Source organism: Carex rostrata, chromosome 9 (assembly GCF_964058835.1).
Source record: "Carex rostrata chromosome 9, lpCarRost1.2, whole genome shotgun sequence".
Lineage (NCBI taxonomy): Eukaryota > Viridiplantae > Streptophyta > Magnoliopsida > Poales > Cyperaceae > Carex > Carex rostrata.
The window spans coordinates 1,555,657-1,627,745 of NC_135926.1; the positions used below are offsets into that span (position 1 = coordinate 1,555,657).

At 35.2% G+C, this 72,089-nt stretch overlaps 4 protein-coding genes and 1 long non-coding RNA gene across 5 annotated transcripts in view; 2 read left to right on the top strand and 3 right to left on the bottom strand.

The window, feature by feature from the left end:
- The first annotated feature begins 10,425 nt into the window (after window positions 1–10,425).
- Window positions 10,426–15,915, top strand: LOC144558940 (formin-like protein 8). Its single transcript, XM_078307815.1, has 4 exons — window positions 10,426–11,951; window positions 12,349–12,548; window positions 13,877–14,118; window positions 14,970–15,915. Exons 1-4 carry the CDS (start codon window positions 10,534–10,536, stop codon window positions 15,753–15,755), a joined length of 2,646 nt encoding a protein of 881 aa, XP_078163941.1. The 5' UTR covers window positions 10,426–10,533; the 3' UTR covers window positions 15,756–15,915.
- Window positions 15,916–25,188: 9,273 nt separating this feature from the next.
- LOC144558941 (Ubiquitin system component Cue protein) lies at window positions 25,189–30,147 on the bottom strand. Its single transcript, XM_078307816.1, has 9 exons — window positions 29,693–30,147; window positions 28,962–29,121; window positions 28,683–28,744; window positions 28,483–28,577; window positions 28,126–28,239; window positions 27,932–27,997; window positions 27,737–27,834; window positions 27,058–27,464; window positions 25,189–26,692 (listed from the first exon to the last, which is right to left on the bottom strand). Exons 1-9 carry the CDS (start codon window positions 30,021–30,023, stop codon window positions 25,590–25,592), a joined length of 2,436 nt encoding a protein of 811 aa, XP_078163942.1. The 5' UTR covers window positions 30,024–30,147; the 3' UTR covers window positions 25,189–25,589.
- A 1,203-nt stretch (window positions 30,148–31,350) lies between these two features.
- LOC144559349 (putative F-box protein PP2-B12) lies at window positions 31,351–33,444 on the bottom strand. Its single transcript, XM_078308367.1, has 3 exons — window positions 33,181–33,444; window positions 32,953–33,074; window positions 31,351–31,825 (listed from the first exon to the last, which is right to left on the bottom strand). Exons 1-3 carry the CDS (start codon window positions 33,442–33,444, stop codon window positions 31,351–31,353), a joined length of 861 nt encoding a protein of 286 aa, XP_078164493.1.
- Window positions 33,445–46,324: 12,880 nt separating this feature from the next.
- Window positions 46,325–48,745, bottom strand: LOC144559682 (uncharacterized). The gene is made up of 2 exons (XR_013513206.1): window positions 48,201–48,745; window positions 46,325–46,593 (listed from the first exon to the last, which is right to left on the bottom strand). It is a non-coding gene; the product is annotated as an uncharacterized LOC144559682 (long non-coding RNA).
- A 19,686-nt stretch (window positions 48,746–68,431) lies between these two features.
- Window positions 68,432–72,089, top strand: part of LOC144559068 (vacuolar-sorting receptor 1-like) — a 6,506-nt gene continuing 2,848 nt past the window's right edge. Inside the window, exons 1-6 of the mRNA XM_078308000.1 lie at window positions 68,432–68,943; window positions 69,804–70,177; window positions 70,585–70,903; window positions 71,737–71,825; window positions 71,907–71,976; window positions 72,059–72,089. The exon at window positions 72,059–72,089 is cut by the window's right edge and continues 53 nt beyond it. Coding sequence (XP_078164126.1) covers window positions 68,655–68,943; window positions 69,804–70,177; window positions 70,585–70,903; window positions 71,737–71,825; window positions 71,907–71,976; window positions 72,059–72,089 — 1,172 coding nt within the window. The 5' untranslated portion in view covers window positions 68,432–68,654. The remainder of the gene's footprint in view (window positions 68,944–69,803; window positions 70,178–70,584; window positions 70,904–71,736; window positions 71,826–71,906; window positions 71,977–72,058) is intronic.

A 72,089-nucleotide genomic window follows, 5' to 3' on the forward strand; every position in this document is an offset into this window, starting at 1 on the left:
ACTTTTGGCATCATATTCAATTTTATTGTTTCATATTAAATATGTGAGTTCAAATATATTAGATATTAAACATTTAAGTTAAAAGTTTCTTGTTTTGATACCAAGTCCTAGGATGCAAGGCACCCGTACCTTGTCACAAAACAATGCTTTCATATGAAATGTATTTTCTCCCGTTGGACTTTATTGATGTAAACATCAGTGGAATGCGAATAATTATGCTTCAGTGTCCCCTATTAAATATTTAAATATGAGCATTTGGTCCTTTGCGAGTAATGAGAGGTGCTCCCTTCTCAAGCAATCCTACAGTTCTGTTGTACCTCAGTCGCAATGTTAGGGGTACTTGTTCAATATTTAATTTGCTAACTTTTAATCATTATCAATTTCTGATCTGAAGATGTTGGTTGGAAAAATTAATTAAGGATCTCGTGGTTGATTAGTGTCACTGTTACATTTGCTATTTGGACTCAATTTATTTATTAGTTATATATAAATTTGCAAATACTAGAAACTTACCATTCCAATATATTTTGTTACGGAAATTACAATGGACTTGACTGATACTTAATATTGTATTTTAAGAAAACAAAATAACAACATGATTTGTACAAGTAAGAACTTATAATTCTTTGTTTTGCTTATGTTGCATCGTACTAATCACTGCTTGACCTGATTTGCTTGTAATTGAAGCCTTCTCGCAAGGTTCTTTACATTTTTTTTTACTAGACAGCTAAATGATATGTTACTTAATGATTGGACTGCATTATCTTCTTTATTGCATGATTGCAATCCTGACTCTAGTTTAGCGGATTATTTATTATAACGATGGTCCTCTAACGGGACATTTTCTGTGCATTCTTATTATCTTTGGCTTGAGTATGGTGGGATGGTCAATAATGAATTTACTGCGATTTGGTCTTCCAAAATCCCTCTTAAAATTAAGATTTTCCTTTATTTGCTCAAATGAAACAAGGTTTTAACCAAGGGAAATCTGATTTCGAAAGGGTGGACTGGTCATACCTCATGTGTCTTTTGTGGTGCTTTTGAATCCACTGATCATCTCTTTGTCCATTGCCCTTTCACTATTCAAATTTGACGATGGATTTCAGCACATAATAACTTTATTTTTGAAGGTTATACAATGGAAGATATTTGGTTTATTAATGCTTGTATCCCTCTCAAGAACAAGCCATTAGTGAAGCTTGTCCGTGGGGTTGTTCTATGGTGTATTTGGCTTGTGCGAAATCAAATATATTTTCAAAATGTTTCAATTCCTTCTTTACAGGTGGTGGGTTCTAAGATAATATCTTTATCTACTTTTTGGTGTAAATCATTGTATGACGATTATTTACTGTCTTTATCTTTAATTTTACCTTTACATACTAATGACATTCTCTGTCAGGTCATAATCCCATTAGAGGAAGAGGTGGATACAATCGAGAGGGATTCAATGGTGACAGATTTAATAGAAGATATAATCCATATTCTTGGGTTAGAGCTCCTAAATAGTCTGTAGGTTGTTTGTTTTGGGTAGTTTTATGATGTGTTGCATCACATGTTTAGTTTATCTTTATTTTCGATACTTGTTAGGTGTGCTGGGTTTTGGTACATGTGGTTGCTTTAGTTGTGATGAGGCTATTTTGTTGTACTGTTTTTAGTTTGACTGCTGGCTTGTCTCAACTTTTGTATCTGTTCTAGTTCTAGTTTTTTGGAATTGGCACAGTAAGACAATTTGATTTCTAATAAAATCGGTGAGAATTACCCACTTTCTTAAAAAAAAAAACTGATCACTGTTTGAACCCTCTGATTACTTTTAAAGAGTCTTATTCTTCGTGTCTATCATTCATTTCCTGATCATGTATTATAAATATAGAATTTTTTACAAAATTGTATATCACTAATCTATGATATTAGAGCTGCTAATGAGTTGAGCGGCTTAATATTTCATAACGAATCAGATCCAAAACTGAAAAAAAAGTCCAAACTCGGCTCAGCTTGATTTTGAAAGAAAAAACTCAACTCAGCTAGACTCAGCTCAACTTGACAGAGTTCACGAGCTCGCAAGCCGACTCGTATTTTCTAATAGATGCAAATTTTATTATGCTTAAAGAAAGTGTCTAATAGATACATATTTCAACTAGTGAATGTTATTTCTTTTCTTTTTTCCCTTTTTGCTAATTCGTTCATTTTCAGCTCAATTTTACTGCCTCTGTTTTTTTCTTCACCGTTTTCAAAACACATATTGAGCGCTCAACAAAATATTAGAGAGCATACATAAGATTCCTGGGTTGTATTTTGAAACTCGAAGTTTCTTTTATAAGCTGGACTAAAATATCAATGTAACGATGCAAGGGGAGGAAGGAAAAATTTTCTCTCTTGGATTCTCTACCATATCAGAAAGCTATAAAGAATATTCAGCGAGGAAAGATTTGGTGCCTGTTTGTCGTCGATTCGGAGAGGAGAGAATATTAGAGAAAAGACGAGAGAGATGAACTTAGTAATACAGAATTTTGAATGTTGACTACAATTTCTAATACTATTATACGCCGGCTCGCAAGCCGAGTCGAATTGAGCTAAGTGTTTATACGAGCCGAGCTAACCTTAGCTTTTTCTTTCAAAATCGAGCTGAGTTAAGAGTCGAATCATTTTACTTTTCTCATTGAGCCGAGCTGAATTTGAGCCGAACCTTAATCATTAGCAGCCCTATATGATATCGCTTGTTTTGTTATAAATTCTTATGAATATAAGAGGTTCATCATGAACATTACAAAAGTTTGTAAAAATAAATATATTTATCAACTTGAGCTAATAAATATATGCTCAATAATATATCAAACTTTTACACAATATCAGTGAAAATGCACATTATTATAGTGATTTTAGTAATTGTTGGAATTACTTGTTTCTCAAGTTTATGCGAAGAAAACAATAATATGCAAATACCGATTTTTTTATTTATATCCAAAATTTAAATTAAATTTTAAAAATTAACCGAACCTGATTTCAAATTTTAAAACTACCCAAACCGCTAAACGGTTAACCGGACCCTAGGTTCGGTTAACGGTTTAGCGGACCAAGGGTTCGGTTAACCGTTTAGCGGACCAAGGGTTTGGGTTCGGTTAACCGTTTAGCGGACCAAGGGTTCGGTTAACGGTTTAGCGGACCAACAGTATGGATTCGTTGGTTCGCTGAACCGTTAACCGAACCCATTTTTTTTTTTTTTTTACTTTTTTTACTTTTTTTTAAAACAGAAATTTTTTAATTTTCTTATTTTTCTATTGAAAATATACATGAAAATTCGTATTTAGATTTATCAAATTTACACCAAAAAATTTTGTAAATCAAATATGAAATTTAAAATTATAGAAAAATACACATACACATACACATACACATACACATACACGTATACATATACATATACATATACATATACATAAATAATATACGGTTACCAATTTTTTTATTTTTTTACTTTTTTTTAAAACAGAAAATTTTTAATTTTTTTATTTTTCTATTGAAAATATACATGAAAATTCGTATTTAGATTTATCAAATTTACACCAAAAAAATTTGTAAATCAAATATGAAATTTAAAATTATAGAAAAATACACATACACATACACATATACATATACATATAAATATTCATATACATATTATTTTAAATTTCATATATAATATGTATATGTATATGTCTATGTAGATGTATATGTATATGTATATGTGTATTTTTCTATAATTTTAAATTTCATATTTGATTTACAAATTTTTTTGGTGTAAATTTGATAAATCTAAATACGAATTTTCATGTATATTTTCAATAGAAAAATAAAAAAATTTCTGTTTTAAAAAAAAGTAAAAAAAAAAAAAAATTGGTAACCGTATATTATTTATGTATATGTATATGTATATGTATATGTATATGTATATGTATACGTGTATGTGTATGTGTATGTGTATGTGTATGTGTATGTGTATTTTTCTATAATTTTAAATTTCATATTTGATTTACAAAATTTTTTGGTGTAAATTTGATAAATCTAAATACGAATTTTCATGTATATTTTCAATAGAAAAATTAAAAATTTTCTGTTTTAAAAAAAAGTAAAAAAAAAAAAAAAAAAAAAATTTGGGTTCGGTTAACGGTTCAGCGAACCAACAAATCCATACTGTTGGTCCGCTAAACCGTTAACCGAACCCTTGGTCCGCTAAACGGTTAACCGAACCCTTGGTCCGCTAAACGGTTAACCGAACCCTTGGTCCGCTAAACGGTTAACCGAACCCTTGGTCCGCTAAACCGTTAACCGAACCTAGGGTCCGGTTAACCGTTTAGCGGTTTGGGTAGTTTTAAAATTTGAAATCCGGTTCGGTTAATTTTTAAAATTTAATTTAAATTTTGGATATAAATAAAAAAATCCGCTGTTCATGACTTGTTCTTCTCTACTATTTTTCAGCACTTATCTCACTTCATATGTTGTAAATTAGTATTTTCTTTTAGTGTCTTCTCTCTTTTGTATTTTCTCGACCTTTTTCATCATTTTTGTTAATGATTATAAATAATGTTGGATTATAGTATATGTTTCATATTTTTTTTTTAAAACTCACTTGATAAATTAAGGAATGACACTAGAATAATATTATCTGACTAATGTCTTCACAATTTGTTTAAAATAATAGGGGGAATTTCACGTATACCCCTCAAAAACTTCAAAATTACATATTTCCCCTCTAAAGTTTGAAATTACATATGTTCCCCTCTAAACTTCAAATACTTACAAATTTACCCATTTTATTGTCTTTTATATTAAAACTCATCCTAAATTTATAAAATACTCATTTTACCCTTTATTAAAAGCATATAAAGCCCATCAAATTCAAATTTGAATCTGAACAGTTTTTCTACCGTCCAAACTGCTTTTAAATATGTTTGTGCAAGATCAGCATGAATCTTGATGCGAACACACACGTATGTTGAAGTGACGTGTACAGATTTTAATGCGATACGCACAAATCATTATTGCTTTAAGATCTGTGCATGCTAGATCAGCACAAATATTGAAGTACTATGCATAGATCTTAATGCGATGCACGCGGATCGAATGGTAGAGGAACGCTTTAGATTTAAATTTGAACTTGATGGACTTTATATGCTTTTAATAAAGGGTAAAATGAGTATTTTAAAATTTTAGAATGAGTTTTAATAGAAAATATAATAAAATGGGTAAATTTGTGAGTTTTTAAAGTTTAGAGGGAATACGTAATTTCAAATTTTAGAGGGGAAAATATGTAATTTTGAAGTTTTTGAGGGGTATATGTGAAATTTCCCCAAAATAAGAAGTCTTCGATTCCAGAGCAGTAGTTGTGCATTTTTCATTTCCGTGATAACTTAAAATTATTATTTTCACGACACTTAACATCTTATTATTTTTTTGTTTAAGTTTCACAATATATATTTGTTTTTTTACGTAATATAAGCTTCAAGCCTCGAATACTTATTATTAATATTTTTATCAATTAGATTTGAATTTGATAGAGTCGATGACATAATATTTTGATATATTTTTACAAATAGTTAACAAAAAAAGGGGAATTTTATGTATATCCCTAAAAATATAAAAATTACGTATTTTTTCTCAAAATTACAGAATAGTGTATTTATCTTGCTAATAATTCATGTACTTATTCAATTAATCAATATTAATTATGTTTAATATTCTATAAACTATTAATTAATCACCATCCGCATTCTTTTTTCTCTTTGTATTTGAAAAATTTGACATAATTGTCGACTGCTCAAATTCTGAACCTTTAAGTATTTACTGATATAACTTTTTCATAACCTACCATTCTATTTTTTTTCCATTTCTCCTCTGTCTTTTAAAATACTTATCGACAGTGGCTACTAAATTCTGAACCACTCTTTAACTTAATTTTACACGTTTCGTGAGCAAAGAGAGATCACATTAAGTAAGCTGTTCCGAAGGGACAACAAACGCAAGGACGGACCCCCTTGCTTTGGCAAACCAGTAAATCTGCGTGTGGTATGTTCTATTTCTCGGTTCGCACGACTTTACAACACGTGATGCAGCCAAAAGAGGTGCTTGCCGTGCGAAATATAAAATTCGCGCAAGGGTCCAAAAAAGAAGAAACCCACAAGAAGGAAATTGAGTTTGAGCTTTAACGCATGTAACGCTGCGGGGCCTACTCAATTGATAATCCCCACATTGGTTCACGATCATGTCCTACTTTATCTTAATTATTAAATTATTTATTTAGTGGGATTTTGCAAAAGTACCCTTGTGATCAAATGAATTTTCGTATAATGTTTTAGTGGTGGTAAAATTTATACCGTTAAGACATTGTGAGATGTGCTTTTAGTTTCTCCTTGATCATTTTGGTAACATATTTTTATTTATTAATTCGTATTTATCTATAGCTTCAATATGTTTTCATGATTGTTAACATTTATTGTTTTTATTTCTATACAAGGCATTTATTACATCAAGATTAGAGGTTTGCTGTCGGGTAGGGGTCGGGTAGTTCGGGCAAACCCGGGCATGGGCACGGGTATCACGGGTAGATGGGTACCATGGGCCGGGCATCACGGATTTTTTTTCAAAAACCGTGCCTTGTCCGTCTTATACCCGTGCCCGTTGTACCCTCGGGGGGTCGGGCGGTCCGGTCTGGGGTTTTTTTTTCTGTTTTTTTTACAGTGTCGTATGAATATTATTACGTGTTTATAATTCGACTTTTAAAATCTGAATAGTTGAATATCAAATAGAAGGAATTGTTTGGGAATAATATTGTGGGATATTTTTATTTATTTTTTATTTCTGATCAATTTATTTTCGGATTTTTAATTTTAATTTTTTTACTATTTATTAAGCCACTTTGAAAAATCGCTCATTCAATGGTCCAAAAAATGTAAAATCAGCGATTTTCAAAGTGGCTTAATAAATAGTAAAAATATTTCAAAAAATGTAAATTTGGTCTCCAAGCACATCTTAATATATGGATCGCATCTAACGGTTCAGATTGACTATTCAGACTTTGAAAACGGAGAAAAAAGATTTGAAAGATAGGGTGCATTTGGGTGCACAAGAATTTGGGTGCATTTGAACCCTCCTTTTTATATATTGTGCAATCAGCTATAATAACACTCGAAAAAATAATTTACCGTTTAAATTATTAATTTTCAGTATGAAGTGACTGGAATATTCTTGATAAATTTATTCTTGCTTGAATATTTTTATAAATTTAATAGTCCTCAGGTTTCAATGTTAATTTTTAATTAATAATAATTTCTTATTTCGAATGTTTGTAATTTTTCACGCACAGAAAATAGTTTTTTCAATTTTAATAACTTCCGAATATATATCTTTCCTATGAAAATAAAATAAAACATGCAAACTCAGAGATAAAAAGCTTGAATAGCAAACGATTCATATGTGTTAAGGAAACTAATAACAACATAAATTAGCTAAGTATCTTTACAAGATCAATATTTGTATTTAATGCATCTAGTTTAAATATATTTCAAACAAACAATTAGTTATACGTCAATTTTTTAATAATTATATGTCAAAGCATGAAAGCAACTAGTTTGGTATTAAAATATGCTTAAAGCTAGTAATATATTTGTTAGAAGAAAGTTTTAAGTACTGAACATGGATTTTCCCGACTAATCGACCGATAATTTCCTATTATGTCTGGTTATTCCCGATTATTTCTGATTAATCTCTTGGCGATACCATATCCGTCCGAGAACCGCATACCGTTATTTACAACACTGTTTATTATTAACAATAGCATTCTTCTTATCAACATTTAGCTAATTTTTTTTAATATTTATATAGTTCTTTCTAAACATATATAGTTGTAATTCATCAAGGTATATCTGGTGATAGTACGAAAATGTAATTATAGTCTATCAAATTACTTTCATATAATTATTCAGACGCACATTTAAAATTTTAACTACATAAGTGTTAAAGAAACTAATAACAACATAAATTAGCTAAGTATCTTTACAAGATCAATATTTGTATTAAATGCATCTAGTTTAAATATATTTAAAACAAACAATTAGTTATACGTCAATTTTTTAATAATTATATGTCAAAGCATGAAAGCAACTAGTTTGGTATAAAAATATGCTTAAAGATAATAATATATTTGTTAGAAGAAACTTTTAAGTACTGAACATAACGAGAAGTTAACATAAGATTGAGAGACTTAAAAGTAAACTAAAAGTACATATGTTTTTAGTTGTATACTTGTATACAAATCAAGTACCGTCAAAATTATTCGTCATCTGAGGTATTATATTTTAACATACTTTTCAAGGACGGAGTCAAATTTTCGAATTATTTAGATCAAATACATATGAAAATAAAATATATATAATTTTTCTATAGAAAATAGGGTCAAAGTTTCTACTATCAAACGTCTCTATTTTTATAATATAAAAAATTAAATTTATTTGTTACATAAGTAATTTAATATATTTTTAATATAAATTTGAAAAAGAAAATTATTCACGTAATTTAAAGTTTGTTGGTTTGACAAAAAAAAATTATATTAACAAAAAGAGAGTAATTTTCTGGCAATTGTAGAGATGGAGATATATATTCATCACATGCAAAACAATTGTAAAAAAAATTGTGACACTTTCAGACAAATTGTTAATTTAGCTAGATTGCTAAATTAGTATTGCTTTATACCCTTGTAATTATATTGCAAATGTCATGTTAGTGGTGATATTCTTTTGCAAGAGGGATCACATAGTATTGCTTTATAAAATTTCAACACAAATAGGCTAATTGAATTGAAAGAGAAAAAAAAATAAAACTACAAGAGACGTACATTTGAAAATTTTCAACGGGGGGGGGGGGGGATTTCAAAAATTTTGAAATTCAAAAATAAAACGGGTCGACCGAATCCGGCCCGTTTAATACCCGTACTCGTGTATATCCGGGCTCGGGAATAGATACCCTGGACATGGGCTGCCCCAGGCGGATGTTAGCAAACCTCTGATTCAAGATGTCTCACAATCGTCTTAGAAAATTATCATTCCGTTTTTTGTGCGTCTGTATTGAAGTTGAGTTTACAAAATTTTACTTTCAGATAATTGATACTAGATTATAATTTACTCAAGAACTCTAAGATGATATGATTACAAGCACACCTTCCATTATTGTTACGCCCACTAATACAATTAAAAAAAAGTAAGTCTCAAAACATACAAAACTTTAATAAATTCGTGTTTAGTTCGCTATTGAACTCAGCTAGAATATATTTGCAATACTACATTTATAATTGCTACTTTATGAAATTGAACAATACCATACTCGATTTTGAATGATGCATTGGACAAATCAAATGATGAGAAACATTGTGAAGATTTAGTGTAGAAAAATCGTGCCGTGTCGTGTTGTGACTAACATGTTGTGAATTTGATCTCGTGATCAAAATATTGAGGGATGGTCACGACACGTGAGTCACATCATGACAAGATCATGCCGTAACCTGTCACATTAGTAACGTTCGATCGTATTTGACTATTTATTTAGTAATTTAAATTTGTTATGAAAAAAAAATAAAAAAAGTTTTCAAAAAATTTGAAACGATTTTTCAAAATATTGAAATGAAGAATTAATGTTAGCAAAAAAAAAAAAATGCGTCATGACTCAACGTGATGTTTCCTGTACTGTGCCTATGGTCAAAAAGAGTTATAACACCTAACTGACACACATGCCAAGTCGTATTAATACTATTTAGTTATTAAAATAGTAATTTTGTGAGGGCTACATGAAAAAACTACAGAAGTAATACATCTATAATCTATGTTGAGTTTGCTACATATCACTCCAGTATTAATTTACCACCACCTGGTTAGCTAGAGTGCGTATCCTCTGAGATATCTCATATTTTGCGTGACCGACGTGTCCGGTGCCTATTCGGGATGACGTAGGGGGCCAGTATTATTGGACCTTTCAGATTCGCGCAAAACTTATTGCAACGGTTGAGATTTTCCAAAAGTCACGCAAAATATGAGATATCTCAGAGGATGCGAATTTGATTAGCTAGCTATTAAATTGAGAAGACTTGGATTTCTACCCAAGAAGAGAAGCAAAGTATTTTAACACCGGATCAGAAGAGAATGACAGGAAAGTAGCCAGAACAGAAACGATTTATGCTCTCTTTACAATTTTAAATTTACAAATAATTACTTTCGAGCCAACCCTGCACATTTAAAGGGCCATCTTTCCACCACAACACCCGAACGTAAATATTTGTAGATTTTAAAGGTGATGAGAAAGACTTTGGAAAAGAAAAAGAAAAAAAGATATAAAACAGGACAGAAAAGCGGATTCGATGCCACGTGTAACGGGACGTTGTATAGAATTCGCAAAGAAGAAAAATAAAATGGCGGCTCTTTCTCTGACGTCACTTTTTCAGTGAGCACCTCCCTCCTCTCAGATCCTTCCTCTTTCCCCTCTCTCTCCGTCTCTCACTGCAAGTCTGCAACCATGAGAGAACCATTAAAAAAAAATGGTGCTAATCGCCTCGCAAAGTACCTCCAATCTATATCCCTTCTCCTATTACTACTCTGTTTTCCATCATTTGGAAAGCGAGAGCGGCTACTTCACGAGCCGTTGTTCCCCATTCAGTGGACCCCGCCGCCACCTTCGACGGAGTTCTCCAACCCATCAGTACCCACTTCGCCGGACTTATTCTTTCCTCCTTCGCCTCCTTCCCAATCCGCCACTCTCCCCACGCCCACCACCGCTGTCGATGTATCCTCCCAATCCGCCACTCACCCCTCCAATAGCAAAGGCAGTGTCAGCGTCGCCAAAACAGCCGCCATTGCCACTACAGTTTCAATCGTCGCATTGTTGCTGGTTTCTCTATCATGCTTCGCTGTCTATAAAAGGAAAAATAACAGAGAGGCGGAATCGAGAAAGCTAATTGGTAACGAGGGGGCTCGGGTAGGGAGGCTGAGGTCGACTCAACAGGAAACGGCATCAGAGTTGCTGTATTTAGGCACAGTCGAGCCGGGCTCCCACAGGAGAGGTGGGGATCACGGCGACCTGAATGGGTTGAACGGGTCGCCTTATAGGAAGCTAAGTAAGGAGAGAGCAGAGAGGGTTTTGGATGTACACGTGCCCAGTCCCGAATTGAGGCCGCTACCGCCCCTGAGGCGCTTTTCGGCAGGCACTTTGCCAAGGGTAAAGTCGAGCACAGCATCCTCTGATGAAGACACGTCATTCTATTACACACCACGTCAGCGCTCGGTAAACGAGTCACCTTGGAGTGGCGGGAGCAGCCCGGCTGCGACTGACTCACGCCGCAGCTTTCCCAGTATGGGAGCTGCTGAAAAAGAGGTTGCTATGGACTCTACCACTGGGCCGGCGGCAGCAGTGCCACTGCCTCCAGCTGCACGGTCCCGGCGGACCCCACCAAGGACTAGGTTTTCTACTAGTTCTATGCCTGATGTCAAACAAATGATCACTGCTGCATCGGCTCCACCTCCCCCTCCCCCACCGCCTCGGGCTCCACTTCTACAAAGTTCTTCTAGGATGGATAAAACAACCAAAGTGACACCGCCGCCGCCGCCTCCACCACCACCACCCCCTGTTTCTTTTAAAAATGTTGAAGAGAGAAAGGAGACAGCTTCCGAAGCTTCTAATTTTACACCGAGGCGGCGGTTAATGAAGCCTCTGCCAGCCGATGGAGCACGGATAGACATGCCGAATTCTTTTAATGCTGAAACTAATAATGGTAATGGCAGTTCCTCTGTTGTACGCACCAGTGGTGGTAACCCAAATGAAGAGTGTTTAATGGAAGGTGAAGAGAAGCCAAAATTGAAGCCGCTTCACTGGGACAAGGTCAAGGCAAGCTCTGACCGGGCGATGGTCTGGGATCAGCTGAAATCGAGCTCATTCCAGTAAGAAGTATTCTTATTTTTATTGTTCTTATATAAATGTCTTACTCAATTAGGATTAGCTTGTGGTTGTTATACGTATGCAATTTAACAAAATTACGGATTGCGGTTGGTTTAGTTTTTGATACTCAACATGTTTGTTTCTGATTTTTATCAGTTTGTTATTTGTTAATGCTCTTGAATTTTTGGTCCATCAAAATATTTCCTCTTATTTTATCCTCTAGTAAGGTAATTAACAAAACAAAGACATAAGCTTTAATTTTATTATAAATTGGCGAAAAATGGAGGTGCCGAAATGCAATCCTTAGAAAGTGGGGGTGGTATAAGTATAATTGTGCAATTAGTCTTACATTAATTAATTCTGTCTTTTTTTGTGACTTAATTGCATTGGATTTGGTAGGTTAAATGAGGATATGATCGAGGCTCTGTTTGTGAACAACAAAACCATAGCTGCACCTAAAGAAGCAAATAAAAGAGCTGCAGTTGCACCATATAAGCAAGAAGAAAGAGTATTGGACCCAAAAAAATCACAAAATATTGCAATTCTGTTGAGGGCTTTAAATGTGACGCTGGAGGAGGTAACAGAAGCTTTATTGGACGGTATGTGTTTTAGTTTAGGTCCCTTTTGTTATTCCTCTTTTTGAATCATAACTTTTTGGTTGGGGTTTCCATTTCAAGTGGCACTTGCATTTTCAAGGTGTTGCTTTGTTAGCGATTGAGATATGGTACTGTTTCTATAGTTAGCATTTCATTTCTTGATAGTCAATTATAGATTCATTGAAGTGATTTTTGGTAGGAGATTGTTTTCACACAAATTTGACTTTTGTTTTGTGTTCATTTGGATGCATCCGAATAGCACTAAGTCAGGAATAGGAACATTATTCTAAATTGAGGTGCGATCCAAACAACCTGTCACTGTTCAAAATAGTTTGGTTTAGTGACTATCCTGTTAACCCAACCAAATCAAGGAATAGTATGATTAGTAATCTTTGGGTTAGTGCTATTCTGTATTTCTGTATCATACAATCCAAACAACTTTTTTATTATTCTGAATACCACAAAATTAGCACTTTTCCAAAAGTGTAAGAATAGTGTCATTCCAAAAGTGTAAGAATTAGCACTTTTCATACGTATTCAGAGCAAAATTAGCACTTTTCATACGTATTTCAGTGGGTTAGCACTTTTCATACGAATGACACTATTCTTACACTAGCCCAAATGACACTATACTTGCACTGTTCCTTTGACGATCCAAATGCATATGATTTTCCTTGGGAAATTGCTTTGTCCCATGTATTGATTAATTGTAGATTTCTATTTTCATACGTAATTATAGTACCCCACTGAAATAATCTTAAGTGCCAGACAAGAAAAAAATACATTTAATTTTTGCCTAGTTGTATAAACCTGCAATTAACGTGTGATTGAAACTACTGAAGTAGTTATAACGAGACTTGGTGTAAGAAAGAGAATATTGTGCCTATACATTTTGTTTACCTGAAACTAATTTAAAAAATGCAACTGCACTTGACTATCTGTAACTTATTTAACAGCACTCATATACTATCTTACTTGCATGTAAGTCCACTTGCAAATCAGCGTACATTCACTATTGCCATGTTCATTTAATTTCATACGAGAACTGTGGAAAAGACATTATCTATCAATCATGGCTATAAAGAACAATTAAGTGCTACGTTCCTATTTATTGCCTTCAATTTAAGGCACATTATGAGTTTGGGCTTCTGTTTTTCTCTCTTTTACACTTCTTTTCTTTTGCTTTCGTTGTTGGAAGAGAGTCTATCTTTTTAATTCCTATAGAATGTGGGGATATAATTGGAATCCTCAATAAGAACTTTGACGTAAAAAAAAAAGGCCTTTGTAGTAAATTTTTTTTTGTCCTGAAAATATACTTCTTGTCTAAACAGGGAATCCTGAGTGCTTGGGGACAGAGCTTCTAGAAACTCTAGTGAAGATGGCGCCAACTAAAGAGGAAGAACTAAAACTGAGGAACTTTTCTGGTGACTTGTCTAAACTCGGTTCAGCTGAGCGGTTTCTGAAGGCTGTGCTGGATATTCCTTTTGCCTTCAAAAGGGTTGATGCGATGCTCTATCGGGCCAATTTTGAAACAGAGATTAATTATCTCAAAAGCTCATTTCAAACTCTTGAGGTAATATTTTATTTTAATCTCTCAAAAATTATCTAATTGGAGTTCCAGATCATTGTCAGTATGAGCCAAGTCCTAGACCGGTTGTTGCCAGCTGTACCAAATGATACTTGTCTGCTACCATACCGGTCTGTTATTTTTTTATTTTGGGTTTTAATTGTATTCCATGTGGGGCATAATTTGGGTATATGGTACATATCACCTTGTAGCAGACTAGTATTTTTGTCACCCCTCTGATATATATCCTCAGTTTAAGTGAGAATCCTAACATGAAGCTTGGGCCATTTGGATCGAAAATTTGTCACAGATTCAACCCCAATGTGACTCCAATACTTAATAAAGGCAATAGTTACCTTGGTGGATATATATTCGGTACCAGTACCCATGGGATATTCGCACCAGTATGGCATAAGAGGCTAGTAGTTTTTTGTCAAATAGTTTTGACTCGTGGTCTGGTCAATGATATGCATATTACTGTGTGTCCATGCATAAAAAATCTCAAACTTTTATGACTTGCATATAATATTCATAGATCCTTTAGTTTTACATTTTTTGTGTATATTATGTACAAAATTAAAATTTGGATGGTGTATATTTTTTAGCTTATATGTTCTTATTTGTGGAAATGAAAAAAATGTTTTGGGAATTTCCAATGTTAAATTTAATGCATGATAATTACAAAAATAAGCATATAAAAAGGACATTGTACCGTTAAATTTGAAAAAAAAAAATTAAGAATCGCCGTGCCTGTTACCACGCAACACCCTTTATGTTTCTGTGCAAAGCGTAACAGTCCCAACCTTGTCCAGTAGAGAAAACCAAAATAATATAGCCTAACCTTTATTCCCTGTTAGGCTGCTTGTGAGGATTTGAGGAACAGCAAAATGTTTCTGAAAGTTCTAGAAGCAATTCTTCGTACTGGAAACCGCATGAATGTTGGTACGAATCGCGGAGAAGCAACGGCTTTCAAACTTGACACCCTCCTAAAACTTTCTGATGTGAAGGGAACTGATGGAAAAACCACACTACTACATTTTGTTGTGCAAGAGATAGTTCGTTCAGAAGAAACAAATGGAGAACAGAAACTGCAGAATGTGCAGAACTTCCCCCGAGAAGAACAATTTCGGAAACAAGGTCTCAGAGTTGTCTCAGGGTTAAGTAATGAACTCAGTAATGTGAAAAAGGCAGCAGGAATGGATTCTGACGTGCTAAATGGTTACATTTCAAAGTTAGAAACTGGCCTGGAAAGGACCAAGTCAGTGATACAAGTAGAGAGGCAGGGGACAGAGGGAAATAAATTTTTTGAATCTTTTAAGAATTTTCTGAGAGTGGCAGAGGGAGAGATAAAAAGAGTCAGAGAGGAGGAGAGACGGGTCATGAAGCGGGTCAAGGAGACGACTGAGTATTTTCATGGTGATACTGCCAAAGAAGAGGCACATCCCTTGAGAATTTTTATGGTGGTACGGGATTTTTTACTGATACTAGATAATGTGTGCAAGGAGGTCGGGAGGATTGAAGCGAGAACATTTGTGGGGTCTGCCAGGTCTTTTCGAATTTCAGCAAGTGCGTCTATACCAGCATTGAATAGATACGATAGAAGGAGAGAGAGTGGTTTTGACGATGAGAGTTTTTCCTCTTAGATAAAACAATAGGAAATGCTTGGTTAATTTAAATTTGCCTTCTTTCCAAGGAGTAAATAGATTAATGTAATGATAGTTTGTTTGGTGTTTCTGGTTCATTTTTGTACAAAGAACAAGTAAATTGTTATTATTTATAATTGAGGTATAGAATAATGCTGTTTTCTTCAGTTGAAATTTAAGTAATTCACATGATATCTCAATGTGTAATAGGCTTACCGCTTACATGACAATAGTGATTCCATGTTAATGTTGAACTCGGCTTGTTGCAAGCCATTAGAGATGAAAAACAATCTGGATTATATATTTACTTGTATTGCCAAAATTAAATTAATAGAAGTAACCTCAGACCTAAGAAACTTATTTGTAGTTGGGGTCTGAGAAACTTATTTGTAGTTGGAAGAGCGTAGAATATATGAAAAGCAATTAGTGATTGGATTAAAATGGAATGTGCAAATTAATGAGCTTCATAATTCATAAAGCAGGGAAATTTGAAATCTCAAGGAAATATGAAGAGTAAATTAAGACATAATCAGAGAGATGTATTTGATAGTCGCAAGTAAAGTTAGTCGTCTATGCTGCACTGATTTGGAATGACACTTCTACTAATAGAATCTCTACAACTCTTTAGTCGATACTTCAATAATCTATACACTTTTTTAGTCGACTCATGAATTGTGTTGTTTTAGTCTTATGTTAAACACTTTGACGCCTTATTGATCTAGATTGGCACTTGTACTCACCTATATATGAAAATTTATGCAATTCGTCAGAGTAGTGAAGTTACGGGCTAAAAGGAAGGCTGTTAATGATTGCTCACTGCTGGTCTGCTGCCATAGAAAATGGGAAGGCTGTTAATGAAAAAGAAAATTCTGTTAGACATGAGATATGTCAAACAGTGCTCGCTAATGTAGGCACTGTGTTTCCTATTAGCAACTTTCCATTCCACAGAGATAGCAATGCGTTTGTCACTAGACTAGATGTGATTCTTCACTAAAATATCATTTACTTCCACAATTAGAAACATAAAAACGAGAAAGATGGAATGGGACCGAGAGAATGTACAATTAAAAGCATTATATTAGCTATTCTTATTAACTATATTTGTTAATTTTTTACAACTTAATCTTGTATGAAATGAACTTTAAATATTTTATAAAAAAAAAAAATCACTCATCAAAATTAAACAAGATTAACGGCTCGAAGCAACAGTTAGATTTCACAATTTTAAACATTGATGAAAAGTAAAAATCGTTATGGAGCTGACGTCACACAGGAGTTTTTGATGAAATGGAGTTCACCGTTTTACAAAGATGAAATCAGACCGTTAACCGTTTCATATTCTATGTAAAGCTCGTGCATTATAGTATTATGAGAGTTATGTATGTTTATCGTATTATGAGAGTTGTAGGGTTATATAGGCAAGAAAGGTATTATAGAAGTTGTAGGGTTGTGTATGCAAAATGTACTGCCTATATAGGCCCAAAGGAACACAGGAATCTATACAATTCATTTTTAGAACCATTTCCTCTTTGTCAATTTGGTATCAGAGCTGAAAAAAACGAAACCCTAAAATCGCTACAATAACCGCGCGTTACAGTAACCGCGATTTCACAGATTCAAGGCAGAGCCACCTCCGCCCAGCTCCGCCCGACTGCCTGAGCTCCGCCTCTCTCAGTTCAGGTCGCCTGACCCTCCTGGTCACGGCCTGAGCTCCGCCTCGCCCTAGTTCTACCGCCACTGCCATGATCTAGGCTTCTCTGACCTAGATCTGCCGTCCAGCTCTAGATCCGCTGCTCCTCTCTCTCTCTCTCTGCTCCGCCTTCCCTTTCTCTTGGCCGAGCAGCACTGTAGCTCCGCCTAGCTCCGCCTAGCTCCGCCTTGACCACCAGCCATCTTTTCTTTCTCTTCGCTTTGGCTGTTTTTTCCTCTTTTCTAGGCCGTGCCACCACTTCTAGGGCCGGCCAGCCACCAAAGGTAGGTTCCGAGTGTTGATTTGGCTGGCGTGGGAGGCCTAAATCCCACGGTACCCGAGAAGCGGGTTCTTGGTTGGGTTTGATTGGGTTTAAGCTCGAGTCTTGATGCGCTAAATCAAGATCGGGACAAGAGGAAGAGAAAGAAAGGGGGAGATGATGTGGATGTGGATCTAAATCGGGTCAAGAAGAGTCAAGAACTCGATTTTGTAGAGGTGATTCGGACTTAGAACAATACGTGAGGCGTAGATCTAAGTCGGATCAATGTCAGAAGGGGAGATCGAGAACCCGTTCGCGAAAGCTTGCGCGAAGCTGACTCCTGATGAGCTTGCTATCATGGTGCGAGCGTTGGCCGCGAGCCAAACTCCTGTGGAAAGCAAGCCGAAGTCGCAGAAGTTGGAGCTTCAGTCTGTGGACATAAAACTGGATGGGCCAGCCTCGTATTTGAGCTGGTCGCGTCGGGTTAAGAGAGCTCTGGTAGGGAAGAACGTGGATGGGTATATCACGGGTGAGATGGAAGTACCAGCAAAGGATTCGGCTGAGTACAGTGTGTGGAGGTCTACCAATAGTATGCTGCACACTTGGCTCCTAAACTCGATGAATGCCTCTATTGCCAAGACGGTTGATGCAATAGAGGACGTGAGTGATGTTTGGGGGAAGCTGATGCGGATCTATGCGGGGATTGACAACAACATGAGGGTGTTTCAGATCGAGAGAGAGATCGAGGAGGTAGCACAGAGAGGTAGGTCGATTGGAGAGTATGCCGCAGATCTGGAGCGACTGTGGGCAGATTACGACCACTTCTCTCCTGCTGAGTGCTGTGTGGATCCAAATTGCAAGAAGGGTGTGAGAGATGTTCAGAGGAGAACTATGCACTTTCTGAGGCATTTGGACTCAGCATTCGAGCAGAGGAGCGCTATGTTGCTAGCCATGTCGAAGATCCCCTCACTGGATGAGGCGATCTCGGCAATGATACAGGAGGAGAGCCGTATGGGATTATAGGCTGGGACAGGGGGATCTCCAGGAGTGAGGTCAGCACTAGCGATCTCCAACCCAGGTAACACTGGGTACAGAGGTGAGACTCGACAGTGCTACAACTGTGGTGAGGTAGGTCACCTGAAGCAGGCTTGCCCTAAGCCACCAAATGAGAGAGACACAGGTGGAAGGGAGCAGTCTGGGAGTCGTGGTCGCGGACGTGGAGGCCGAAGAGGTGGAAGAGGCAACCAGGCACATCTGATGGTTGCTGAGGGGGAAGAAGAAGCTGGTGTGGGCTTGTCAGAGGAGGATCAGGCACTCGTGGAGGCCTATTCTCAGGGGCTCAAGAACAGGCAGAGACCGACAGGTGATGGGAAGAGTGTGCGCGATGATGCATCCACCTCCTCCTCTTCTGATGTCAGGGGTAATTTTGCCTCTGTTACTTACTCGACTGCAGGTACTAGTGATATACTTGCTTTTTCCATCGCTAGATCACCAGATTGGATAGTCGATTCCGGTGCATCTCGCCATGTGACTGGTGCTGCTAAGGAGTTCTCTTCCTATACTCACTTAGCGGTACCAGAGAGCATCCGGACAGCCGATGGTACGACCCAGCCGGTGGTTGGTAAGGGTACAGTGAAATGTACCAACACTTTGACTTTGTCTAATGTTTTGCATGCTCCTGCTTTTCCTGTGAATCTCCTATCTATAAGTGCCATTATCTCACAACTAAACTGTGTTGTTTTGTTTGATAATCCCAAGGTGATCTTCCGAGAGAAGGGGACGGGCAAGGAGATTGGGACTGGCACAATGCATAGAAGACTGTGGTACATGGATAAAGAGGGTATGAGCTCGGCCCTCTCATCCATTGTTGAGAGAAGTGTGGAAGACCTACTGATGCTCCATCATAGGCGATTGGGTCACTCTTCATTTCCAGTTTTGAGTAGGATGTATCAGTCTTTATTTGAAAAGGCGAATAAAGAAAAATTGGTGTGTGATGCGTGTGAGTTGGGCAAGCACACCAGAAGCTCTTATGTTAGCTCTGGGAGTAGGAAGCCTTGTAGTTTTGATTTGATTCATTCGGATGTATGGGGACCCTGTCCTACAACTACTTTGAATGGATTTAAATACTTTGTGTCTTTTATTGATTGTTTTTCTCGTGTGTCTTGGCTTTACTTGATGAAAAATAAGAGTGATGTGCTTGCTTGCTTTAAAGATTTTCACAAGATGGTTCAGACTCAATACGGTGCAGTTGTGAAGGTATTGAGGTCTGACAATGGGACAGAGTACACCAATAAGGCGTTTGGGGAATACTTGTCATCTCAGGGGATACAGCATCAGACCACATGTCCATACACACCAGAGCAGAATGGGGTAGCGGAACGGAAGAACAGGCATCTCCTGGAGGTAACTCGGAGTATGATGATTTCGATGAAAGTCCCAAAGCACTTTTGGGGGCAAGCAGTTCTGACAGCAGCCTATTTGATCAATAGGATGCCCTCACGGGTATTGGATTGGAAGTCTCCAATTGAGATGTTGACAGGTAAGAATGGAGATATTCTTCCTCTCAAAACTTTTGGGTGTGTGTGCTTTGTACATGACAACAGGCCCAATGTGGGAAAACTTGATCCAAGGGCCGTGAGGTGTATCTTTGTGGGATACTCAGCCACTCAAAAGGGGTATGCGTGCTGGAGTCCAGTTGAGAGGCGAATGTTTGTGAGTATGGATGTTACTTTTCACGAGCTTGAACCATACTACTCCTCAGAAGCAACATCACCATTTGAAAGCTCGCTCGATACAAGAGGTATGAGGCGAGAGGAGGAGAGTAGTGGTGATGGTGAGAGGAGGATGGTGAGTGTGGGTGGTATGGGTTACCCCATACTCGACGAGGCTGTGATTGAGCCAGAAAAGGAGATTTCGGCTAGAGTTGAGCCGGAAAAGGAGACTTCGGCTAGAGTTGAGCCAGAAGTTGAGAGGATTGAGTCCGAGGGTGGTGGAACTCAGGCTCAGGGGGAGTCGAGATATGGTGAAGTGTATGTGAGGAGAAAGAAGCAGAATGAGAGAACCGTGCCTACAGTGCCTACTATTGTGCCAAGTCCCTTGTCCCTGCCCGCTCCGACTCTTGAGACACCTTCACCATCCACCTCAGACCCAGAATACACATGTGATATGATTTCTCTCTCTACTCCTCCCACTCCCTTATCGGTAAGGAGGACTTCTCGCGAGAATGCAGGCATTCCTCCTGACCGGTATGGTTTCCCACATGACATTGCCCAGTTTGTCTCTTACTCACACATATCACCTGTACATGGAGCATTCATTGCATCATTAGACATTGTCTCTATCCCTAAGTGTTGGCAGGTTGCTAAAGAAGATCCGAAGTGGAAAGCAGCCATGCTAGAAGAGCTCGAGGCCCTTGCGAAGAACAGAACCTGGGAGCTCGTGTCACTACCACCAGGCAAGAGGGCAGTTGGATGCAAGTGGGTCTTTACAGTGAAACAGAATCCTGAGGGTCTGGTTGAGCGCTACAAGGCTCGGTTGGTAACGAAGGGGTACAGTCAGACCTATGGAATCGACTATGATGAGACCTTTGCACCCGTGGCAAAGATGAGCACAGTGAGGACACTGGTTTCCATGGCAGCGAATGAAGGATGGAAGTTACACCAACTCGACGTGAAGAATGCGTTTCTTCATGGTGACTTGTTAGAGGAGGTGTATATGGAGATACCATCAGGGTTTGGCACGAACCAGACAGTGGGTAAGGTGTGCAGGCTCAAGAAGTCGCTGTATGGGTTGAAGCAGTCCCCTCGGGCCTGGTTTGATAGGTTCAGGAAGGCTATGGTAGGCATGGGCTACCAGCAGATCAATGCAGATCACACGGTGTTCTTTCGACAACATGGCGGTCACATTACTATGTTAGCGGTGTATGTTGATGATATGATCATTACCGGGGATGACGAGGGGGACATTGCACAGTTGAAGGCAAGATTCGGGAAGGAATTCGAGGTGAAGGATCTGGGACTGCTTAGGTACTATTAGTTTGTAATAATCTAGAAGTCAATAATACGATAAGTTAATCATAAAGCTTTGTTCATGAATTGAATGTTTATTTATATATCATTTTGTTGCCTTGAGTATTATTGAAATTATGGATCATTTCGCATGACTGAAATTGTGAAACTCCATAATATAGATAATATATACTCTTAAAAGTCACTGACCAAGGTAATTAGCAGGAACACTAATTACCGCGATAAGGTTAGTATGTGGATTAAAAGATGGTTAAGTTTTACAAACCACCTGACATGAGATGTCATTTTAATCACATGGATACATGTTCTAGGAACATGGTATTTGACAGACCCCGAATGAAACATTAAATAGAATTGTGTTCGTGTCATTTATGTTTTCATTCAGTGTCAAAGTTCTACAGTATGAGGTATTTATCGTTCCCACTAAGAAATATATATGAGTGAGTGTTATCTAACGCTGTCCGTAAAAAGCAGCCATAACGGTAGCATTTCCATATATATAACTTAGCTGAGGAAGTGATAGTCTACCAAGAATACTACTTGTCCCTCGTATCTCTATACGAGCTATAGCATCATTGGGCCCCTTGATAGAGTTAGATTATCTGCATGCGGTATAATTACAAGAGTAATTATATTTGATAATCTACTCAAGATCAAGAAAAGATACAGTTACCAAGGATGACACACATCTACCTTGAAACTGATCTGATAGCTATGAGACAGAAGAACTGACACAAGTAAATTGTTTACTGGATCGTGATATTGTACAGTACAGCATCATCTATGTAATTGGATGGTCATGATGTGTTGCCAGATGCCACCCATGACTAACAGAAGTTAAAACAGTTTTAACTCTGTTTACCAACATAACACAGATCCTATTGGGTCACACCATATAGGAGCTACTCGGAGAATCTTACTGATTAATTATAAATTGATTATAATTAATATTAAGATGGTTATAATTAATTATACGTGATATAATTAAATTATAAATGTCATTTAGAATGACAAGCAGAAACAATGGTTAATTTAGAAACGTACACGTTACGTTGTATAAAAGTTACCGAACAATAACCGAAAAGAAATATAATTGTACATGACAATTATATATATATGATTTGGAATTTTAATTGTTAATTATGGATTTGAATTATGGGTTTAAAAGCCCAAAATAATCAAAGCCTTAATTAAAATTAAAGGCCCAAAGTCAAAGCCCAAAATCAAAGCCTTTTACTATTCATGCCTTAATGGGCCAAGGGCAAAATGGTCATTTCACACCTATGCCACCTTGCATGACACCTAGGGGTGTAGAAACATGGAGAAGAGTGTGGAAGGGTGTGGAAGGGGTATTTTGGTCTTTTCACATATTAAAGGATGAGGTGTCAAGGGCTTTTGGTAAATAGATTTGTTTTGAGGGGTATTTTGGTCTTTTGCGAACCTCCTTAAAACACTATAAATAGAGGGGTGAGGGTAGAGAGAAAATTTGCTAATTCACATGTTAATCTGATTACTTCGTTAATCAGTTTTTCCTCTCTTCCCTGATTTCGGTTATTACGAGATTCGGAAAAATATATTTTTAGATTCTGCGGTATTTCATGTTTTGCTTTATTAGTAAAACGGAATAACTTGCATTCTTAAATATATTTAAATTGTCCCTTTTTCGGTGAATAGTGTTTCTGCAGAATTCCGCGGTTTACGGTATTTCTGGCAGAAGAAATAAATCGCTCTCCGGTTAGTCCTGGTGGATAACCAATAGAGGTATCACACGTGTGATACTGCGAGTCGATTCCATCCCTGGTGAGGCTCTACTCGCTCGGTCTGCATTCCAACTGAGATTTGGAATCAAGGTATAAATTGTTATATTAATCTATTTAATTTGTAAATAGATTTAATGCTTTAGGAAATCAATTATGGAGTAGATCTGTAAATAGGATTAAACGAATCTTCTTGATTCATTTAATCCGTAGCTTAAGTTAGATGTAAAAATTTTTGTTTTACTCTTTCCGCAGCTTAAGCTAATTAAATGGGTTTGAATCGTTCCTCGAAACCCAACAGGTACTTCCTTGGAATTGAGGTGGCTCGTGGAGCAGAGGGAATTGTTCTATCCCAAAGGAAGTATGTCCTAGACTTGCTCACTGAAACATGCATGTTGGGGTGCAAGCCTGTGGTTTCTCCAATCGATGTGAAGGCCAAAATAAGTGCAGAGGCAGGAGAACAGGTTGATCGTGAGAGGTACCAGAGACTGGTAGGCAGATTGATCTATTTGAGCCACACTCGTCCCGATATCTCATTTGCAGTGAGCGTGGTGAGCCGCTACATGCATGACCCTAGGAAGGGCCATATGGACGCAGTGTATCACATTCTGAGGTACCTGAAGAGTGCACCAGGAAAGGGCTTGATTTTCAGGCAGAATGGGCACATGAACATTGAGGGCTATTGTGACTCGGATTGGGCTAGTTCTCTTGATGACAGGAGGTCCACAGCTGGCTACTGCATGTTTGTAGGGGGCAACTTGGTCTCTTAGAAGAGCAAGAAGCAGCCAGTTGTTGCGAGATCGACAGCAGAAGCCGAGTACAGGGCTATGGCATTGGCAGTTGCTGAGATGGTGTGGCTGAAGAGGTTGTTGGAAGAGCTCAAGGTGGATAACGGAGCTAAGATGAAATTGTGGTGCGATAGCAAGTCCGCGATTAGCATTGCCAACAACCCTGTGCAGCATGACAGAACCAAGCATGTGGAGATCGATAGGTTCTTCATAAAGGAAAAGCTAGAGGGTGGACTATTGGAGCTGAGTCATGTAGCTACTAGAGATCAAGTAGCTGACTGCTTCACCAAAGGACTTAGCTCGATAGATCTAGATAGGTTTTGTGACAAGATGGGCTTGAAGGATATCTTTTGCCCATCTTGAGGGGGAGTGTTGAGAATTATGTATGTTTATCGTATTATGAGAGTTGTAGGGTTATATAGGCAAGAAAGGTATTATAGAAGTTGTAGGGTTGTGTATGCAAAATGTACCGCCTATATAGGCCCAAAGGAACACAGGAATCTATACAATTCATTTTTAGAACCATTCCCTCTTTGTCAATTCTATGTAAAGCTCGTGCATTGGGCCATCACTTTTAGCAAAGCAAGAAACATTTTCAGGTTTCATTGGATCAAAAATGTTTCTTGGGTAGGGAAATAAATCTGCTGTTATTATCGAGGAATAACAGGAACTGCGATTCCAATCCCATTCGTTCACATATTTTTAAGCACGAATCTCAATCAAAAAGCTTTTTTGTGCGCAAATCTCAGTAATATCAACGGATGGGATTGGAATTGCAGGTTCCTGTTATTCCTCAAGAATAACAGCAGATTTGTTTCCCTTGGGTAGAGCCAATGTTACAGAGTTACCTGTATTATGAACAAATTGAGATGCAAATATTATCAAGGGACAAACAGAAAAGAAAACAGGACTGCTGAAGAAATTACAATGATTCAGCTCTATACTTTAATCATCACTGGTTCTCTTAAAAACAACAATATTCTATGAACTACGAACTAATCACAATATCTATTATAAATTTTCACTATCAAGCCCCGAGAAGAGAACACCTTCCCTCTTCGATATCCAATTCCAGCACATCGCTTCTCAGCTTCTCATCCAAACCCCTCTCATCACATAGAAATCACTGAAGCACTCTTCAACAGCCGAAGAACTCCCAAATTTGGTACTTGAGATAGCCAACAGGAAGATGCTAAATTCGGAGTATAGCTGTAACCGGAAGGCCCGGAGAAAACATGCAAGATCATGCAAAAATGCAAAATTCCGGAGTATAGCTGTGAAAGAAAACCCGGAGAAAACATGTAAAGTCCAACTAATGCGCGCCCAACCCTGCAAAATGCTTCTTCATCGCTCGATCCTTCCTATAATGATTCCTACCCCCTCTTCGTCCTCCACCAGCTCCCCGTCCCCTTCCCCTCCCAAAACCATCAGCAGATGTATCTGTCCCCAAATCATCACCCTCCACTTGGCTGCCCGCCAATTCCTTTACTGCACCAAGTGGTAAATTACCACCTCGCCCCAGACCATGAATTGTTTCTCTCTGCACTTGGTTCACAAGAGCAGCCTCTTTGGCATTACCAACTGCCACCGAACCAGCTACCTTATAACTGTAATTTTTTCCATCCTTAACATAATACTGTGGCTTCTTATTGGAGCTCCCCCTAGCAGCTGAGCTGGAACCAGAACTACTATCAGAACTTGCCACGTTGTCAATTTTTTCCGTCTCCTCATAGCTCGACTCTACTATGTTCAACCCCAGCTCATCAAAAGAATCATCATACTCATCGTCATATTCCTTTTCATTTCCATATTCATTTTCAGCAGCTAGTACAGCCAATTTTATTTGCATTTTATCTTTTTCTGAATCCAGGACTGCTGCATCAGGGACCACATCATCAAATTTCCTGGTGAACCTTCCCTGCATAGGTGCCTTACTCACTGCACTGGATGAAGAAGAGCTATTTTCAATTATTATACCCTTCATTTTCAAATCTGATTTTGCCAGTACACTGCCTCGAGAGTCAGTCTCTTGTAACAGCACTGCCTTCCCCTTGTCCTTTCTGCTGGTACTAGGGGTAGTGTTTCTTGGATGAATCTCTTCTAGAGAAGTATCCAGGGATGAGAGATCCTTGTGTAGAGTGCCTTCTAAAATATGTTGAATAACAAGCTCAGGGTTATAATCATAAATTTCCAGGCAAGCAGCGAGAAAGCCCTTGCCATAGTCAGGGAACAAATCTTTTATCTGGCTGATCTTGGATTCCAGCATGACAGCTTCTTCAGCCTTTTCTGGCTCGATACTGAGTGAAGAGATGGAGGATATTTCTGGAAGTACTTTTGTTTGAGGCGTGAAAGTGTGTGACGAACCAGTGAGTTGCGATAAATATTGCAAATGAGCTGCCTCCAAGTAAAACCACCCTGTAAATATGAGAAGATGATTATTTATTTATATATTGTGCCTCCTGAATAATATAAATTTAGAAAAGAATAGAAAAGAATGTGTTATAGTTATAATAATGCTGTTCAACTATAAACACTGGACATAAACAAATGCACCTCTTCTTGCAGATTCCTTATAAAACCCAAACTACTATCCTCATTCAATCATCTATGTAGTGGGGAAAGGCAGGGAGAAGGGAATTTTTGAAATCATCCAAAGAAAATTGGAAGGACAGTTACATAAGTTTTGCAGTTCCTCCTATTTCTTCTAGTGTGTGCAAGATGCATTAGAAAACAACTCTATTAATAGCCTAAAATAAGAGCGATGAACTAACCATACTTACCATTACTATAAAGACTATTGACTCGAGTCAACAGATTAAAATCTTTCTGAAGACTCTGAAGAAATGTCTTGCAATTAAGGTTCTCATGAAAAGCATAACTGGCCTCTCCATTTATTTCTTTCAGCTTTTGCAAAAGTATCTCCCCCCTTATTAACGGGTCCTCAACCTTGGCTGGTAACATAGCTGCAGTTACATGCAACTCATCTTGCGGTAGAAGGTCGTTCAAGTAGCAGTAGTCTAGCAAAATCCAGCCAAACTTCACTATTCGTTTAGATAAGATTTTGATGCTTAAAAGGAAGTCTTCATCAGAAGCTGAACTTGATATGATTTTAAAACTTTGGAGCAAAGATGGTAGCAAAGAGTCATGTAATCTTGCAAGTGCATTTAGCAACTCATCCATTCCATAACTGAAAATCATATGATAAACAATTCAATAGATAATAGTCAGAAAACAAAATCAAATCCATCATGCCATGCATGGAATTGGTTTTGGTTTTGGTTTTCAACAGTTCTCTTTATTTCTTTCTATTCACTTAGTTTGGGATATCAGAATTTTTTATGTGGATTTTTAATACTTCTCCAGCAGTATCCATTGTAGTTCATGCTTAGTTACAACTTTGCATGGTAACTCCTATGAAAATGAAAATGGAAAAAGTTAATTCAACGTTTTCCAATCTACCTCATTTCAAAAGAAGCACAGAATGATAAAGAGGCAGGTCTATAAGCCTCCACAAAAGCATCCAGAGTTACAATCGCATCATTAATAAAATCAAGCACCTGTAATAAAATTTGTTCTATTACAAAATTCAAGAAAATACAACTTTAAAGGTGGTGATATATTAATAATATCCTTAATTAAGCAAGCAACACTTGCCTCTAAGAAATCTTTATGAAGTTGGTTGAATCCATTAATATCTTGACTCTTTGAAGACGATAGCATCTGCACAAAACAAACCATATGTGCATGAGATTAATGTTATTAAACAAAAGACACATACTTCTGGATAAAAATAAAATAAATGAAATTTATAGGGAAAAAAAGAGAATATAAATGAGATCAAAACCAACCTCTAATGATGTTATGCATCGATCATGCATTGTGTGAACAATGCTCAGAAATTGAGATGCAACAGAACTAATGTCAGCAGAAGATGTTTTCTGGGCTTTAATAGCATTCATCACCTAAAAATAAAAATAAAAATTTATACCTTGCATAGTCACCATTTGATCAATCAGACAATCAGAGCCTCTTGCATGTATAGACTAGAAGCAAAAGTAGAAATCCAAGTACATTGCAAATAATGCTCTTTCATTTATACATGTCCTAAATAAGAATAAAAAAAATGACGTGGAGATCTAAAAAAAAAAAAAGAAGAAGCATTCTCTAGGTTATGGAAAGCAAAGGGGAAAACTTTTTTTGCATACCAGAGAACTAGTCAACTCAGCATTATCATGGCCATAAATTGCACATATATCTAACAGCTTAGGCAAGTCAAGTAACTTCTTTTCCTGCAATAAGGCTATAAACAAGAAATTTTACATCTCTGGAATGAGTGTGGCAATGCCAAACCAGTCCGAACCAGTTGGTACAAAAAGAACGTTTTAGCCATCGCCACCCTTATTACCTGTGTGCTCCTTCATGCTAAGAGAGGCACTAGAAGCCACACCAGGGTCTTTGTTAGAAGATCTAAACCAAAAAAAGAACAAGAAATAAGGCAAAAGGTACCAAACATATAACATTCAAATCATCCCTCTTTTCTTCATTAATAATATATGTTAGTGCAAGTTGCAAGAATTTTTGTCGTAAATGGGGAAAGTAATAGTTGTTTTTCATGCTTTTACTGGTGTATAAAATATCCCCCATCTTACTGGTTCAATGCTTAAATTAACAACAAGTATATTACATCCGATAAAGCACCATAAAGACACGCCGGCATATATTTGTTTCTCCAACTACTACACCAGCAACTGTCTGCTTTGGGCCCCGATGTGGCAGATCATACCACCTGTATCGAGATTTTAGGTAACTGTCCAGAAATGCATGCAATGATGAATTCCTTGCCACTGGATTGAAAAAACAGAAAATAATCAATGAGGGCAGGAGAATAACACTTAACAAGATCTTATTTATTCTCAATGTTTAAGTCATAAGCTTATATAAAAAATTTAGAAATTAAAATATCGCTGCATGGTCATTTATTTATTCTGGTTCATTGCTTCAAAAATTATCAAAACAAAATTACCCACTAAGCACTAAGCACTAATCAGGCAATACAACAAAAAGACAATGCAATTGTTTCATTTGGATCAGTTACTCTTCTTTAAAAACGGATGACCCTAGTGTTGCTTTTTCTCTTCTCCAAGAGTAGCGGAGAATTATGAGAACTATTTATAAAAGATTAAGTAAAATGAGTTGTAGTAGTCAGAACAATTCTCCTAAAAAAGTTGGGGTATGGTTTTACAGCTACTTTTTTTTTTTTTTTAATTCAGACTAATGAACCCTTGATCATCCCATTTATAATCCACAAGTACCTATTTGCCATTACGTTTCATCAAATTACCCAATTACTTCAGCCTCCTATTACATTTGAGGTACAAAAGAAAACATTTACCAATTAATAAACACAATAATAACCTTCTTTCCAGAAATCCCTTAATTTCAACTTGAGCAATCTCGTGAGCTCATCGTTGAGCAAATCAACGACCGCTTGTGACTCGACGGCATCCAGCCCACCCGCCTCGGGTCCGAGTCCGGACGCGACGGCCTCGTCGTGGGGCAGATACACCACGAAGTTCTCGTCGGATGCATTCGTATCCGGACGTGAAGAAGCGACAGCGAGAGCGGGGGCGGATGATCGGAGGGCGGTGGTGAGTGGCGGCGGAGGGTTGGTAGCTGAAGAGGTTTTAGGAACGTAACGCATCTGGTTGCGATGCGAGGGGCGCGCTTGGCGTGAGGAGGAAGACATGGCGATCTGCTGGGAGAACCGTAATGGCGTCTTCCGAGTAATCTGTTGTTGGTTTTTCTCTTTTGCTTGGGAAAAGGGTTGGAACTTGGAAGTCGGAACTGAGGCAGGCCAGGTCGCCAGGAGAGGAGAGATGAATGAAGTTCGCTAGCTCTCAGGTATACAACCGCCTTATTCTAAACCGTTTGATTGATTTGTGATTCGTGTATGATATGCTCTATCTGCATATGAACGGTTCAGATGGATGGTATGTACCCCACAGCCCACAGGATATGGACCGGGTTCGGTCCGGTCGACTCTGAGTTATTTAAATTCCAACATATTAACAATAAAATATTTCATAATTATTTGGTCTACTATTTTAATTTTATTTTTTTTAGAAGATAACTACATTATATATTTAATACTAGATCCCACAGACAAAACACAAGCATTTCACAAAATATTTAACACAATCTACGAATATGTACGTAAAAAATTATAAACCTTTTAATAAAATCGTTGGCAGCCTCTGCCAATTCTTCTTTCTTCGTTCATAGTAGGCCAGGCAAACAAAGAAAATACTTTATATTCTCTCCCGTTTTCATTTACCTGATCCCCGATGAGAGCTCAAGGCATGCACAAAACTTTTAGTGTTGCAGTAAGAAAATGTACTCATTTAGCACTTCAACGGAGAACGTTATAGGAAGTTTCGGCTCCACATTCGTTGCAAACTGTTCATTGTTCCAAATGTATGTGTCCAATGGCCGAGAACAATTCACCAATGTTCTCTATCTATTATGGTCAAGAGCAATAAATGGTCATATTACTGTTAATTATTTTTGGCCATAAATATTTTTCCAAATCATAAAAGCATTTGCAACGGTGACGCTTGAAAATAGATAGAGCCTTCGCACCAAAATATTATAAGCAACATTTGCAATGGTGGCTCTTGCAAATGATAAAGAAAACATGAGCGCCTCTATCTAAAGTTCTAAACATATGGAACAATGACAAGTTTGGGCCCTTTGCAACATTGGACTACGCTCGAAATTACCGATTTTCTCATTCGGAAATTAAGCCTAGTCTACTCCAGACCCCAATTGAATTTACCTGATAATGATCTCATCAATCCTCTTGAACGTTTCAGTGTTTTGAGTTTAAGACAAGCATCCCTCCCTAGTCAGTTGGAGCTTAATTAATTAATTAATTGGCAAGACTGCCAAAAGCCAAAAGTAATAATTAATAATATCAATGTCTCAAACTCACGACAACACAACATTATAAATATAAAATTAATAATTAATAATAATAATACTAAGAACAACACAAAATTATAAATATAAAATTTCTAATACTTCGGTCGGATATCTATTCCTTGTATTACTATTCCCGTTTTTAATCCCTGCGGATCATCCTCTTCCAATTTAATTTGCACTTCTCCGTCTTCATCTTTTTCAATAAAAAATTCTCCTAATTCCACTTCCATCCATCCGTCAGCTCTTTCCTTAGCCGATATTGTTCCCATTGTGTCAAATTCCGGATTCTCATGTGCGATCTTCCATTCATTAAATATTTTACTCACATATTTATCATAATCCGGCTCGAGATACACTATGTTTTTAGTAATATTTTTACCAACGGTCACAAAAGTGTGTTGCCTTATCTGGCCGACTGGATGGCGATAATATTGGTCATCCAATATTTTAGTGAACTTGTACACTAAATATGCAGCATATTTTGTTTTGGGAGAAAGTGCTTTGCAATCAATCTTACCACAAATGCCTAACTGACAATGAAATATTGGCTCCGCCACTTCAGCGAACCTATTTATTCAATTGAGTTTTCATGCATAAATAAAGTTAAATATTTAAGAATTTGCATTATTAGACCAAATTTACTAGTACGAAAAAAAATTTAACAAAAGCAATATTGAAAAACTATATACATTGCAATGTGTAGTCATTTTTGTATATTGGACTATAAATCACCGGATTCAAAGTCCACATAACTGATCCAAACCGTTCATCTTGTTCTCCATATTCATATGTGTTTGGAGACCAAATTTTACTATATTTTAGATTTATTGAAAATCGTTTTTTATGGTCTAGATTTGTCTGAAAAAACAATGATTTTTAATAAATCTAAAAGAATAGTAAAAAAATCCCAAAAAAAGTAAAGTGATGTGAGCAAAATTTGACATAAAAAAAATTTAGAACTAAATAATTTAAAGATATTTTCGCAAACCATATATTTTAATTACTATATTATTATGAATGTCTGTGATGTGATATTTTGATTTAAAACAAGACTTATGTAATTTACCATTTTCAAGTCTTAGATTACTATCAGAAAATAATTTTGTGCTACTGTGAAAAAAAAGGAAAAATAAAGTGGTTTTATTTTGTCAAATTGATGAGAAATCTTTTTTTTTTTTAATTACTATCGAATAATGTCATACTACAATATCAAATAACAAGTGTAACCTTAATCTCCATCATTTCGACTATTTCCAAAAAACTTAGTTTATATTAATTTATACTAATACAATAATATATGTTACGAATTAAAGAAGTTCAAAATCCTATAGATCCGATATTTATAATATTAGCGGATTTTACAAATTTTATAAATGATATCAGTATTTCTTATGATTCATTCCCCTAATAAATTTGCAAACCTTATATTACCCATATTGAAAATATACCCGAATAAATTCGTAAACTTTATAATATCCAAATAAATCTCTAATAAACTTTCGGAAAAAATCATACCATATTTACGAATTTAGAAGATTATTTATAATTTCTAACTCAGTACTATGCACTAAATTCATGCAACTTAAAAGTTGTTAAAAATGACTTCTCCAATAAGATAAATTATATAAAAGATATACCTTTCTTTCTTCATCACAAAAAAAAAACTACTTTTCCATATTCAAATAAAATTATACCTTGAATTGTCAAGAAATATGGGCCTCCAATAAAAATGAGGAGCATCAGCAAAATCTATGTCTAACATGCTTGTCGATAGCATGTAGCATTTGGCTCCATTGCCTCTATCGAGTCCAAAACTCTACGGACAAAAGTAAGCAATTAATCACTATTTCATTAGAAAGCACATATTTGACAAGTATATATTACTTTTCGCATGTCAAAGAAAATAAAATAAAATTAAGTACCATTTTGCCTCCATCGATGAGCACATGGCGGTTGGAAAGCTGGAAGAAGAGATCCTTCTTAGAGGTGAACACGACCGGATCAACGGTCCGAGATAGAATGGTGGCATAATCTGATGGGAGAAAATGTTTCCACAAGAAGTCGGACTCCGCCATTGATCGGAAGCTAGTGGAGGTGAGCGAAAAATTGTGAGCATCATCCGGCGAGGTGTGACGCATCACTTCATAAAGACAGCCCTCTGGGAGATAATTAATGAAACCTTCCATTTTCGTCTTGTTTGATTATGGCTGAAAACTTGTTGTTTGAAGATTGATTATGGTTGAAATTAAACTTGAAATCGATTATGTTTATTTGTTTCCTGGGAGTTTACAGCATTATATTTATAATATGCAAATCTAGCTATTTGTGGAATGATAAAATTGACTTATGCAAATCTATTTGTGGAATAATAACATATATAGAAATTTATTATTGGAGTGCAAATCTAATTCTGAAATGGTAAAAAATATGGAACTAATTACTGCAGTGCATGGCTGTGTAATGACAAAATTAAATATATATACTTTGTATATTTGGTGGATGTTAGTACGTGTTTCAATTAGAGCATGAGAGGAAAATAGAGATTAAGCAATTGAGCTATATATATATATATATATATATATATATAGGTTTCTTAATTTCAGTCCATATAGTTGTAAATGAATTTCTTAGCCCATATAATTAATAATAGTATATGATCGAAGTAATATTTTGAAAACAGCTCAATTAACTCATCAGAGACCTCGGTAATGGATCTTAATTTGTAGATTTAATTAATTAATTAATTAAAGGAGGGGACGCTGGTTTTAGAAAATATTCAAAATATATAGTATAAAAAATAGGATTGCTCCGTTAACGAGCAAAATAAATTATAAAATCCTCATTTTAAATAAAAAGTAAAAAAAAAAATAGAATTATGTTGTTCAAAAAAAGAGCCGTACTTTGGCATAATTAATTAGGTTCAATCATTGAGTGTTGTACAATTGATTGAAATATTCAATTCCCTAACATGGCAACCATTTTCCTTCCATGTGCCATTCTAATTCTACCCTCAATTTTATTTTTCCTATAGCGAGAAGAGAAGGTCCAATTAATCAATTATTCATCGTCCTTTATAATTTATATGTCTTTATATTATTAAATATGTTTTTTTTTTCCTTTTTGTCCCTTGGTAATTTTTTATTACTATTTAATTATAAAGGACGATGAATAATAATCAATAATAATCTAATTAAGCTCGGCCTTCCCAAAGTGTGAACAAATCACACTATCTAATTAGTTGCTATTAATTTGCTTCGGAAATTGCATATTGCTATTATCATAATTAATTAGAAATAGCTATCTAGCTTGTACCCAGTGGCCAATTTTAATATTCTAAACCATGCAAGTTGCATTTATCAAATTTAAATAGATTATGTGTCAAATATATTCAGGGTTCTAAATAGCTAAGCAATAGCTTAGATCATTGTGTGAAAGTGTGAAGAAAGCACGTACACTATCGATCTTACTTGCCAATTGCTCAGGAAATTGCATTTATCATAATCAGAAAAAGGCTATCTATCTAGCACCAAGTGACCAATTTAATTAATATTCTAAACCATATATGCAATGCAAGTTGCATTTTGATATATAGCACTTAATTGATTAAGCTTCACCAACAAATCTAATTTCTCTGGCGTACCATTGTTGTCGCTCGCTATATGAACACGTAACTAAGTCAACTGCCGAATCAACTTTTGACACACACACACACACACACACATATACATATCAATTTTAAGTGACACTTGCCCCGTCATAAATTAGTAATATTATTTGTGTATATCTTATATATCTCATCATAAAATCATTATAACATTAATGCAAATATGGATCTTTGTCTACTTTTGTAACACTGTGAACTTTAAAATTCAGATTTAATTAAAATAATAAGTGGTTAAATCGAATAATATATATATACGTATATACGAAATTAGTGACGTGGATGGTGAACAATAATTATACGATTAATTGTGTTAAGAAAGAGGAGCAATAGGTGTTATATAAATCATTTAATCAATATCGAACAAGTGGAGGGTTTATTTTGCAAAAAGACCACTTACAAGTGGGGGCCCTTGTCATTCTTTCCTCTTTCCCTCCTTCCTTTCCTTTCCTGCGCCCCCATCCCTTCTCTTTTTCTTTCTTTGTTTCCGCCAAGAGAGAAAGACAACGAGAGAGTGAGAGAGAGACAACCCCCGGTGACCGTATTGCCCGAAAACGGAGATTTAGGAAGAGGAGCTCAAACCTCGCACATCCATCCGTTCCATTGGTAATTCCCCTTTCTATTTCTCTCTCATTTCTTGATCCGTGTTTTTAGGGTTTCGGTGAAAACCCGTAGAATCGTACCAAACTGATTATTCCGTGCCTTTGTTGTTTCTATAGTGTAAATTTATTGATTCCGTGTTCCAAAGTGCAACCAAATTTCCAATTTACGGATTTTCCCAAAAAAATTGATTAGGGTTTAAATTGTAAAAGTGCCGGAATTTAATAAATTGACCTATGTATAGATCCTAACGAGCACGGCTAGCGGGATTGACGAGCTTACTGAGTCGCGAGATCACGGACCCTCTACGTGCCCTACGTAACCAGGTGCGGGGGTTCACGGGATCTGTTTTGGGGTTTATTCGTAGAACTAAATAACGGTGCATATTATTATATTTATGTTGATTGCTTGATTTAAATAAACTGTGCATAGCATGTTGAATCTCTGATTGAAAGCATTTGTTGCCGCATTGCATTAATTGTGATATTAGTGTAATTGAATTGTATAATTGTTATGATTCTCATGTTGGTACGGTTTATCGATTGTTGATCTGTCGTTTTGAATAAGTGAGTGGAACCACAGTATGACTTGGATTGATTGTGTGAAGTGAACAGTGTATCATAGTGGAAAGTCTAGTTAGCTACTAGACTTTCATCCAGGACCCTTATGCGCATCTGGAGAATGGCCCTAGTGAACCCAGTACCGGTTGGGTAAGGGAAGTGCAGTGTAATTTTAGGTAGAACTGTGGTTCAGTGATTCAGTGAAAGTGTCAGTGATTTCTTTTGAGAAAAGTGATATTCTGTTGCATATTCGCGGAATATGCCCGTGTATATTTTAAGTGATGAATTGATGAAATTGTATGACTTGAAACCAGAAAATAGAACTGTTAAGCCGGAGGTGATCGATAGTTGATATCTGTACCTCATAACCAGACTTATATATATTATATCTGTGAAACCAAATCTTTCTGAAAATTCGTTGATTGATGTTGATGAGATGTGAACTGAAATCCGTTTGAATCTATTCCCGGTACATGTGCATTTATTATTATTGGTGAATAAATAAATAGATACCCTTTTGCTAGTGTATTTAGTTCTGGTGATGGATTTCTCACAAATCCAGTAGCCCTTTAAATTCCGCACTGAGAAAAACGGATGACAGGTTTTTCTCACCCCCTCCCCTCGGGGAATTTTTCCCTTGAATTGAAATGTGCAGGTAAATGCGAGTGAAGTGGGACTCGGGCTCGACACGTGAGTATAGGCCGGACTAATAGGTTATGCCAAACCCTTTTATGCCCATTTTGAATGTGTAGTTGAACCCGTAGTCGGTTATTTTGATGTATAGGTTATTATCGAACCGTATTATGTTATAAAACCCTAACGGTATGTTTTAAATTGTTGTTATGACTTAAATGTTGAAATTGCATGTTAAATGTCATTAAAATTTCTAGTAAATGGGGAATAATTGTTTAATTATACGGGGATTTGATCGGGTTTGAAAACGGGGTGAAATTTCACGAAAATGGACAAAGGAATGAAAAACAGTACCCTTATTGCGGGCCGCAATGAGAGTAGACAGAGGGAAATTCGCAGTTATAAAATCCAACCAGGTCATTGCGGGCCGCAATGAATGGAGGCAGAGGCGATTTGCAGAGGCTGGAAAATTAGGAATTTGTTGCGGGCCGCAACAGCCCTATTGCGGGCCGCAATTGTCACACCCCAAATCCACCGGGTCTGACAGCCTGCCGCGTGTATAAATCAAGCGTCACATATACACGCAAGGCAGTGGATCTTTTATATGCATTGCCAATATCCTCATCTGCTGCGTCCGAGTAACAAACCTGAAAATAATCGGGAGGGTGGGGGTGAGAATAAATTCTCAGTGCGAATTTGCCACAGTTGAATTATTGGACTTGCAATCAGACTCTATATTCAAAAATGAAACCCAAACAATAACAATGCAACAGTATATAAGAAAACATAAATAACAGAATGCCACTACTCGACAACAGTTAATCAACCTGAAACACAGTTTACGGAATTTCAATATGGATTTCAAAACACAACATCTATTTTGGCTTAACTCGATTCCTAACTCAGTTCATTAGGGCTGGTAGCAATTACAGATGTTCTTTCGAGCTGAACCGTTATCAAACCCACATCTGTAGGGTTACAAGCGCCTACAGATGGCCAACCAAGCTGAACCTTTATCGGACACCCATCTGCAATTGCTGTTTGGCTTAACCATTTCCTAAGGTTCGGTTACAAGTCACCAATACAGGTCAACTTGACACAAATGCAACACACAGAATCAAAGTTACCTATACAGGTCAACTTTGCTAAATCTCAAGCAAATATATCTCAAAGCCACACATACAGGTTAGTCTCACAAAATCATAACACATGGTCAACGGATAGCTCACCGTCACCTTATCCAGCCACCTTAACAGGTCGGTCTGGCAAATCCATAACAGGTCAAACGCATAAGTCAGCAGCGTCACCCTATCCAGCCACCTAAACAGGTCGGTCTGGCAAATTCTAACAGGTCAAACGCATAAGTCAGCAGCGTCACCCTATCCAGCCACCTAAACAGGTCGGCCTGGCAAATTCATAAACACCGGTCAACGGATAGGCCACCGTTACCTTAACCAGCCACCTAAACAGGTCGGCCTGGCAGATTCATTCACAACAAGAACAATTCATAGAACTAAACAATTAATAACCGTACCAACATGCCAATCAACCTTAACTAAAACCATTCAATCCTTCTCATTTATGCAAGAATCAATATGCAGTATGAATTCCAAAATATGCAACAATTAATCATTCAACATGACAAACGAATAAACAATTTAATTCCTGAAAATAAAGTATCAAACAAGTCCAAGAATCCCGCACCTTATTATGACGAGCGTACCGCTTAATTTAAAGATCAGGCGTCTCGAATTGCCTCGCGAAATCTGGCTCGACTGAGCCTACACCTATATTATACGATTACTTGGTTTAGTTCGGTTACATTCTCAAAACTTAAATTCCAAAAGTCGTCTTTCAATTCGTCAATTCTCTTATACCTTTCGGCTCATTTATAGTCATTTTAATTCAAGTCCAATTCCAAAATTATATATATATGGTCGGCCCTTATATAAACTTTCACCTTATTACACTTTGGTCCATTGGACGTATCAATTATTTTATTCCAATTCAATTTAATTAAAGACCCATAATTTAGTAAAGGTTTAAGCCCCTAATTAACAATTCACCATTTACTCAAAGTCCATTTATAACATTTCAATTTCAGTCCTCTTTACAATTATTTAAATTTACATATGGCTCAAATTATAATACTTCACATGCATGGCCGGCCATAGCCTCAAACAATTTACATCTTACAAATTGGTCCCTTATATTTATACAACTCACATAGGCTTTATATTTTATAATTCATACCCCTTATTTTTATAAAGATCCCCAAGGCTTGTATTTTGCACAAAACAACCTTCAGTTTAATTTATTTACATTTTTGGTCCCTGTCAAGTCAAGGACTGGTACACACACAAAATCAGCACCATTTACCGGGAAAATCAACAACCCGAGCAAAGGTGAAATTAACTACAATTCCCTTTAATTAATACAAATCACTTCCTACAATTAATCATTTCTTACATTTTAGCCCCTTTAATTTATACTAATCACTTCCTACAATTAATCCTTTCTTACATTTTAGCCCCTTTAATTTATACAAATCACTTCCTACAATTAATCATTTCTTACATTTTAGCCCCTTTAATTTATACAAATCACTTCCTACAACATTAATCAATTCATCCAGACACAATTCAAGAAGTTTATAATTTAATTTAAAAATTAACCGAAAGAGAGGATGTCAAAGGAGAACGGTCGATTTCGAGGGTTTCGTCTCGCTCCGCCTTGCAACCGTCTCACTTGAGCACGAGCAAGCACCATAGCAACCTCACGAAAACACCCGCAAGCAATAATGGCAAACCCCCAATTTCTAGGGTTTCGGATTCTCACGAAATCAATGGCAACCGGTGCAAAAGAGAGGGAGATAAAGTGGAAGAGGAGGTCCATGGGTTAGAGAGAGAAGAGATGAAGGTTTTCGTGGTGGTGGCGGGGATCAGCGAGCGAGGAGGAGGGGGGCGCGAAGGGGCAGGGGAGGCGGGAAAAGAGGGAGAGGGGCGGGGCTTGGGGTTTCCCGAACTGAGAAGGAGAGAGAGGAGAGGGTGGGGCGGTCGGGTGGGTTCGCCGGCGACGGGAGAGGGGAGGGGGCGGAGCCCCTCTGGTTTTGGCGGAACAGAGAGGGAAGGGGACGGGGGGGGGGGGGGGGCTCTGTCTCACGGGTAGGGAGGGAGAGGAGAGAAAGAGAGGAGAGGGGGTTTTATTAATTGGCTGCTTTGAGATTCGTGCTAGATGGAATCCAATGGTCCAATTAATTCCAGAATTTCAATATAATCTCATTTAATTGGTTTAAAATCTGTTTCTACTATAATTTCGAATCGAAGTTTCGTAAAATTTTGAAATTAATTTCGTATGAATATTTTGTACTTTTATTACTCTATTCTAATATTCAAATCATTTGGTATTAATTGTACATCTCTATTTATATATATTATTTAATTAAACTTCTATAATTCATTAATAAACAAGATTTATCAATTTCATTATTTATGTGTACAAATAATTCGTATTGTTATATTTTAAATCTAGATTTCAACTAGGTCATTTACTTACACGAGTCAATTTATTTCCTTTTCTAAAATTTCATGAACTTGTAACAAATTTTCTAAGTTATGAATTTACCAAATAGTTACAATTTATCTATAGTGCTATATTTTATTTTATGTTTAAACTCTAAATTTTAATGTACATAATTTTATGATTCATTTATATTTCAAAATTTTAGTTTCGTTTTAGTTAATTAAACTTTTTATTTAAGCCAAATGATTGATTTATCAATTTAAATCATGTTTTAAATTTCGGAATGTAACATTTCTTCCCCCCTTAAAAATGAATTTCGTCCTCGAAATTAAAAATTAAAATAGAAAATATTATCTCCCTTCATCTAAAATAGTTATACCAAAAATTAAGATGCATGGTTTAACCAATTTAATTAATTATATAAATTCACTATGCTTCCGCTGCGCTACTCTTATATGCTTACTTGATTCGTAAAACTTTCATTTAGCATCCTCTACTTGTACATTATTCCAGATAAACTTAAATCAAGTTTCATAAATAAAAATTCTCTTTACGCATCATACAACCAATATCATAATTATCAAGGTTAGTCAAAGAGAAAAGAATATGCCTTGCATTATTTAAGATCAGCAATCAAAACTAATGACCAGACAGTTTTGACCCCCAATCTTCATGTTTCTTGAAAATAAACAGTTTACTTATAACAATTTATTACCATATAGCAGCGGTCTATATTTCATTTTGAAATTTTACATATATAGTTTAATAATAAGGTCAGTACTTATATTCCGTACTTAATCGACATATAAACATAACGGTTTAGTTAACATATCATGTAATACTTTAGTCTTTTTCTTTTACCATTATTCAAAAATATTAAATACAGTATAGATTACCATATTTCTCTATTACCAATATCCTATAGATCACGTCAGAAGACAGGAATGAAATCAACGTTAACTGATATCAGTGTCAATATAACAATGATTAGTATAGAAAGAGACACCGGAATAGAAAGAGCACAATAGAACTATATCATTTCAGAAAACTTATCTCACACTTAGAAATAACTACGATATCTTACAGATTGGTCAAGGATATAACTCGTCAGGACAACAATTACTATTGTCTTCTCATTTTATCACTATTTTAAATTAATTAAGCAATTTATGGATCATTATTTTCAAAATTTTCAAAACAATTATTCCTAGTCTTTTAAATCACTTTTCAATATTCTTATAGTTCATATTCAAACCAAGTATGCAACATTTAACTCATTTTAAGAAAACCTCTTTCTCTACTATATGGAGGTTAACGTGAATGATCAGTACTTATTCCTAGGAATATCAGTATTTCTCTTTTAACATGTCAAGTCCATTTGAAGAATACTATATAAAATAACTTTTAAAACTTTAAAGTTCCATGGTTAGATCTTAAACAGATTTCAATTCACATCTGGAGAACAAGAATAAAACAAATGTTGACTAATCTCAGTATCAATAAACGGTGCAACAATTCTGAACAGATTTCACAATCACGAAAGGAAACTAATGGATTCAAGGAATCAAAATTTTGAGTCACATAATTAAATTATTTTCGATTCATGCTTAATCATTAAAGATTCAATTTCAATATATTTATATATTTTCTTGTATTTATACTTTGACAATCTCTTCTTTTATATACATATTCACTAGAACGTTACTATTTACATTTAGATCAAACATTATATTACGATCTAGTCTATAATATATTTTCATATAAATGTACCTATATCATTGATTCTTATAAGCAATCGTCAAAACTAAATTTTGTTTACATTCATTCTCAATATATGTAACAATTTACTTTAACAATTCATAAGCATACTTATATCTTTAGCACGTATTGACAACTCTATTTTCAATTAACTGATAGCCACTACTGTCCAATACCAATGCCAATACGAACTCAATTCCACTCACTCAATCAATTACTTGCATAAACATAAACAAAAATTTTCATTAATTAACACTTCAAGAGTCACTATTATATTTTCATAAAAATCGATCATGCTCAAGTGAACAGAGAAGATATTGTTATCAATATGTTCTACATTTAATTTCTGCCCATGTATCTATCACCTTATTTCTGTTTGCTTTTAACAAAATGAAACATTAAAATAATATTAGGTTTATGTTGTATTCAAAGAAAATTAACTACATATTATAGCATCATTTAAAACTGAACTCCCATTTCTTCCTTTATCATTTGCTTAACGGTTATTTCATTTCTATAACAGATTATTATCATACTCTTACTTACTATTAAGCCATCCATTTTACATTATACATACGTGCTTTCAATGTTCAGTTTCCGTTCTACATCAATTAAGGTATATCATTAATAGACTACAATAAAATTTCTTAAACGATACTAATAACTTGATTCGATCTCACTGACGTTCTCTCGACAGCAAATAAGTTATTGGCACTGCATATTCATGCTCTGATACCATCTTAACTGTCACACCCCAAATCCACCGGGTCTGACAGCCTGCCGCGTGTATAAATCAAGCGTCACATATACACGCAAGGCAGTGGATCTTTTATATGCATTGCCAATATCCTCATCTGCTGCGTCCGAGTAACAAACCTGAAAATAATCGGGAGGGTGGGGGTGAGAATAAATTCTCAGTGCGAATTTGCCACAGTTGAATTATTGGACTTGCAATCAGACTCTATATTCAAAAATGAAACCCAAACAATAACAATGCAACAGTATATAAGAAAACATAAATAACAGAATGCCACTACTCGACAACAGTTAATCAACCTGAAACACAGTTTACGGAATTTCAATATGGATTTCAAAACACAACATCTATTTTGGCTTAACTCGATTCCTAACTCAGTTCATTAGGGCTGGTAGCAATTACAGATGTTCTTTCGAGCTGAACCGTTATCAAACCCACATCTGTAGGGTTACAAGCGCCTACAGATGGCCAACCAAGCTGAACCTTTATCGGACACCCATCTGCAATTGCTGTTTGGCTTAACCATTTCCTAAGGTTCGGTTACAAGTCACCAATACAGGTCAACTTGACACAAATGCAACACACGGAATCAAAGTTACCTATACAGGTCAACTTTGCTAAATCTCAAGCAAATATATCTCAAAGCCACACATACAGGTTAGTCTCACAAAATCATAACACATGGTCAACGGATAGCTCACCGTCACCTTATCCAGCCACCTTAACAGGTCGGTCTGGCAAATCCATAACAGGTCAAACGCATAAGTCAGCAGCGTCACCCTATCCAGCCACCTAAACAGGTCGGTCTGGCAAATTCTAACAGGTCAAACGCATAAGTCAGCAGCGTCACCCTATCCAGCCACCTAAACAGGTCGGCCTGGCAAATTCATAAACACCGGTCAACGGATAGGCCACCGTTACCTTAACCAGCCACCTAAACAGGTCGGCCTGGCAGATTCATTCACAACAAGAACAATTCATAGAACTAAACAATTAATAACCGTACCAACATGCCAATCAACCTTAACTAAAACCATTCAATCTTCTCATTTATGCAAGAATCAATATGCAGTATGAATTCCAAAATATGCAACAATTAATCATTCAACATGACAAACGAATAAACAATTTAATTCCTGAAAATAAAGTATCAAACAAGTCCAAGAATCCCGCACCTTATTATGACGAGCGTACCGCTTAATTTAAAGATCAGGCGTCTCGAATTGCCTCGCGAAATCTGGCTCGACTGAGCCTACACCTATATTATACGATTACTTGGTTTAGTTCGGTTACATTCTCAAAACTTAAATTCCAAAAGTCGTCTTTCAATTCGTCAATTCTCTTATACCTTTCGGCTCATTTATAGTCATTTTAATTCAAGTCCAATTCCAAAATTATATATATATGGTCGGCCCTTATATAAACTTTCACCTTATTACACTTTGGTCCATTGGACGTATCAATTATTTTATTCCAATTCAATTTAATTAAAGACCCATAATTTAGTAAAGGTTTAAGCCCCTAATTAACAATTCACCATTTACTCAAAGTCCATTTATAACATTTCAATTTCAGTCCTCTTTACAATTATTTAAATTTACATATGGCTCAAATTATAATACTTCACATGCATGGCCGGCCATAGCCTCAAACAATTTACATCTTACAAATTGGTCCCTTATATTTATACAACTCACATAGGCTTTATATTTTATAATTCATACCCCTTATTTTTATAAAGATCCCCAAGGCTTGTATTTTGCACAAAACAACCTTCAGTTTAATTTATTTACATTTTTGGTCCCTGTCAAGTCAAGGACTGGTACACACACAAAATCAGCACCATTTACCGGGAAAATCAACAACCCGAGCAAAGGTGAAATTAACTACAATTCCCTTTAATTAATACAAATCACTTCCTACAATTAATCATTTCTTACATTTTAGCCCCTTTAATTTATACTAATCACTTCCTACAATTAATCCTTTCTTACATTTTAGCCCCTTTAATTTATACAAATCACTTCCTACAATTAATCATTTCTTACATTTTAGCCCCTTTAATTTATACAAATCACTTCCTACAACATTAATCAATTCATCCAGACACAATTCAAGAAGTTTATAATTTAATTTAAAAATTAACCGAAAGAGAGGATGTCAAAGGAGAACGGTCGATTTCGAGGGTTTCGTCTCGCTCCGCCTTGCAACCGTCTCACTTGAGCACGAGCAAGCACCATAGCAACCTCACGAAAACACCCGCAAGCAATAATGGCAAACCCCCAATTTCTAGGGTTTCGGATTCTCACGAAATCAATGGCAACCGGTGCAAAAGAGAGGGAGATAAAGTGGAAGAGGAGGTCCATGGGTTAGAGAGAGAAGAGATGAAGGTTTTCGTGGTGGTGGCGGGGATCAGCGAGCGAGGAGGAGGGGGGCGCGAAGGGGCAGGGGAGGCGGGAAAAGAGGGAGAGGGGCGGGGCTTGGGGTTTCCCGAACTGAGAAGGAGAGAGAGGAGAGGGTGGGGCGGTCGGGTGGGTTCGCCGGCGACGGGAGAGGGGAGGGGGCGGAGCCCCTCTGGTTTTGGCGGAACAGAGAGGGAAGGGGACGGGGGGGGGGGGGGGGGGCTCTGTCTCACGGGTAGGGAGGGAGAGGAGAGAAAGAGAGGAGAGGGGGTTTTATTAATTGGCTGCTTTGAGATTCGTGCTAGATGGAATCCAATGGTCCAATTAATTCCAGAATTTCAATATAATCTCATTTAATTGGTTTAAAATCTGTTTCTACTATAATTTCGAATCGAAGTTTCGTAAAATTTTGAAATTAATTTCGTATGAATATTTTGTACTTTTATTACTCTATTCTAATATTCAAATCATTTGGTATTAATTGTACATCTCTATTTATATATATTATTTAATTAAACTTCTATAATTCATTAATAAACAAGATTTATCAATTTCATTATTTATGTGTACAAATAATTCGTATTGTTATATTTTAAATCTAGATTTCAACTAGGTCATTTACTTACACGAGTCAATTTATTTCCTTTTCTAAAATTTCATGAACTTGTAACAAATTTTCTAAGTTATGAATTTACCAAATAGTTACAATTTATCTATAGTGCTATATTTTATTTTATGTTTAAACTCTAAATTTTAATGTACATAATTTTATGATTCATTTATATTTCAAAATTTTAGTTTCGTTTTAGTTAATTAAACTTTTTATTTAAGCCAAATGATTGATTTATCAATTTAAATCATGTTTTAAATTTCGGAATGTAACAGCAATGGGGATTCTGAAAAATGTTGTTTTGGGTATAACTTAGCCAAATTAAATCGGATTTGAACCAAACTTGTTTTAAATCAAATCATATGATAATTTGACTAATCTGGGCCGTCGGTTAAAGGATTTTCATGAAATTTGACTTCTCCGAAATAAAATTTTTCGGGCTCTATTGAGCTGTCACACCCCAAACCAGGAATTCTGGATTAAGGTGTGATCAACCTCGCCTCGTGCTTAATTAATCATTAAGCATGCAAGGCTAATCCTAAATGATAAATCAAGCAGCAGCGGAAGCAAAATAAAATAATATAAATATCAAGCATCAGTCACATAGCAAATAAATAAACATACCCATACATAACATATAATTCGATCCATCTCGGATCCAAATAACACCATCTATAAAAAGGGGATACATGATCTATCGAGCCCGTATATATAACACAGGAAATACGGGACTCGTAAATCTAATCAAAAGCCTAACCCTAACTAGGTCAAGTGGTGTGGCCCTCGGGGACAGCTCCTGACATCTCCTGCTGCGGACCGCCAGAACCTGTACCTAAAACCCACGAAACAACTTGTGGGTGAGCGACGAATCGCCCAGTATGTGACCCAGAATTATCCCCTCAGGGATCCTCTACGGTCAAAGCACTTTTATTTATATAAATTTCGTACAGTTATGAATACAATTAAATATGCACAAGTGTAAACCTATCTCAATATCTAATAGTCATAAAAACACTTTTAATTAATGCCATGATGCGATTGTTCTAATATGCCAACATGCAAAATAAAGCCAAAGTCAAAAATACAATATCGGATAGTAATCAATTCGGAGTCCAGTACCAAAGCACCGTGTGAACAAATATAATAATAATAATATTACAGATTTAAATAAATCACCCCGTGTTGTGCCAATAGGATAAAAGAATCTGAATGATATAATCCAAGGACTGTGATCAGGGAACAATGATACACGTTGCCTAATGACATCGCGCATTGCCTACAAGATTAGCATTACACTAGCACACTAGCCGATGGTTATACCTTTACCAAAAAGAATCTGAATAATATAATCCAAGGACTGTGATCAGGGAACAATGATACACGTTGCCTAATGACATCGCGCATTGTCCACAAGATTAGCATTACACTAGCACACTAGCCGATGGTTATACCTTTACCAAAAAGAATCTGAATAATATAATCCAAGGACTGTGATCAGGGAACAATGATACACGTTGCCTAATGACATCGCGCATTGCCCACAAGAACTGCACACTAGCCGATGGTTATATCAAATCCGGTGTGTCATCTCGCCTAGACGATTCATAAGCCAAACATATCCAATAGGAGAAATCATACAATGCAAGTCGTAAGAATATCATCACCAGGGCCACAGAACTCGAGATCGGAACTGTGCCCTCACCCGCCACACCAACACCCGCCACACCAACACCCGCCACACCAAATCACCAAATCCGCCATGGAACTCGAGATCGGAACCATGCGGTAGCGTAAAACAGACCTACACAGAACTCGAGATCGGAACTGTGCAGTCGCAAGTAATAAAAATGCCACCACGGAACTCGAGATCGGAACCGTGGTGGGGTAACCCGTTCTAGGCATGTAGCTCCTAATGTAGGCGTGGGAAACATCCCGAATCGTCCGTGCCACAGAACTCGAGTCCGGAACTGCTCACGTCAAATAGTAAAATGATCGAAAATGATACATAATCAAGTTTATACATATAATATAAATCCTAAAGCCATCCAAGGATCAAGTGACCCTCAGCTCAGTGGCTGTCGGGCCGTCCCATGCCAAGTGACACCAAGACGGAACGAAGTCACTCGGCTCTGCTCAGCTCTCACCAATGCATGCGTATGCACGTAATATAATAATAATATATTGTCTCCACGAGAAGAAGACAAACTAGTATCCTAATATTTTAATAATATAAATATAGTATTATTTAATTACTCTACTCCTACAATACAGTAAATTCAGGTTTTTCGGGGCTTATGCAATTCTACCTATAGTGCAGAAAAGGATAAACATGCTCTACAGTTTTAATGCAACTACTTAAAATAAAGTGCGAATGTCAGGTCAGATGGATCGACTGGTAAGAGTACGCCCACGAAAGAAAATAATTCAGATATCCCACACCTGTAGGGCTGGAGTCTCTGTCGCTAAAAATCAGCGTGCTCCACGTATGCTCCGAACTGCGGGTCAGTCGGATCAACCCAATGATCGGGCTCGTACGAAATCTGCTGATCGGCTTTGCTTCCAAATCCATGTCGTGGCGAGAGTTGGTAGTCGTAGTCGGTTGTTGCTTTCTCCACCTTGCTTCTAGCTTCGTCTCAAGCTTCACAAGTGCAAGCACACAACAAAGCACAAGAAACCCTTAACGGGTATGAGCAAAAACCGCAACCCAAAATATGAAAGAGGAGGGAAATCCCAACCGAATTTGGTGACATAAGTTTGTAAAAAGAGAAGAAAAGAGAGATAGAGACAGAGAGGGCGGGTACGGCACGGGTTAGGGGTTTCACGGGAGGGAAGGGGAGGCGAAAAAGAGAGAGGGGGGGCGGCACTGTTGTGGTGTTTCACGGACCAAGAGAGAGGAGAGAGTGGGGCGGGGGTTTGTGGTCGTGTCACCTCAGTGACAGAAGAGAGGAGAGGGGAAGGAGATGGTGAAAAGAGAGAGGGAGGGGTTGGCGTAAAAAGAAAGCAGAGGGGGGGGGGGGCGTTGGTTTAGGGGATTTCACGGACAGAGAGAGAGAGGAGAAGAGGAGGGGTTTATTAATTGGGCTGCTTTAAGATCCGTGCTAGAAGGTGTGAACGTTTGAGATTTTCTAAACAAAGCAAAACTTTAATTGATTAATAAATATACATGGTGCATTGCACCTGACGGGAAGCAAAAAGAAAGGAATTGCACAAAAATTTATTTATTAAATAAGTCTCTTTTAAATATTAAGTTTATTTTATAAATTCGAATCGAAGTTTCATAAAATTAGCATAGTGTCATACGATTATTTTCAAGTGTTTATAATTTGATTTTATAATCCGAATAATTCGATTTCAATTTAGTATATATATATATATATATAGAGTACGGCTAACGCGCTTCCTCTAGCATATGGGCCGAAATGCTTCCGGTGAAAAGTTGAAATTGCAAAATCCAAAAAGTCGATCTGAACCGTTCATCTTCTTCTCCATATTAATATCTGCTTGGAGACCAAATTTTACATTTTTCTGAAATTTGTTACTATTTATTAAGCCATTTTGAAAATCGCTGATCCAACGGTAACTTCTGATTTTTACTGTTTGGTAAGCCACCGTTGGATCAATGATTTTCAAAATGGCTTAATAAATAGTAAAAAATTTCAGAAAAATGTAAAATTTGGTCTCTAAGCAGATATTAATATGGAGAAGAAGATGAACGGTTCAGATCGACTTTTTGGATTTTGAAATTTTAACTTTCCACCGGAAGCATTTCGGCCCATATGCTAGAGGAAGCGCGTTAGCCGTACTCTATATATATATATATATATATATATATATATATATATATATAACTATCAAATCACATCTTTATAATTCCTAAATAAATAAAATTTGTAACTTATATATAAAATTATTCGTATGAAAATTTGTATATTTATTCTACTAATTTCAAATCTATTTATTTATTTCTTTACACGAATCATTTTATTTTATTTTCTAATTCTCATTTTAATTACATAGTTTCATAGGTTATTTATATCTCGAAATTTTTAGTTTACATTATAAATTGATAATATAATTCTAAATGATTGTTAGTTTAATTAGTAAAATTTTAACTTGAGTGAAAATTTTAAATTAGCATAATTAATCGTGTTTTAAAATTTCGGGATATAACATGAGCGGTGCTTCGTAACCTCAGACAACGCTCGCATGGGGCTGCCACCCCCCGCATACTCCTAGAATCAGGCCCACATACATAAACATAACAATATATATATATATAAATCCGCATATGCGGTATGCAGTGGTCTTCTGCATGCATGAACAAAACCGCATTTTAAAACAAAACTGCGCGACCCCCTGTTCCGGGGTGTGACAACTTTAGTTGACCATTTAGAAATAGTGAGAACGAAGATAACATTTACACTGGAAATTAAATAAATTTAAATAGTTATCTGGATGTGCAAATATTAATTTGGCCCCAACGGAAAAAGAAAAAGAAAAAGAAAAAGAAAAAGAAATTAAGATAAGGCTAGCTGTAGTCTGTAGATAGAATATTTGAGCACATCGTCATGTCTGAGATGACTATTTGCGTCAAGATAGAAGCATATCTTAGAATCTTCAAAGACAACTTATCCAAACTCTCAAATGAAATAATTTTCATATCCTTCATTTCAACCACCCCCCCAAAAAATACAAATCCAAACTTGTTACTTATCATTTGCCCAACAAGGCCTCAGCCTCAGCCTCAGGCCCTCAGCACAACAACCAAATAAAGCTAATTAATTAATTGTACGAGAATGCAACACAACAGCACAGCACAGCACAACAACAAAAGCTAATATATTCTTTTCATATACGCTAATACGCATAATATGTATTTACAACAAGCTAAAATAGAATTGTACCAGAACGAACCAACCAACAAACAAACACACATGCACACACACACGAAAAATTGCAAACACACTGGAGACCGGTACTCACTACTTACTGGCCGGACAGACTGACAGACAGACAGTTCAACAAAGCATTACCATTTAATTACCAACCAACACAACTTTTCCTATCTTAAAAATAGACACTAGTAAGAAAAGAAAAGAAAAGAAAAAAAAAGAACACGAAACAGGCGCGCGCACTCAAGAAACCTGTGAAGGCTTCACGGGTTTCGGAGCCTCTGTGTTCGTCAGCGCTACGTACGCTGCTCACCGCCTGGTGATGATAAGCACCGTACCCACTTGTCATCTCACCTCCTCCTCCTCCTCCGCCTGAATGATTCGGTGCAGGAGGCGCCATAGCATACACAAATGACGCTGTGCCAGGTGGCCCCGTCGCATAGTAGCCGTGTGGAGCATGGGATATCACATACACTGGCTGGTGGTCCCCACCGGCAATGGATTGGAACCTAGGCATGTATTTGAATGAAATTTGAATGAAATGGCTGCATTTGAATGAAATTGAATTAAATTTTTTCTTTTTTTTTTGAATGAAATGGCTGCATTTGAATGAAATTGCTAGCCGTGATAGTCTATAACGGACATGAATTTTTTTTTAGTTAATTAATAAGTGTAAGTGCGGAGATTTACGCTAATCCTAACCGTGATAGTCTATAACGGCCAAAGGACGTGATTAATTATCACATTTTCCCTATATCTCGAAAAAACTCAGATTCGTTCTTCATTATGGATATTTATTTAATTAATTTCCTATTAATAAAAATTTTGGTGTAAACTTGTGGAAACAAAAGTTGACAACTGCAATTTTTCTTTCGAAACTATTCAGATTTTTGCGTTTTTTTTAAATCTACTCAAACTGCAATTTTTTTTGTGGTTTTAGACTGAATTACCGCAAAACTATTTTTCCAAAACCGCAAAAAAATGCGGTTGCAAAAAAAATAAAGCAGCTATAATTTTTACCGATTTTGCATTTTTCATATTTTTTTAGTTAAATAGAAATATTTATAATTTATTTATTTTTGAAATTGAAATATTACAAATATTTTATATATTTCTTTGTAAATAGATGGAATACTATATAATTTGATTTATTAGAAAGATTGCTACAAATAACTTAGATCAACATTTTTCATGCTGGATTTTTTGCGGCGGTAAAAAATTTAATATATTTCTTTATGAGTTACTGGAAAAAAATAAATATGCTTTAAATTTGAGTTATTGATCGCATTTTAAAAGTCGCTTCTAGATAATACAGAAAATATTGTGATCCTTCTAGTACATTTAATTTCTAAAAAGTTGTATTTATTTTGATAATTCTTTTTGAATAACAATCATTAAATAACTTAAATTTTTTGTTTTTTTAAATAGATACACCTTTTTAGAAATTAAATGTACTAGAAGGATGACAATATTTTATGTATTTACTTAGAAATGACTTTTGAATCGGGATCAATAACTTAGAATCCAAGCATTTTTATTTTTTTCCAATAACACATAAAGAAATATATTAATTTTTCTTACAACCGCAAAAAAATCCGGCATGAAATATGTTGATCCGAGTTATTTGTAGTAATCTTTCTAAAAAAATCAAATTATATAGTATTCCATCTATTTTCAAAGAAATATATAAAATATTTCTAATATCTCAATTCCAAAATAAATAAATTATAAATATTTCTATTTAACTAAAAAAATATTTGAAAAATGCAAAACCGGTAAAAATTATAGCGTTTTTTTTGCAACCGCAATTATTTTTGTGATTTTGGAATTTCAAAACTGCAATTTTATTTTCCGATTTTAGACTGAATTACCGCAAATTTTTTTTTGCGGTTTGGGTAGATTTAAAAAAAACGCGAAAATTTGAATAGTTTCTGAAATTTCATCTTTTTTGGATATTAATAAAAATTTTGGCCTTTTCTTTATATCTTTAATTTTGTAAAATTTTGAAACAATACCTTTCTTTCTCAGATATTTGCTAGGTTCTAACTTGTATTTCATTTTGTTATATTTTCTCAATAATTTTGACTATGTAATTAATTATCTTATGGAATTGATGTTTAATAACATTGAAGTAGCTAGATAAAGTAGCATTGAATGCAAAATATCAAAGAGAACTTCAATTAGATATTTTCCCATAAAAAAATTTAAAATTAGTTATTTCTTTTTCTAAACTCGCTAAATTTATTAATTTAATCAATTAAAAATAAATATTAATATTAACAAATAAATCAAAAGACAAATTTGTCCTTATCTTCAAACCAGTGTCTTAATTTTTGGGTTTGTGAGATTTTAAAGCAATTTTTCTGATCAAACTCTTCTCGAACTGGATTTTAACTTTTTGTTTCCTCCTCAAAAAAAAAAAAAAAAAAAAAAAAAACTTGTTTGTTGCTCTGTTTCTCTCCATTTGCCGTTCCATTTTCTTTCCCGCTCTAATATTAGAATGTGTTTTCTTATCTCTCTTGTTTCTATATATGTTCTCTTTTTAATTTTCACGGCATTGGCTGCTTGGTCTTCAAATGTAATTCGAATATAGTATATAGTTAAGATCTTCATTGCAAAGTTAATTAAGTTTTTTTTTTTTCCAATTTTTTTTAAGTCCACTTTGTTTTAGTTTTTTTCTTTCCAACTTCATAAAATGCTTATTGTTGGGTTGTGATTTAATCTGTTTCATTTCGTTCTTCTTCTTTTTTTTTTCGACAAATTCACTCCTTGGTCATGGATTTCTGATGAAGTTGCAAAAGAATGAAAAATAGAGAAAAACAAAGCCGTAAGTTAAAAAAAAAAGAAAAAAAGATGAGAGCTTTGAGCATTTTAGGCATAGGTCTTGCAATTGCATCAAGTTTTTTTTTTCTTAATTTAATTTGTTAGCCCGCTTTATTACATTTTGTGGTGAAGAAAAGATATGCAGCAAAAATTTAACGAAGAAGAGGCAAAAATTGTTATTAATATTGAATTTAATTCTTAATTGATTAAATTAACAAATGGAAATATAAATTAAACAAAAAATAATAATTTATTAATAAATTAAAGTTATGAATTGATATTAATTTCATATTACTTAAGTCAGACAAATGTTAACAATAATAAGGAAATGAAAATGAAAATGAAAATGAAAAAAAATTGTAATTAATGCTTAGGCCTAATCTCAATTCCTTGTATGATTATCTCATTTTCCAAGAGTGATCCTTCAATTGCTTGCAAATTTATCTCCACCTCTCCATCTCCTAATTCTAATTCTAATTCTTGTTCATGATGAATATAAAACGTTCCCATCTCCACCTCTATCCACCCATCATTTCTTTTCTTAGCTAATATAATTTCGATATTGTTGTCAAATTCTGGCTTCTGAAATAGAACCTTCCTTGCATATAATGGGTTCAACAAAACTCGTGGGTTTGCTAACGTGTATTTTACGTTAAATGGTTCAAGGAAAACAATACTTTTGCTGATCACGTGTGTGCCTGCTACAGTCACTGATGTTTGTTGTCTCATTTTGCCAATTGTATAGGAAATATCTTCACAAATTCCCCCCAAATTGTAGACTAGATATGCACCATATCTTATTTTAGAAGAGAGTGTATTACCGTTGATCTTGCCAACGATGCCCAATCGGTTTGGAAATATCCGCATCTGCGCCTCCCGGAACCTATTAGGTATCTTTATTAAATTATAAAATTTCTAAATTCTACAGATATGATATTCATACTATAAGCGGATTTGACTAAGTTTATGAATAATATTTATTTTCATTTATGATTTAAACCCGAAAAATTCACAAACTTTATATTATTTTTATTTACTTTGTATATAAATTTGTATATATTATTTTTATTGTGCAAAGTCAAAACTATTTCGAACTATATCCATATTGTATTTACGAATCTCAAAATCTACTGAATTAGTTTTTATTCCTAACTTATTAATATATATGCGTTAATTTCATTCACGTAACTTAAAAAAAAGAGTTAAAAATGACATTTCACTCAAACATGATTGGCAGACACAAATACTTTTATGTTAAAATTGATATCTCCACGACAATGCCAATAAGATAAAAATTATAAAATAGATGAAAATTATTTTTACTTCTTGACAAAAAATAAGAAAAATATACCTAGAATTAGGGAGAGAAATTCGCCTCCAATGGAAAGAAGCCAAATGTATCTTTAGTAACCTTGTAGATATCATGTAGCATTTTGCTGCACTTGATCTTTCCAATCCAAAACTCTTAAGGACAAATTCAGACTCAATTATTTTTCATTAAAAACTACATATTCAACAAAGATATTAGTTTCAACGAACTAAAAAGAAAGAGAAAAATACCATTTTGCCTCCGTCAATGAGCACATGACTTTCGGAGAGTTTGAAGAAGAGATCTTTTTTGGAAGTGAAAATGACCGGATGAACAGTCCGAGATAGAATGGCATCATAATCTGAAGGGAGAAAAGCTTGCCATATGACATCAGAGTCCACGACTGATCGGAAGTAGGTGGAGGCGAGAGAGAAGTTGTATACATCACGCGGAGATGTAAAAGACATCGCATGACAAAGACAGTCATCGGGAAGAGAATAAATGGGAGAGTCCATCTTTGCTTCTTATGGTTGTGATGGAAATCATAAACTTGAATTTTTTTTAGTGGAGTTTTATAAAATAATATTTATTCTCTTATTTATAATCTCTTTGTTTCATCTTACGGTTAAAATATACATGATGGAGTGCATAGTGGTATTGACAAAAATAACTAGACTTTTTTTATTAGTAATTAAAAATAATCTCGTAAAAATAGCAAACCTGAGAGACATGTAGTAGTATAATTAATGTTACTAAATTTAATTAACTATGAAAAGAACTGTTGATTTTAGAAAATTAAAATAACAAATAATTAGGATGACGTCAAAACAAAATATTTTTTAAATCTTAATATTTTAAGTATTAAATAATTTTAAAAATAGAAAATTATAACACCTATAGGCCGTTATAGATTGACAATAGAAATTTTCATGGAATTTAATTTCATCAATTATTACAAGATTTAATTAGTTGTTTTATGAACCTTAAAAAAGGTTGTTTTATGAGGGACAGATATCAATTAAGTTTCATCATTTATCATCAATGTAGGATGTGTATTGTATTATAAATCATATATCGATTAGTGTAGTTTTGAAATAATTTGTTGATATTTTTTGGTTAATTATTAATTTTGTCATGCCAAAAACCGCCCGCACAAACTCATGATCCTTCAAATGTTTATTTAGTTAAGTAGCTTTTCATGCATCTTATTAGAGCGCACATTTGTTTATTAAAATTTAAATTTGATTGTCGACAGTTATCATTGACTTGATAGAAATGCAATTTTGGCAGTCATTAATATCTGTGGTCATAAAACCCCATCAATTTGAACTTAAATTAATACTCATTTTTGAAAGCACCTCTGAAATGCACACTTTGTTGATGTCGAATACATTATTACTATTGCACAATGAAATATTTGTTATTTTCAATATATATATATATATATATATATATAGGAACTAGGAAGGTAGAGAAATACGTACGAAAAGGACAGAGTAAACGTACCCACAGAATCCGAACTCGTCTCAAGTCGAACACACAATAACTATTCACCTAACACGCGAGGACAAACCATCCCTGCTTAGGACTCGCTGACCTTAATTACGCTCTAATCTCGAAGAGAATAGGACGTATCAAAGAGGTACATTTTAAATGTTGTTGATTATTGCTTTATCCCTAATTAAATTTAATTTACTCATCGATAAGTGATCATTTTAATTATAAATAAGTTGTTGAAAATTAAAAAGAGTTGCGCTTCACATGAAAACGATCGGATAATTAATGCATAGTAAAGCAATATATACTTGTATCGTTTTTATTTTCAGATACAGATAAAATTAGGTTTAAATATCAATTGACTATTAAATATATACCAATATGAATCAAATATTAAATGAATACACGGATTGTACGGATTGGACAAACTTGAAGTCTATTGAATAGAAAGTCTGATGTTCATCAAATCTACTATGAACGATATATATTATGCATGACTACAGTTTCCAGCAAACACATACTTATATATATAATTAAGAAGCCTCTCTTCTTAAAAGAGGTACATATATATTTCATTCTAGAATATTTAAACAGTCTAGAATATTTAAACAGTCGATTTAAAATGCTTAGTCTGATTTTTACATCAAAATTTTAGAAAACCAAATTTAACTTTTTAAGAGCTCTTTATTATTTATTGAGGTAGAAAGAAAATCAATCTTTTTTTCTGAAATGGTTTTTTTTTGTAATAGTTTTTTTTTTCTCATAAATCTTTGGTTTCAAACTTTCGGCACTTAATTGTTGGTCCTAATTAAATTCAATCTTCTTTTATATTTCTAATGCACTACTCTTTTCTGATGTGTGCAGAGAAGAACAAATGGCAGCAGCTGATCAAGCTCGGCGCTCTTCTGTAAGTGATAGTTAATAAATTTAGAATTTTTTTTTTAAATAGAATTAGTTTTAAATATTTCAACAAAACCAGCACGGTTTGGACGAAAGTTAGAAAACTAGCCTCCATCGATCCTAGAGATCGGTGGAGCAAAAAAACACATCCTACACCAATCCTACAGATCGGTGCAGCCTATTTTTCATCTGCCACAGCACACTGCACGAAAAGTGTGCAGGCCACACCAAATACCCCTCCACCGATCCACGGGATCAGTGTAGCTTCAAAATACCCCTCCACCGATCCTGTGGATCGGTGTAGGTTTTTTTTCTTTTATAAACTCATTTTTTATATAATATATATATATATAGAGAGAGAGAGGGGGGGGGGGGGGGGGGGGGGATAGGCTAATGTGCTTTCGGTAGCATATGGGCCGAAATACACACGGTCCAAATTTGAAATTTTAAAATACAAAAAGTCGATATGAACCGTTCATCTTGTTCTCCATATTAATATGTGCTTGGATACCAAATTTTATATTTTTTCTGAATTGTTTTGCTATTTATTAAGTCACTTTGAAAATCGCTAATCCAAAGGTTTTACTGTTTTGTTAAGCCACTGTTGGATCAGCAATTTTCAAAGTGGCTTAATAAATAGTAAAAAAATTCAGAAAAATATAAAATTTGGTCTCCAAGCACATATTAATATGGAGAACCAGATGAACGGTTTAGATCGACTTTTTGAATTTTGAAATTTCAAATTTGGACCATGTGTATTTTGGCCCATATGCTACCGAAAACACATTAGCCTATCTCTCTCTCTCTCTCTCTCTCTCTCTATATATATATATATATATATATATATTATACATGAGGAGGGTTAAAATGCACCCTTTCTTTTGTGCTCCTAACGTGCACCCTCACCTCATATCTTCATTTTCAAAGTTCAAATAGTCGATTCGAACCTTCCAACGCGTTCTTCATATTAAAATGTGCTTGGAGACCAAATTTTATTTTTTTTGGAAATTTTTTACTATTTTTTCAGAATTTTTGATTAAGCTAAACAATAATAAAAAATTCAGCAAAGTGATGATTTTCAAAAATTCAGAAAAAAATGGTAAAATTTGGTCTCCAAGCACATTTTAATATGAAGAACACGTTGGAAGGTTCGAATCGACTATTTGAACTTTGAAAATGAAGATATGAGAGGAGGGTGCACGTTAGGAGCACAAAAGGGAGGGTGCATTTTAACCCTCCTCATCATACATATATACATATACATATACATGTATTATATATACATACATATACATGTATTATATTATATATACATATATTATAAAAAAATGAGTTTATATAAAAAAAAAACGAAACGACGTTTATAAATAAAATACCGATCATTAAAACTTCAATTGAATTTTTGAGACACTAAACGAAGTTTTTTTGCAATTCTAATGCTTTGGATGCCTGGGAGTTTCCCCCATGGCAATATTCGGATCCGTCTCGTCCCCCCTTTTCGAAAAGTCATCATACGCGCAAATCTGACTTTCTTAGACAAAGTTATGGCTGTTTAAATTTTTTTCGAAAGCTGAAATTTAGAAATTCATAACTAACTGTAAAAAAATCCAAATAAATTGAAATTTGTATCAATTCTGTGTATTTTTGAATGCTCTACATACTGGTGTAATCACTTTTGCAGTTTAATCCCTCTATCAGTCTAGACTTACTGATTTACCAGCAGAGATCAAATGTGATATACATATACATATATTACATATTTTATACATATTATATATACATATATTATACATATATATACATATATATACATATATATACATATATATACATATATATACATATATATACATATATATACATATATATACATGAGGAGGGTTCAAATGCACCCAAATTTTTGTGCACCCAAATGCACCCTATCCTTTTTCTCCGTTTTTAAAGTCCGAATAGTCAATCCGAACCGTTAAATGCAATCTATATATTAAGATGAACTTGGAGATCAAATTTTACATTTTTTAGAATTTTTTTACTATTTATTAAGCCACTTTGAAAATTGTTGATCCAATGGTCCAGAAAATGTAAAATCAGCTATTTTCAAAGTGGCTTAATAAATAGTAAAAAAATTCCAAAAAATGTAAAATTTGGTCTCCAAGCACATCTTAGTATATAGATCGCATCTAACGGTTCGGATTGACTATTCAGACTTTGAAAACGAAGAAAAAGAATTTAAAAGATAGGGTGCATTTGGGTGCACAAAAATTTGGGTGCATTTGAACCCTCCTCTATATACATATACATATATTATACATCCTAACTACTATAATAGCACATATATTTTTTTGGGATCCAACCCTCTATCTGTCAAAAGAAAATCTGAACCGTTCATTCTATAAATCTCAGTCACTCATCAAAACAGATCTCAATCTCAGCCTTTAATAAATAATTTTGATTTTATATACCTGTTTCATGTTGTCAAGCGTGTAAAACTCTAAATTTAATTAAAGATGTATCCATCACATGAAAAGCCGCATAGTAATTCAACAAAGTCTCCACGCATTTTCCCTTCTTTTCACGCACTCCACGCGTTTTCCCTTCTCTCCACGAATTCGTATCATTTGAGATATCTCAAACTTTGCGTGACATAATGGAAAATCCCAACCGTTTAAATATGCTCCACACGAATCTCAAAACACACATAATACTGACCCCTGCAGCACCCCGAATAGGCACCTGGCACTCGTCACGCAAAGGTTGGGATATCTTAGAGGATACGCAAAAGTTGGGATATCTCAGAGGATACATTCCCGATCTTTCGTGGCCCTGTTTGATGTGGTTGTTTGTGTTTCTATCTATTAACACCTCGATTGAATTCATGGATTTTTGTTTCTCTCATTATTGATTAATACATTATGACAAAATCAAATAAATATTAATCACATCTAAAGAAAGTAATCAAAATAATATTTCAATCCCGTTGGAACGCACGGACACTTAACTAGTATACATAAAACATATTATATATACATTTCGGATCTTTTGTGGCCGTTGACTGCAAAAAATCAACCCTCCACCGATCCCTAAGATCGGGATCGGTGGAGGTCTAATAAGGATCTTCTGTGGCGTTTTGTGGCAAAAGAATGGTGGGTGATAAATGGGCTGCACCGATCCATAGAATCGGTGTAGGATGTGCTTTTTTTGCTCCACTGATTCCCTAGGATCAGTGGAGGCTAGTTTTCGAAAATCCCCGCAACCTATGCTTGTTCCGTTGAATTATTTTAAAGTAATTATATTTAAAAAAAAATCTAAATTTAGCCTCTTTCGTAAACATCTTCAATCAATATCAAAGATTTTGTTTGAAAGGTGTCATAAATAGAGAACCAAAGCCTTATACCATTTTCAAAATTTAATTAAAACATATTCATATTATCAACATGTTTTTTAGGAGGGATTTCATGTATACCCCTCATAAACTTTAAAATTACGTATCCCCCCCTCTAATACTCATAATATCCATTTTATCATTTATTAAATATATATATGTAGCAATATTTCAGAAAAATGTCAATAAAATGGGTATTTCAGAAAAACGCTCGACATGTTAATTAATGAAATAATCAATATGCAATACATTTGATAATAACCAGATACTTGAATCAACTTTTTGGCTAATGAATCTATCTTACAATACATGTTCGTTTCTTCCTTGCCACAGAGAATAAATTTATATCGGTCAGGCCGAATAATCTGTCACCTCAGTCGACTTCTGCGTGAACCATTTCTGTTCAACATAATTCATGTATACAGTCATCACTTCGGGGAAACAAGTTTGAACAGGACCTGGAAATCAAATTAAGTACTTTATGCCTTGAACATGAATATATTCAACAGGAGCTGCAGCATAGGACCAAAGCCTAAAGCCATCCCCAATTCAAGGTATTATGTACCATTGAATAAGCCTCGACGCCAGGCAATGCCACGGAAGATCTGAAGTCTTATGTGTTTTAATTGTTCTGTAATTTTAACACTTTGTGTATTGTACTCTGCTGCATATTCTGTTTTTGTGGGCTGTATATATGGTGTACATGTGAGAGTCAGCAGATTAATTAGTTGCTCAGAGAAGAGAAACATTCATTACTAGTTCTCGTTAATGTGAGAGTCAGCAGCTTAGTTTTTTGTAACATTTACCTGCACCAGTTCGGTTGTTTATTTTCTAGTATTTTTGTAATAAATAATATTTCGGGTGAACAAAGTAGTGTTAATGGTGTCCTTTGATTTCTATGATTATTATATATATTTTTTTATCTAATACAACGATTAATTAATAATGAAGTTTGAATTAATCCAGATGTGTGGTGAACTCCTTTGTTTTATTGACCAATCGATAAAATAATTCCTATACAATTTTGGAAAGGAAAAAGAAGTCAGATTTGTGATGAATTGTTTGCACTGTCTCAAAGTTACCAAAGTAAGATTATGTTATCCCAGCAGCTAAGCTAAAGAAATTCTAAAAAATTTCAAAAAAGGGATATTAAAAGCAATTTAAAACGTAACAGAGTTCCTAACGAATAGAAAATAAAAAAAATAAAACTAAGGCTGTATGCAATAAGGAGCCACATCCAGTCAACTCTGCCTCAACATGGAAAAAATAAAACTAAATTTTTTACTCAACATGGAAAAAATGTGGTCTATACAGTAACTAACTCTTTCATCTTTTTCCCCAAAGAACACTGCAAAATTTAGTTGTCAAAATCCTTTTTCTTTCTAACTAATCAGTAAATCTAACATCTGTCCCAATTCTAAATACCTCATTTAACCTAATTAAGCACCATAAGATCTTTAGGAAAAAATTTGGTATATCATTTCATGTGATACTAGCAAAACAATATGGTCCATTTAAAAAAAAAAAAATCATGTATACTGTCACTGTGGCTGCTGTTCAGGAGGGGGGATGGCATTGCCATGAGGGAGATTGCCTGCCGGAGGCTGTTGCTCCACCTCCAACGGAGGTTGCTGAAGTTCTTGCATAAAATTCTGTTTGAGATAGGAAGCGGTTAGTTTCAGGCAAAATAGCATATGAAATAACCTAAGACTTAAATTAAGAAGGTAGAAAAAAATTGAAGGAGAGAAATGGACCTGAAAGGCCTCACTTGTACTTCCATCAAAGAGGCCTTCAGTGTTTACGTCATTATCATCGTATAACATCTGAATTCAACAAAAAAATAAGAAAAAAAATCAAAATCTCAGCATTACAAAGTATCAAAATTATTGCCAATACTAACAACATGGATGAGGTGTATAAAACATAAGCACCTTTTGAGAGCACAATGCAATAAACTCATTCATTTGTGCCATATCAGATGTCAAATCCACTTGTGCAACTGACAATTTTAAAAAACTACAGCTGGTCAACACTTTTGTTGAAGATTATATCTCAAGAACAGAATATTTTTAAAATTATGTACCCGACTGTTGTTGCTGCAGTTGTGATTGAGGAGAAATGACAGGGTTGCTGTCAGAGGGAAGCCCTGCTAGAGGCTGTTGCAGGAGGATGGTGTTGGCATCAGAGAGATGCCCTGCCAGAGGCTGTTGCGGCATATTGAAAGCTGAACCCACTGGTGCAACTAACAATTTTAAAAAACTACAGCTGGTCAACACTTGTTGAAGATTATATCTCAAGAACAGATTTTTTTTTTTAACAGATGTACCTGACTGTAGCTGCTGCAGTTGCGGTTGAGGAGAAATGACGGGGTTGCCGTCAGAGGGAAGCCCTGCCAGAGGCTGTTGCTGTAGATTCCAAGTTGAATTCACTAGTGCAACTAAATAATCTACAAAACCACAACTGGTCAACACTCTTGTTCAAGATAGACTTTGATTTTTAAGATATCTTAACTTGTAAAGATCATCAAAACTACAGAGCATTTCCATAAGAACTCATAGACTAACTTACAGCCAGGACCAACATTCTAGAAGGAATTCCCTAAGACCTCACATACTAGTCTACTAACAATAGGACACTCAAGAAAAATAAATGAAAAGATAAATTAAGAAACTAAAGGGAGGTCATTGCACAAATTATATCAAGGGTTAATACCTCTGGGTAAATTCGCTCGATAATGATTCTTTGCATCTTCCAAAAAACCTGAGTATGGCCCATGATCAGTGTTGAAGAGCCACTGCATGTACTTCTGTAGTCTGTTTGTGTTCAGATTATCCAATTTCTACATGATGAAGAAAGTGGTGCACATTAAATGTTTGTCAAAGAGAATAAAATTTTGGAGAATATCTAAAGCATGCTACACAAAAGGAAGAGAAAAAATACATAAGTAGTAGCATCAATGAAATTCTGAATATGTCCTTCTATTTCTGCTGCATACCACTCCTCCAAAGTATTTATCTAACAAAAAATAAAATAAAGTAGAGCAATAGCAGAAGTCAACATTACATGTAATTAAAACTGTAAAAAACCAAAAATAAAGCAACCAAGCATATTAAAAAAAAAAGACTGAAAGTACAGATTATGCACCATTTGGCCTGATGCTGCCCTTATCCCCAGCTCGGTTTGTGAATGGCGTAATGCGTCTGAGAGCTCAAAACCTGATCAACAAAATTTTGGTTATTCTTTCTATTACTCACCGAGAAAGGCAGTCATTGAAGGAAAATATAAGAATTGATGACTTACCGGCTTCTCTTTTAAACGTGTTTAGCGCATAATGCAAGCACAATTGTCTAACGGATATACCCTGGTTACGTAGTTTATGCATTTCGAAATTTATCTTCGTAGCGAACAATCTCCCTAGATTAAAGCAACGAAAACTAATTTGTCCGTGTCTCTGGTGAAGACGGCGAAGGGGGTTCGTGCTAGATGTTTCCTTCAAAGAATTAGGTGTGTTCAAAGATCCATGTTCTGTTTTAAAAAATTAAAGGGATGAAAAAAGGAAAATGATAGACAAACTACATAAATTATTGTTGCTGAAACAAATATCTAAAACATCTCTTTAGTGAACATAGGGAATGCCAGTGTTACAAAATAGTCTTGTACTTGCTCAGCTTTTATCTAGATTATCAATCTGATTTTTAATAATATAATTACAATATTTTAATCCACTAAGAGTTAAACATTAGCAGATCAACTTTAGGCTAAGAATTAAACATATGCGCATACCTTGCAAAAATTCGGGAATAGGTGGCATATCTTGGATATATTGACTAAGCCTGTTGAGATAGTCATGCTATAAAAAGGAAAAACAAGGACAAAAATTAGAACTTTTTACTTAGCTGGCAATTTTTATTTCTATAGCTTTGCTTCCAATATGACTAATATTGTACTTTTTGTAATAATACCCGGAAAGCACCTAATTAAATTTGTCATCCAAAATTATAAAAAGAGAAACTAGACAATTAATAAAGTTGAGAAGAAAATAATACTTCATCAGTCGCCATTCCACAAATGGCATTGTCAACCAAACGAGCTGTTTTGTGTGCCATTGTGGCATTACTATCATTAAAAGAGAGATAGATAGTCTGCACCCTACAATTCCACAAAAAGTATCCAAATAAAATACTCTTATCTACCGTACTAGTACGAAAAATAACCAGAAGCCAAGGTTCTTTAACTAATGATGCCATATTGCCAAGTTCAATCAAAAAAGTAATTTCAAGAACTGCTTAAATAACTCCAATCAATGAAAAATAATTAGAGAAATTTTAAAAAGAAGTAATCTTTAAAGGGAATGCATCTGCAAAATCCAAAAATCTTACAAGATAACCCGATTAAGAACCCGAACACTTGGAGGAAATACCGATCTCCAATCTGGTCCAGCTGCCGAACTCGGATCCTCATTCACAGCGGGTTGTTTACCCTTGACCTTGGGATCCATTACGTGAGGGTGAGAATGAGAGAGAAAGTTATTAGGAGAAGAGTGAGCTTGTGTGTGTAAGAGTAAGAGAGATGATGTGAATTCGCTTGTGCGAGAGGGGGAATTGTGAAGGTCGAGGACTCGAGGTGCAATAAATATATCAAACCGTTCTTTTAACATGGCACGAATCTCAAAACGGACCCTCTATACCCTCCGTTTTTGCATTGTACACCTCAGGTAGACGGGACACGCACTCAGCCTGAATTCCAATGAACCCCTCCACCAATAGCCCAGTCCATTAGACCAATACCAAGCAAACTATTAATTTTTTTTTTTTTAAATTTAATTCATCTATTACTGGTCTGCTACTTTTTGGCGGAGACCTCAGTTGACTGCCACAATCACGCCATTTAGCTCATGCAAAAACAATATGCTTGACTTTTCAAATTTTAAAATACTATATTCAGTGATGAGGAATTTATTTTGATCTTAATACCAATTTTACCTTCAATAATTTATTTCTAATTCATTCATGCTGTTAATAGAGGAAGAAAAAGAACATTTATGCATTTGATTGGCTGCTAATATTTAATTAATTTGTGAAAAACGGATGTTATTGATTTTTTACTTCATTATATTCATGGGAGCATGATTATAATAATATAAATCGATGTTTTCGCTTTTTCTTGAGAGGCTAATATATGAGTATTAAATAAATAGTTGTATATAAGAGCGGAAAAATTATGTAAGCCATCTTAATTTTAGAATTCTCAAGTGCAAAAGTAAGAAATTGGAAAATAGATAGAGCCTTCGCACCAAAATATTTTGATCGGTGAATATTTAATTAATTGGAAAAATATTTAATTTGTAATATTTATTTATTTAATATCTAATAGCTAATATTTGCTAATATTTAATTAATTGGAAAAATATTTATGTCCAATTTTGATTGAAATTTGATTTATTTATTTTTACTTAATTTGCAATCTAATGTAAAATTAAAATTAACAAGACAAACAAAACAACAAACAAGTATACACATAAAACAAGTAAAATAAAGAGAGCGTAAAGAACACACAAACTTGTTACCGGAGTTCGAGCTAGCAATGTCGAATAATGGTCTTGTGAGAATTTCTGAGTAGACCAGTACAACACTCAAGAGAATAATTACTACACGGCTAGTTCACTACTTCACTTGCAGGTAAAGTGGATTTTCAGATTAGAATGAATGATTTTTCTAAGTAGAACTCATGAACTAAAACGAGATCGATGAGATAGTTGTGCTCTTTGAAAGAATTTAGTAAGGGTTTGAATGCCTTAAAATTCCAAAATACCTCTTTACGGAGAAACCAAGAAATTAATCTAGACTGAAAAATTCAGAAAGCCTTTACAATGATTCCAAAAATCCTTGAAACTGTTAGTTCATTTTTTTCATTCAATGATTTACAAAATGACTCTGATGGTTTAATAAAAAGAGTGAGGCTATGTACTATGCAGTGCGGATTGGTCCGTACTACGGATTAATATTTTTATTTTTAAAATTCTAACGTTGATCTGAACCATTGAACGGTTCAGATTGACCGTTAAAATTTTCAAACAAAAAAATCGAGTCCATAGTACAGGCCAATATTCGCTATACATAGTACCATAGTCTCACTCTTTTTAAAATCATCAAATTTAGATTCTATTAGAACAAGATCTCTATTCGCGTCAATGATAAAATTATTGATAAAATTAGATGGAGGAGAGCAACCGTCACTACTAAAATAAAATAAAAGGGTACTTAGGTTAACCTTGAAATGTAAGGAGTATTTGCACTTAGTCGACAAATATAGGTTATTTTTTTTGTACTTTACCCTATTTATTGTTTGTATTGCTTGATCGTTCAGTCATTTGTTGATTAAGACTGTCATTGCTTTTGGATTGCTATTTAATCCATGCTGCATTTGTTTCCAAAATATGATGAATGGAGAGGAATAAAAGAAAAGCTATGTTGCATGGATACAGGTACAAGTATCGTATCAGATACGATAGCGATATGGTAATTTTCTAAAATTCCAGATACGATACGTTCATTATATATATATATATATATATTATTTTAATTATAATATCAATTAATATTTGTATTATATAAATTAATATAAAAAATTCTTGAGAACAATAATCAAAGTATAGTTTAAATAAAAAAATTATTCCCTTTCTAACAACAAATAGCAGATGGTGGTGCATTGGTAGAGCACTATGACGCTAGACCTTCTATCCTAGATTCAATTCTTGCTTTGAGAAAAAAGAAAAAGAAAAAAAGAGAGTAGATTTTGGCTTATGGTACATGCAAGGTGCATGAAGCATGGAGCGGACTCCTGGTGCACGAAAACCTGTATCTCGTCCGTATCTCGCTGAAACAGCCATATTCCCAAAAATTCAAAAAATTCAACCCGTATTGTGACCGTATCAGTAGTTTAAAGATACGCCACGTCAGCTAATACGTATCATGACCGTATTGAACGCATATCGGAAGCACAAGTATCACGGTGCCTAAATCAATTTTAATCATCTCATCAATTACTTTGTTTTCTTTTTCTTTTATATCTAAAGCACAAGTAGGCTATGCTCTATTTATTTTTCTTTTCATCAAACTCGGAAGCATATGAGAGAAAAGAGGATAGGAATGGAAGGGATAACCAAAATACATTCCATTTTAAATTTTGGAGGGAACAAAAATATACTATTCGGAGGACAGAGAAATAATTTATCATTTCCCTCCCTTTTTATGAACTACTAACATTCACTCCGTTCTGAACTAGAGCTGGCAAAAGTATTCACTGAACTCAAATTAAGTTGTTGTTAATGAATTTCAACTCTTCATAAACTCAAATTATTCTCTTGACAAGTCCTTTTTCTATTTCTCACATTTTGTGATAATAACTTTTGTAGATTTAATTTTGAAACTAATTAAATATTATTGTAAAAGCGAAAGTTTTTTGTAGAAGCGGAACAAAAAAAAATTAGATTGAATAAGTTAAAAATGTAAAATATAATATGCATTGGTTAAAATTTAAACTCAAGTTTTTGTAATTACAAAATAACATTGCAATTACTAAACTATAAGTAAATATTTAACTGAACTATGTAAAAACTTAAAAAAACAACAACTAAAGAATACATAATTAGAAGTTGTAAAATTATGGAATGACGAAGGACTGTTAGTTGTGCGGGCTGCTGACTTTTCTTTGCAAAAGCATTGACCAGAGTCCAGTCCAAGTGTGCAACGACAGATATTTCGACAAAGCTATGCCTAACAAAAACCACAACGAAAGTATGAAACTACCCCATATACTATACTATACCGTGGGAATTTTATTGATTCACTTTGATCGAGACTCGAGAGTGACTCTGAAGTCTGAACTCAAATTTAGTTCCACGAGAAAAGGAAACGAAAAAGATTCCCACAACAAATCGTTGAATCTTCTTTAATTAAAATATTTAGGAAAAACCGTTAAAGCCTTTCTCTTCTATATCTCGCTCTCACTCTCATCTTCTCCGGTCGATCTACACCTTAACCCGATCTCTCCGCAAATCATCCTGGCAATTAATCTATTCAGGTCCTCAAATGGCGAGATCGAAGTCTCTAAACCTAGGGTTTCTGATCCTTCTTCTCTGTCTCTCCGCGGAGGCAAGGTTCGTGGTCGAGAAGAACAGTTTAATGGTGATTGCGCCACAAGAGATGAGGGGCAAGCACGATAGCGCCATTGGTAACTTTGGGATACCACAGTACGGAGGTAGCATGGCTGGTACTGTGGTGTATGCAAAGAGTAACTCGCACGGTTGCGACGAGTTTACTGAGTCGTTTCGCTCCAAGGCCGGTGCGCTTCCCAATTTCCTCCTGATCGATCGTGGTGGTAAGAATTTGTTGATTGTATTAGATTAGTTTACTTATTCCTTCTCATTAGTTTTAGCAGCTCCCTAGGTTATTACTAAATCATGAAAAATAAACTTAGGATCAGTAGTATAATCGTATTAGTCCTACGGTATGACAGGCTGGTGCACTATTGCCTCATCAAAAGTTGGATTAAAGTAGAAGTGCAGAACTAGGGTGTTCTTAAGTTCATCTAGTCCCTTTCTGAACTTAAATCTAAAACCTATCGGATTGGCTTCAAACGACGAATCCAAACTGTTGAACCCAATCTACCTTACGAGTGATGCTTCTACATGCGGAAATTTTAAATTTTAGAATTGATTTAGTACAGAGTCAAGCGGTCAAAATTAGAATGTTTATAAATTAACTTTAATGCGTTCATTTTTTTGAATATTTATTTGACTGACTCTATGCAGAATTAATTTGAAATTTGAAATTTTTTGCATGTAGACACATCACTCATAAGGTAGATCGGTTTCAATGGTTTTGATTCGTTGTTTGAACCCAATCCGATAGGTTTTAGAATTAAGTTCACAAAGGGGTTTGGCGAACTTTAGAATACCCTAGTTCTACTCCAAAAGTTGTCCTGTCTCCACTTTGTAAAATCTAAGTTACGCCAATGCTATGATAGGCCAGTATGTACCAATGCTTTGAATCATTTCTAACAGAACGAGCTTTCAAATAAGTGGGTACCAATGTTATAATCTGAACTTTAGTCACCAACTCCAAATCCAGAAAGTTACTGTTATCCTTCTGGTAATTCTTCAATATGGTTTTAGAAGACAACCTGATTGGTTCTATATATTTGGACTCCAACCACTGACTTATCTTTTCTTTTAACAGAATGCCTCTTTGCGAAAAAGGTATGGAATGCTCAAGGTGCTGGTGCCTCGGCTGTTCTAGTAGCTGACGATAAGGATGAGCCGTTAATTACAATGGATCTACCAAGAGAAGATGATGAGGCAGCCAAGTACATCCAAAACATCACCATCCCGTCGGCTCTGGTCACCCAAAAATTTGGTGAGATATTGAAAAAGGCGGTGAAGAATGGGGATATGGTTAATGTTAATCTCGACTGGCGTGAGTCTGTCCCACATCCTGATGATCGGGTGGAATATGAGTTATGGACGAATAGTAATGATGAGTGTGGCGCCAAGTGTGATGTGCTGATGAACTTTTTGAAGGATTTCAGGGGTTCTGCTCAGCTACTTGAACAGGTGATGTAAGGCAGTTTGGTCTGTATTGGGGTTTTCACTTGCTTCTGGGTTGGGATTATGGAACTTTTCCAACAGATCAGCTCCTCTGTAGATGATACAGCTAGATTGTTGGTCTAAAAGTTGATTTTTAATTTTTTGGCTCATCTTTAGGTAATATGGCTAGTTGTTACTGCAAATGTAGGTTCTTGATTCAATTTCGACATGGCTAGTTGTGGATATGAGCTGTATCTTAGTTCAGTAAGGACTAACAGGATTTCCCACATCTTAATACCTACTAATGCTCCACATCTGAACCCAAAATAACACTTTTAGACAGTATTTTTTATGGCTAAACAATATTAAAGAAAATATGTTTTTGAAAATAAGAGTATTAAATCTGAGATTTTTCATCTTTTTCACATTAATAGGGAGGGTACAGTCAGTTCACGCCACACTACATAACCTGGTACTGTCCCAAGGCTTTTATTCTCAGCAAACAATGCAAGAGTCAATGTATAAACCACGGGAGGTACTGCGCACCAGATCCAGAGCAAGATTTCAGCACAGGTTATGAAGGGAAGGATGTGGTGGTTGAAAATCTGAGGCAGTTGTGTGTTTTTAAAATTGCAAAAGAGAGCAAGAAGCCATGGGTATGGTGGGACTATGCCACAGATTTCCATATTAGATGCCCCATGAAGGAGAAGAAGTATAACAAGGAGTGTGCCGATAAAGTTATCAAGTCTCTAGGTTTGTTGGCTTCTGAATTTTTTTGAGTAAGTAGAACTAGGGTGTTTCTCAGCTCACTAAGTCCTTTGGTGAGCTTAACTCCAAAACCTATCGGAATGACTTCAAACAACGAATCCAAACCATTGAAACCGATCTCCTTTACGAATGATGCGTTTACATGTCAAAATTTATAAAATCTTGACTTAATTTATTATACAGCCAAGCGTTAAAAAAAAGGTTTACAAGTTAATTTTAATGCATTGATTTTTCATTATTATTTTGACCGCTTGACTTTATACTAAATTATTTTGAAAATTTATAAATTTGACATGTAAACACATCACTTGTGAAGTACATCGGTTTCAATGGTTTGGATTCGTTGTTTAGAGTCAATCTGTTAGGTTTTCGAGTTAAGCTCACACAAATTTTGGTGAGCTTAAGAGCAACCAAGTTCTACTCTTTTTTAGTTCTTAAGGGAACATGATATTTTTATTACCTTCCACCGTGTTTGCATGCTTGTCCTGCAAAATAGCATTATACTCTTGCAAATGGGAACTCTTTTGCATGTTACCACAGAAACATGGTGAGTATCAATTTGTAACCTCGGCTCCTAGTGTCTTAATCTACTGTTTATTTGCTGTTGCTGTTATATAATTTGGGTCTTTTACAAAGCAAAAAGGCAAGGGAGGGTCTCAGAAAATATATTTAATATATCATACATGATTCAAATATGTTTGGTTAGTTTTGGATGGTATAATTCATGTATAGGGCAAGGCGTATGTGACAATTTTGAAGTTTTACAGAAGTATGCATAAAATTGTTTTATCTTAAATGGTTTATGCATACATGTTCAGGATTAAATTTGAAGGACATTGAGAAGTGCATGGGAGATCCTGATGCTGACTCTGACAATGCAGTTTTGAAAACGGAGCAAAATGCTCAGGTTTAAATAATACATCTCAGATGCGAATTTACTTGTACTTTGATTTAATATATTGCTAAGTTTTAAATTTTGTTTCAATAGATTGGGACAGGCTCTAGGGGAGATGTCACTATATTACCTACACTTGTGGTTAATAACAGACAGTACCGTGGTAAGTTGTCATTAGAGATAATTAGTGCAATTAGCAAGTTGTTATATTTTTTATGTCCTGACTGTTTTGAGAGTAATTGCAGGAAAGCTAGAAAGGAAAGCTGTACTAAAGGC

Coding starts and splice junctions, on each gene's coding strand:
- LOC144558941 (XM_078307816.1), bottom strand. CDS start 30,023: ATGTCTTCCTCCTCACGCCAAGCGCGCCCCTCGCATCGCAACCAGATG. Junction 27,998..28,125: donor GATGCATAACATCATTAGAG/GTTGGTTTTGAT, acceptor TGTTTTGTGCAG/ATGCTATCGTCTTCAAAGAG. Junction 26,693..27,057: donor CAATAGTCTTTATAGTAATG/GTAAGTATGGTT, acceptor TCATATTTACAG/GGTGGTTTTACTTGGAGGCA.
- LOC144559349 (XM_078308367.1), bottom strand. CDS start 33,444: ATGGAAGGTTTCATTAATTATCTCCCAGAGGGCTGTCTTTATGAAGTG. Junction 33,075..33,180: donor TCATCGATGGAGGCAAAATG/GTACTTAATTTT, acceptor TTTTGTCCGTAG/AGTTTTGGACTCGATAGAGG. Junction 31,826..32,952: donor ATATTTCTTGACAATTCAAG/GTATAATTTTAT, acceptor TTGAATAAATAG/GTTCGCTGAAGTGGCGGAGC.
- LOC144558940 (XM_078307815.1), top strand. CDS start 10,534: ATGAGAGAACCATTAAAAAAAAATGGTGCTAATCGCCTCGCAAAGTAC. Junction 11,952..12,348: donor CTGAAATCGAGCTCATTCCA/GTAAGAAGTATT, acceptor TGGATTTGGTAG/GTTAAATGAGGATATGATCG. Junction 12,549..13,876: donor AACAGAAGCTTTATTGGACG/GTATGTGTTTTA, acceptor TTGTCTAAACAG/GGAATCCTGAGTGCTTGGGG.